At 36.4% G+C, this 72,089-nt stretch overlaps 2 protein-coding genes and 1 long non-coding RNA gene across 4 annotated transcripts; all 3 read left to right on the top strand.

The window, feature by feature from the left end:
• Positions 1 to 941: 941 nt before the first annotated feature.
• On the top strand, positions 942 to 13,667 carry kera (keratocan). Its single transcript, XM_088647171.1, has 3 exons — positions 942 to 1,449; positions 9,448 to 10,319; positions 12,135 to 13,667. The coding sequence occupies exons 1-3, from the start codon at positions 1,433 to 1,435 to the stop codon at positions 12,302 to 12,304; spliced, it is 1,059 nt and encodes a 352-aa protein (XP_088503297.1). The 5' UTR covers positions 942 to 1,432; the 3' UTR covers positions 12,305 to 13,667.
• Positions 13,668 to 20,794: 7,127 nt separating this feature from the next.
• epyc (epiphycan) lies at positions 20,795 to 44,940 on the top strand. Its single transcript, XM_088647172.1, has 7 exons — positions 20,795 to 20,970; positions 25,028 to 25,234; positions 38,207 to 38,357; positions 39,059 to 39,217; positions 40,992 to 41,194; positions 42,283 to 42,378; positions 44,161 to 44,940. The coding sequence occupies exons 2-7, from the start codon at positions 25,037 to 25,039 to the stop codon at positions 44,329 to 44,331; spliced, it is 978 nt and encodes a 325-aa protein (XP_088503298.1). The 5' UTR covers positions 20,795 to 20,970; positions 25,028 to 25,036; the 3' UTR covers positions 44,332 to 44,940.
• A 4,540-nt stretch (positions 44,941 to 49,480) lies between these two features.
• Positions 49,481 to 55,623, top strand: LOC148654632 (uncharacterized). Of its 2 annotated transcripts, none has more exons than XR_015941501.1 (3): positions 49,481 to 49,630; positions 50,749 to 52,629; positions 54,211 to 55,623. It is a non-coding gene; the product is annotated as an uncharacterized LOC148654632 (long non-coding RNA). The 2 variants fall into 2 exon arrangements; XR_015941500.1 differs by lacking the exons at positions 49,481 to 49,630; positions 54,211 to 55,623 and adding an exon at positions 49,637 to 50,515 and having other exon boundaries at positions 50,749 to 50,876; positions 51,185 to 51,400.
• Positions 55,624 to 72,089: the final 16,466 nt, after the last annotated feature.

Here is a 72,089-nt window from a genome sequence, read left to right on the forward strand (position 1 = left end):
ACACTGCAGCAGTAGCAGCAAATTGAGTAAAAGGACAAACACCTGGCACATAAAACTTGTGCTATAGTCAATGTCAATGCATGCATTACCAAAAATGGACAATGAAAATCTTTAATGGCTGGTACTGAGATTAAAAAACTTTTTGAATATAATAAAGGTGTTCTCTCTTTAGGTGTATTTGTGATCTATTAGACAATGTTGGGAAGTGATTAAAAAGACCACTAATGAAGTAATCAAATGAAGTAATGTTAAGATGATATAAAACTAAGATACTGTAGATCTCATTTAAGAGTACCATTAGCTGCTTTAGTTACCGTGTTATAAAAAGAAGAATGCCTTCTGGAATGATTTTAGACAAAATGAAGTAGATTTATATAAGCTTAACTTGAAATTAAGTTAAGATGGATTCAGTTTGGAAAACAAGATGCACTTCTTCACATAAAGAGATGGATGTCATCATCAGTCTGCCAAGCCATGTTTTTGCAGCTACAGGGTAATTCACCTGTACTGATGGCTGATTATCTATTCAAATCAATGCCCTGATTGCTTAATCACAGCTGTTATTGTGTGTGTGTATATATAAAACAGTGTTTTATGGTCAATCAAGTATACTTCACTTCCTTCTAAAATAACTTGCAGAAAAAACATTGCAACCATTTAGATTTTTCTACCTATGGTAATAAATATTTAATCAAGCATCCAGACAATCACTAGACTTTTCAATATGTTTTTATGAATTTCAAATATAAGCCATGTGTGTGTACAGATGTTGTCAGTTTTTCTATGATCCTTATTTAAGCTGCCTGTTGGATGAATATAAGCATGTACTGTAGCTGAATACAAAACAATATAAGGAGGACTTTCCATATTAAGAAACCACTCTACTTTTCCTTCATATCCTTTTACTAAGCCATTATCTCTCCCTTAGAAAACCTCTGCATTCTTTAGCCTAACCTGTCAGAGCATTTTTCTAATGTCTCTGGACAGATACTGACTGATAGATGTGCCCTACAGCAGCTGTTCTGTATTTCGAGTAAAGAGTGAAAAGCCGACTGGCGCTGAGGTATTGCGGTATTTGAAGATGCTTTGAGGGTTAAACAGTTTCTCGCCACCTGTGAATATATATTGGGGGCTGCATTTATACAGCCCAAGCATGCAGTCTTAAGTCAAAAAATCCATTGGCTAATAATCAGTGGTGAACATCAACTCAAGGAATTATATACCTAGCATAAGTCAATGTCAAAGGTATAACCTTAGGCAATAATGCTTACAACAATACCATTATAATAAGGTTGGCTACAAATGCATGGACACCACAGTGTGTGCTTAACGTTTGACGAGACACTGTCCTACTGAAGATCAGCACAACCAAAAAGAAGCCAGGATTTGCACCTCTTTGCATGTCTCATCAACCCAGGGAAGTCAAAGCTACATGTTTTGGAAAACCAGGTAATCTTTTTTTTTATGTGTACAGTATGTGTGTTCAAGACTGTGGAGGGGGGAGGGGAGTTATTCACCTGTGTTACATTATAAATGTCTACATGAGGATTGATTTGGGGCTTGATATCTTAAAAAAAAAAATATGTATCCTTTCAATTACATTTCAATGGTATCCATCTGTTTTGTGACCCTTAATTTCTTCACTCCAGAATAACAGTGAAAAATTGTAATGAATTTAATATGCTGTCTTGCCCATGAAAGATCTACTCTTATACTTTGGAGCTGGCTTTCTAAATAAGTCACCACTTTATTCACATGACAAGTTTCCCAATAAAGCATCTGTGCTCTCTACTATAACATAAACCAAATTATACTTAGATTCCCCCATCCCAATATTTGTTTTTTGTTTCTTTTTTATTTCTGTAAGTGCTTATAGGTTTTGGTTGTGCTGACTGAAAAAAACTATGTTGTGTAATACTGAATATTTCCAAAATATGTTAAATGCAGAACATTTTACAACAATGTGTTACAACATTTTTTGCACTGCATGACTTTTGTTCTTGCAGTCATCATTAAAATTGCACTAAAAGTTTATGAAAAAAAACTTGAATACCCCATATTTTTTTATTTATTTATTGAATTAAAGTCTGCCAAACAACTCAGGCCCTGCTGGAAATTCAGTGGTCTTTTCATTCAGTAAATAATCTGGCTCTCAACTAAACCATAAGATGAAACCTAACCCAAACCTTTTTTAAATGAAATATTTGCTATAATTAACATACTTGGCTTAATCGAGGCCATTTTCCACTAACCAATCTCCATATTTTTTACCATTTATATTCAGAAAAAAGACACACTGTAAGCCAACATTTGTTTTCAATAAAATGCTCCTTTTTTGAATAAATATATAATTCTTCATGTAGAAGAATAGCATTGTACCCTGTGATATCTAAAATCCTGCTGAATGTAGATAGAGTTTCTTTTTTTTTGCTCCTGCCATAACAACATGTATGACAGTGTTGAGATCTTATCTATACTAACAATTGTAAAGCTGTTAAGTAGTGAATGGCATTGAAGTGGTATTGGACATGGAGTAATATTATTCAGCCTTTTTTCACACCAGGATTTCAATATACAGTAATCATATTTTTAAACAAAGTACTAAAGTGAAATGTTACAGTGGAATGGACTGGAAAAGCCTTATTTGAGGAGGCTGAGAGGCAAAAATTCATGAACTATAAATTGCATTAACTTTGCCAGCCAAAATTCATTACGTTTTTGATGTTGAGTGGGAATTAAGCTCTAGGTGTTCCTGTTGAAAAATAGAATGACATCATTCTCAGAAACTAGTCCAAATTAGTTTTTCATTCATATATACAGTATATATAAAGAACATTTATGATTCACTTTTGATACAAAAGATGACTGAACTGGTGTGCTTAACTTGTGCTTAATGTATTCACACTGTTGATGTCAGTTGTTATTAGATTGGGTATATATAGTATATTGCTTATAAAATGGCAGGGTGGCACAGTGGTTAGCGTTGCTGGAGCTCTAGGTTCAATATCTAAGAACCTAAGAACCTAGGGTGGTATCTGTTTGGAGTTTGTATGTTCTCTCTATGTACACGTGGATTTCCTTGGGGTACTTTAGTTTGCTTCCACAGTCCCAAGAAATATTGGTACATTAATTGGTTTCTAGGAAAATTGGCGGTGCTGTGAGTGTGTGTTAGTGCTTGTCACTGCAATGGACTAGTGTCCTGTCTAGAGTGTGTCCTGGCTTGTGCTCAGTGATTGGCTTTTCTCCTCATTTAGCCCCTCTCTTTATGAGCTTTTAAAATGAAATGTATATAATAAATTGGCTTTGAAGAAAATAAAAAACTAGGCTTATAAGAATTGTCTGGAGGTGCTTGGTTAATAACTTCATTCTGTATGTTTATCCTCCATGTATCTAACTATATTTTCTGAGTTTGTCAGAATATTTTAACCCAATTTCTCTGACCCTGTAATAGGCTATGATGAAATATGGTGAAATGTGACTCTGATGTAGCTTGGTTTGAGGAAATTAATTGATCTTAATAGGTTCTTATGTGTAAAGAGAAGCACATTAAAACAAGGACTACAAAGGTATGTCTAGAACAAAACATTTTTGTTTACAATTTTCTTTTTTAATCTGGCTAAAGGTCAAACACATGCTTCTACTTTATTCCACCTTGACTTCAACACGTTAATAAATGCTAAAATCTACTGCAACAGGGCCATTCAAACCATAAACTATTTAAATAATACCGTAGGTAACTCTGTTAATATTATTTGTAGCATTTTGCATTTTGGTGTTTTATTTTATCCCCCCTTAAAATGCATTTAGATGTCACTAGATATTTAAATATATGAGATTGTATTGTATGTATGATATATTTAACACTATTTGCAATAAAATAAAGCAATAAAAAAGGTAAGCACCATGTAAGGCTATTGCATTCATATCTGCGCTTGTCTGCAGAATTATGGTTAATTATCTTCCCTTTCCTGGGGAAACCTAGAAACCTGCTGAGGTGGGTAGCTGCATCAGCATGCGTAGTCTGCAAAGGAACAAGTAATAGGTTTATTCCATGCTGAAAAGAGAAGAGAGAAAACACAACATTTTGGCTATGAAGCCTTCTTCAGGATTCCCCCCCCCAAAAAAAAAACATCTCTGTGCACATAGTGAAATTATACATTAAACAATCATTCTGCTTGCCTCTGCCACCAAGGTTTTTGGACATCCCAAAAACCCAAACCCCTATAAGTGAGACTGTTAGCCATTACCCTTTCGGAGAAACCTCAGATCCCCTAAAAGGATTTGTAACCAGATACCCTTTAACTGTTTCCCCTTAAAGACAAGCAGAAACTTTCCCTGTCTCTCTCCCTTAAACTTAACCAGAACCGGGAATAATTCAACCTTCAATTTTACTTACTTGGCTGATTCTGTTTGGCCAAAGATGCTAATCAAAATCTTTACATGCACCCCTGACACTCCTGGCAAATTTGATAATATTTTCTCTAAGTCTTGTTGGTTACTGACGAGGAACCTTCTATCCAACCTAGTGGTGACTAATACAGCTTCCACCCAAGAGGTACTATTCCTTTACCTTCAGCTAGGGGTAACTAACCTTTTCTCCTCCCCCTTGGTCTTCCCTGACTATAAAGGATACAACTTACTCCTAATGTCTCTCTCTGTGTAGTGTATAAACCATAAGTCATTGAACCTTTCATAATCAACTGATAGTTGTTAACCTTCTAAATGGGAGTACTAAATACAGACTGTTTTGTTTGGGCTCTCGATTCTTCCATGTGTTCTCTCCATGTACCTGTGTGATTTTTCTTTCTTTTTTTCTGTCTCTGTCTCAAACATATTTAAAGAGACTTCTAATTAACATCATCTGCAGCAAACATGTGCGAATGTGTGCACTTAATCCACATTCACACATTTGCCCCACTCTTTCGAATAACCTTGAACACAAGAAACTAATTGCTATATGATCCTACAAACACCTTTACCAATCACACTAAACTCACAACAATAGCTGCATCCTTACATCTATATAGTCAAAAGTGCAGAATCCAAATCAAGGGATGCTGTAAAAATTGTTCAATTCACTAATTAGAACTCATACCACGTTACATACCACGTTACAAAAAAGATATTGTTGTCTGGAATCAGTACAGAGGCATGTCCTACACTGACAGGCTGAAAGTATGGAACCTTTTAAGTCTTGAACAGAGAAGACTACAAGGGGACATGATGCAAGTTTTCAGAATCTTCCAGATTATCGACAAAGTCAATGGAGTGCACTTCTTCAGAATGAACAGTGAACCGTGACACAGGAGGATGTGGAAACTCATCTAAAACTCGGAAAAACAGGCACTTTTGTCACGAAGCGTTCTTTCAGGACCCTATGCAGACAACACAATCCGAGGGGGAGTGAAGAAAACATGGGGAAAAAGGCATGCAAGGGGCTGGAAGGAAAACAGGGGGCGTGTCCATGGTGCGCTGGTGTTTGGGGGAGGTGTGGCCGAGGCAAACAGTCCAAGGGAGTCCGAGTCAAATCCATGAGTGAAGCAAATGTCCAAGTTGGAGCAGGATCTGGCGGAGGTTCAGGAGAATAAAAAGAGGGTAACGGGACCAGACGCAATCTTGCGGGTAGGTGGGCTTCCGGGCGTCCATCTTCCAAAGCTGAGTCTAGATTGACGGGAACGTCTGGGTTATATTGCATGGGGGGGCAGGTGCGGGAGATGAGTATAAAACAAGGAAGGGCTGGAGCGTCCTTAAAAGAAGGGGTTTACGATCGTGACAACTTTTTTTACTGAAAGGGTTGTAATATGGAACAAGCTACCCAGTCATGTGGTTGAAGTCGATACACTGGCTTCCTTCAGGAAATGGCTGGATGACATACTTAGATCAGTAAAACATGATAGTGCTTTAGGCTTTACAAAAAAAAACAAAGTAAAGAAAGCATTCTTTCTGACTATAAACATTTAAATACAAGAAAGGACTGAAAAAGTCAAGCAGTCAAAAGATTTTTGTATTGTCTTAAACTTACATGTTATGTAATATGTATTTGTCTTTTTCACTACTATACCAAGTTAAATTGGCTAATTATCACAAATGTGCAATAAAACTGGGTTATCAAACATTAGCTTAAGAGTAAGCTCATTTCTCTGCCCCATGTCACAGTTGTGGTCACAGCCATTGGCCTGGATTCAGTTCAAACCTTGTTTGATCCATCATAGCTCACTCACAAAGCAGACACCTTCAGTGATGTTACCGTGCCAGTATCACATACAGTACACAATACATGCCGTGGTTCTCTTCTGCTATCCAATCACAGTGGTCCTCTTTGACAAATCAAATGTCACATATCTACTGTAGCTCGATAAGAGCATGTCTTTGCACAAAATGTGATAGACCTGAACACACACTCCTTCCAGATCCGTCCTCCAAATTTGGATCAAGCTCAAATTCTGAACCTCCCTTAGTCTCACAGTAACATTACCTATTTTTTATGATCTCAGAAGGTGATTTTTTAAAATAGTAGGTATTCTTTGTAATTATGAAATCAAAGAAAAGGACAGCAAATAATGTCATGTGGTTGAAGAGAACTGGAGAAATTTACAGTATATGTTCTTATAAAAGTGAATGGAATGCTAGGTTTATATTCATCTGGTTATTACTTTCCAAAAAGCGATAGCAATAGTTGTAGAAGTAATTTATTTAGTTTTGATATCACTGATATATAGCAAATAAATAGCATGTCACACGTTCTGAGTTTATTTTTATGTCACACAATGTACCATTAATCTTGTCTTTTACAGATCCTGTTTTCCAGTTAAAAACACTAAAACTCTGCTAAATACGAAGCAAAGCAAGCTGCTTCTTACTTATTAACACAAGCACTCTGTTACTATTTTCTCTCCCTCAAACAGGTCATGCTGATCACTGATCCTAGAGCCAGTATAACTTACATTTCAGTCCTGCAGTTTACCAACTGATATATACACGCCTCCCTTTAAATATGAAGATGATTTATTCCTCTAAACTTCATAATGTAAAATTTTGCATAAAGAAAATTAAATTTCTCAAAATTAATTTTACATTAACACTGCCAGCTTACTGTTTTGGTCTTGAGATACAATTGGACTAAGATTCAAAGTAATTTAGCACCAGGCTGTTAATTTCCATTGGTGGTCATGATTAATTGTTATTTCACAAATGATAATTTGTTAGCCATGAATGGTTTAAGTGGCATTTATATCACCATCTGTTATTTTAAAAAAGTATAAAATGTGGAAACGTACCTCAAATGTTTGATTAAAATTAGTAAAAAGTTAGATATATTTATTAATTTTTAATATTGATCTCCATTCACTTTGTAAATTACTTTAAAATACAATCAGTTTAATGTCTGGTTGCTAGCTTCATCTGGCAACTCTCTTTGAGATGTTATCAAAAACTATTCTTGTTTTGATCCAACACAGTGGCTCAGTGAGAAGCGTAGGGACGTGGAAAAGAAAGAAGAAAAAAGTGGTTTTGTGACAGAATAACTAAGATACATTTAATAAGCATTAAACTGAGTTATGTTAATCAATATCATCACAAAAACATGTAATAAAAACAATGTGAGAGCTTTCTTTTAATAAATCAGACTGTATTAGTGCCACAGTAACTGGACCACTGTCTCGATCATAAAGGGATACTGAAGCTTAGAGGGAATTTGCTGTGGGATTATACTGTAGCTCTCGTACTTGTAACAGAATTGACGAAGAGGATTTGTGATATCCACAAATTAAGTGATATCTAGCTGCCCCCGCAAGTATAAGGGAGAAATAGTTCAGTCTGCTGCCTGTTTCTTGAGCAGCTGAGGCATACAGAGAGATCATTTTAGGTAGGTTCAGTAAAAAAAAATTGAACTCATTTACATCATGAAAATCTATGCAATCCACAACCAATCTAAATAAGGCCACAATTTTTTTTAAGTCTTTTGAACCTAGATAGTATGCTTTTCTGTATTTCTACAGTATGTAATATGTTTGTTACTGTATATATTCCTTGCGACTATGACAAGGTGAACATCAAATTAAGTTCATATGTCTGTACATGCCATCTGTATACTCATAATTTGTACCTTTTGACACATGCAATAAACAGGGTAATGTAGGTGAGATGAGCAAGTCTCATGCTGTTATAGTATTCAACAACAGTTCTGTAAAGTATTGTGCCAAGATTGTGCCTGTCCACCAGCTGTACTACTTGTTTCTTTGATCTGCTCCTATATATGAAAAATCAAGAGCTCGGGAAAATTAAATCCAGATGTGTTTGGAAAGAAAAAATACAGAATCTAAACTAGCACCACATGACAAGTAAATGAACATCTAGAAGAACTGCTACAGAAAAATAATTCCTCAATTAATTGCTCTTCTTTCTTTCCTATTAGCAGCCTGCAACATGTAATTGTATACAGCATTACAGGCTGTTCTTTCTAGGGATAAGCAATGTCAAACATAAAACCTTAATCAAAGGAGACAGCATCCAAAATTTTACCAATCCAATAACATCTGCGCTTAGAAGCCGAACCAGTGGTGCAACATAGTTTTTAGTTAATTTGCAAAGTGTGTGCATACAGCAAAGATCAGAAAATTATAAAAGCTTTAATTTACATCAGACAAGTACTGTATCATTTCATCTTATAGACATAAATTGAAAAGTATTTTTCGTTTTAGAAAAATGGTTTACAATGGTTGTGCTGATGCAGAGATTTATAATAGTAGATTTGTTCAATGTCTATTTGAGGTCTGGTTGGTTATTGTGAGCAGGTTTTATGTGCATGACTGGTGCTTTTTACTAGGTAAAAACAGGTATTTGATGACATAGTCCAGGTTTCGAAAAGTTGCTGAATGTGCAGTATGTGCAGTAATTAATGCATTAACATTTGATATGCTACATCTGGCAGGAGTTATGCTAGATAATTCTGATTCTGTTTGTTGTGATGTGATGGTTCGTGCTGTTGAAAGACACAGTCCAGTGACATAATAACAATCCATATTCAGCTCAGTCACATACAGAGTTACCAAAAACGCACAATCCTAGCTCAGCTGGAGAAAATAGCACAGCACATGCATATTTTTTCTTTTTCTTGATAGGAAAACATAACTGGAAAAAAAATAATTCTTAATAAAAGTTACCTGTTCTTGTTGAATATATCCTCTTCCTCTCTGTGAGCTTTTCTTAATTTTTCAGATAAAGAAAAATGTAACAAAATAATTATTTAACAAAACAAAAAATAAACTGTCTCCAGGGAGTCTTAATCCCTATCTAGTGTGTTATTATATTTTAATAAATTACACAGTAATTGTGTTAATAAAAAGGCATGAATTTTGTGTGGTAGTAAAACCAGTATCTTATGAATATTGCCCTATATAATTGTCTTGAAGGATGATACATATATAATATTACATTTCTCTTTTGCAGGCTGAATACTAACATGAAGATGTTAATTGGGTTTACTGTTTTGCTACTTGCTAGCGCTGCCTGGTCTCAAGACATCCCTTATGCTGAATACCTAGAACAAATTCAGGCATGCCCAAAGGAATGCCGCTGCCTTCCAAGCTTTCCCAATGCTGTATATTGTGATAGCAAGGGGTTGAAGCAGATACCCACCATCCCCCCATACACCTGGTACTTGTACCTCCAGAACAACTTAATCGATGCAATTTCAGAAAAATCCTTCAAGAATGCAACACAACTCAGATGGGTGAACCTCAACAGAAACAAGATCACCAACAAGGGTATTGACAAGAATGTATTCAAGGCAATGACACAACTGCTGTACCTGTATATTGAAGACAATCTGCTAGATGAAGTGCCCTCTCCTCTTCCAACAAGCTTAGAACAGCTCCGTCTGTCAAGGAACAAGATCTCCAAGATCCCTGCTGGGGTCTTCAACAGTATGGAAAATCTTGCAATGCTGGACCTTCAAAACAACAAACTGGAGGATGCAGCCATCAAAGAAAATACCTTCAAAGGCTTGAAGAACCTTATTCAGATTAATCTATCCAAAAACAACCTGAAAATAATGCCTCCTGGCTTACCAGCAACCATCATGCAGTTGTTCCTAGACAGCAACTCCATTGACAAGATCCCTGACAACTATTTCAAAGAAACGCCCAAGGTCTCCTTTCTGAGGCTTAATTACAACAAGCTTGCCGATGGTGGCCTACCAAAGAATATTTTCAACATATCCACCATCCTAGATTTGCAGTTATCTCACAACCAGCTCAACCACGTGCCTCATTTTCACCCTAGCCTGGAGCACCTGCACCTTGACCACAATAAAATCACTAGTAAGTAAAAGCCCAGTTTTGTTTAGAATTTTTAGGATTTTATATTAACATGCTAAAACTGTCATGTATCTTTTTAAATAACTAGCTTTGTCTTGGAGAGCTGCATTATTTACTCATATTCATTTTCACTTAAGTAATTGAACGAATTGTAAGCTTACTTGGCTTTATTACTTAAAATAAATGTAATTATCAACCATTGAAACAAACCTATGAAACTCAGGACCATTGTTCACTGTTTTTTTATCACAATGACAGAAACTTTGAAATACAAAATATTCAATTGTGAAATGTTATGCCATTATAGCTTCCATTGATAACAAATTTGGGTATTTAAAAATGACTGTAACAGTATTGTAATTGAATACAATTGAATTATTTGAAGGCCATATATCCATGTATTCATTCCATGTAATAAATCTCATATCTTTTTGTATAAGAAAAAAGAACAGTTTGGAACCGAAGGAATTGATAAACAAAAAATAAGGTGTCAATAAATATCTCATTTATCCTAATTTAAGAGGTCTATAATAAGTAATTGAATACAATTTTTAAAAGTTACTACTAAGTACTTTATTTTATGATATTTTAGGTAAACAAAAGATCTTGGATCATCCTGTGATTTTTGATGACATAAATTAACTTCTATATAAATATTCTGTCTGCATACTGATAAACCACAGGAACAAAGCACCATTTTGCTGATTAATGAAAAATAAAAGGTTTGTATGAAGTGAACCCTAAATCATGATTCAATATGACCTTTAAGTACCTCTAGGCTAACTCAAAATTTCTGCACTGCTCTAACTGGTCCATCAATACGAAAGTGATAAAACATCAGAATTACATGACAGTCATGTTCCACTTAAAACATGGGTGTAAGACACATACATTCACTTTCAGACATTACTTGTCAGGATGCCAAGTCTCAGTGATTTTGAGAGAGAGCATACTCTAGTAATGCTGATGGAGGGTCTGATCTGGTATAGCCCCACGAGAGCACTGGCAGCTCCAAAGATAATCCCTGTCCAGGTCAATCAAGGATATGGACTCCACATCTGGAATGACATTAGGAAGGACCATCTAAAAAATCAATTCTGTACAGCTACAACAATGGCTGCAAATAGACAGGGTAGATTTCATAATGAGAAGACTATAATTAGAAGTTTCTCTCAATTCAGAATGCAATTTAAACATCCATACAATGGCAACATCCTAAACTCTGAACCAAACACAAGAATGCACATCACAAGTAATAGTGAAAAGCCATGGTAAAAGTTTACAACACATGAAATCATATTGCTGTATAGTTATCTTTGAGGTAATGCTATTCCTTCTTCCTTAAGGTCCCACTTTCAGGCCATAAAGGCCCATGGGGAGGGCCACCATTTTTCTCAACCATCTGACACTAGAGGTGGAAGTGATGTGGTCAGCATCATGCTCCAGCTGGCCAATTACTCCCAGAAGGATTAACCTCCAGTACTCATTTGGAAAGCAGGCTGAGTGGACCAGGGAACTGTTTTGGAACAAAATTAGCACATGCTACCTTGCTTGCCCCCCTACCTGGGATTGAACCCAGGACCTTCCAGTGAGGAGCTAGACACCCTTGCCATCTGAGCTAACATGGCTCCAATGCTCTTTCATCATACACTATATTCATTTGATGTCAATGCTACACTTCTAGTGTCTTAGTATACAGTGTAAGGGCAGGAAAAACAACAGACAAGAAGTCATCTACAGTAGCATACAGTACAGTGAAATCAGAAGAACTTTTGACAATGTTTGTGCTGTTGAGTAATCATACTTTTGTAAACACAGGAGTGAATGGAAGTGACATCTGCCCCATGCCTGTTGGAGCCACCGATGACTACTACGATGAAAAAACTCCACGCCTGCGCTACCTTCGCCTTGATGGCAATGAGATAAACCCCCCCATTCCGATGGACCTTATGATGTGCTTCAGACTTCTGAGGGCTGTTGTTATTTAAGTTGGGTATAGAGTTCAGTTTAATACATCCTTTCCTACGAAACAATTCACTATACTAACCATGAATAAGTCAGTGAAATAATCTGTAGATACAAAATGATGTCAGCAGTGTATTATGTAATTGCTTTCAGCAGATGAAACTAATTAAATATGATTTCAGGAAATAAAGATAAAAAGCCAAGCCAAAACAATAATGTTAACAAAGAATACAATTATTTGTTTTTTAAATATATTTTGTAAATATCAAATTTTGAAAATATTTTTCACACTTTCTGTACCATTCAGCCTATATACCTATGTACACAACTACATTAGTATTAAATAATGCACAATACCAACAGTAAAAATTGAACAAGCTCTGTATATTTGAACAGATTTGCTGTACTTTAAAAGCAGGTTTTGCGGGACTATAATATACAGTAACTGTTTTCTTGCTGTTGATTGTTTGATTCTACCAAGTGTAATAATATCATTCTATTTACCTGAACATCCATCATACAATGGAACAACAAAACAGGGAACTAAAATAAGAATTTTGTATAAACTGGGCTATAGCTAGACTTTAAAACAGAAAATGTTTTCATTTAATGTACCTATCTTTTGTCTTAGAACTTAGGAATAATGTATTCAACATGTATTATATAATACAGTATTCCATTCTATTTAGCCTCACACTTATTGAGTAAATCTTAACCCATCTCATTTGCCAGTCGGACTGAGACCTCCTCTTTTAGTGTTGTCACTTAGGTTCGATCTGATTCATCTGACAGTTGAACTTCGTTGTTCACCCTGTTCTCCAAATGACTTGGACTGGCCCATACTGAGTACAAAGAAAAATGCCAGTGTGAGCAGGTCTAAAAAAATGGCAATATGAAAAACAGAATAAACTTGTCATCGATTGCTGTCGTGTACAGTACTGTAGCTGTAGCATGTTTAAATGAAAAAAGCCAATGCTTAAATTTCTTCTTTTTGTATTTACCTTGTCAATAATGATTTGAATTTATAGTGCACATTGAAAGAGAATACAATAATAGTTAAAAATAGTACAATAACAACATTGTATTAAAATATTTTAAATTTAACTTAATACATAGTCTCTAAACAAAAAATTATTCTGTAACAAACATTGGTGATTCAGTATAGAGTTTTTTTTCACAGTGGCTTAGGCACATTACACTGCTTTAATTATACTACATACAACTATTTATTAAAACATTTACTGAAATTAATAAATGGTTGACAAAATGTTGTTATTTTGTTACCTTGAATATGTGTGTGTTCTAAGAGTGATACAAGGTTTGAGTCTTTCAGAGATATGATTATGTGATCTGTTCATTTTAATGTTAATAAACATTTATCAACAAGTCTGTCATTTTATTTTTGAAACATTTATGAAACAAAAAAGCTTACTCACTCATCACTGTGAGTTCTTTTGCACAATTTTTGATCCTGTTTAAATATATCAATATTTTAAGCCTTAACTGAACCAATAATATGAAACAGTTGACCTATTGAATCATTTTCATGGCTTAAATATGTTAGAGGTTTCAATGTAACAATTATATTTCCTAAGTAGTAGTCTCCAACTTTACCATTTATCCATTTTCAATAACTTCTGAGCTCAGGGTCAGGGGTAGGTGAAGCCTCAACTGTAACGGAGCAGTTCTTTCTGGACCCTATGCGGCTGTCACAATCTGGGGAAACTGAGGAAACACTGGGGAAAGAAATCATGCAGGAGATGGGAATGAGGGCAGGGGTGCATGTTCTTGGTGCGCTGGTGCATGGGGGAGGTGTGGCCAAGGCAAACGATCCAAAAATAATCCAGCAGGGAATCCAAAAAAATGCGCAAAGTCCATAGCCAGATGGTCCATCAGGAACAGACAGGTTAAAACCAGGAACTGGGTCGGAACTGGCAGGGGAAACAGGAACAGGAACAGAGACAGAGACTTAAAAACGTGACGGAGCCAGACGCATCAGGACCCGGGCTCGCATGATATGGGAATCAGATGCAGAGCCTGGAACTGAGTGTCTGGCTTTTAAGGGGGGCTGGAATGAGGCTGGAACAAGGGGCAGGTGCACAAAATTAGGTCCAAAGTGAAAAGAGCCAGAGCGCCCTTAAAGAGGAGGGACTGCAATCGTGACATCAACTGGCAGATAATGGGTGTGATGCACCCAGGACATAAAAGGTCTCAGTTCAAACAATGTTTCAATAAAATGAAAATAGAAAGAAAACCAACAGTCTATGATTCCAGAGTCTCAAGGTCCAGAATTGGGAACCTGTGGTTTATAAAAACCAGTAGTCACAGACCTTAATTATCACAAGTCCTGGAAGTACGTCTGAGGATTACTTTTATTTTATAATGCTAAAATTATTTGTATATGTGTGTCATTGAAATACTTAGAAATGTGTGTTTGTTAAAATGCTAAGAAAACTTGAAAATATGTATCCCAAATTCCAAAGACAGGAGTAATAATTCATAATGACATGCATCAGTGAGTTGATGTCATCTACAACTTTGATATTTCCTCCTGGTGTTGGAGGGCTCTTCTGGTTTTCATTCAACCCTTGGTGCATAGCAATGTAATTCAAATCAACTCTGCACTTTGATCTACATTAATTACGGTATATTAATTGGTTGAGGATTATAGGTTACCTATGGAACCCAGTGAACTGCAGCCCTCCAGGACAAGCTGTGAATATCTCACATACAGTATACTGTACAGTATATACTGAGTATACACTAATGTAGAATTTTATTTTTTTAACAATGAGGCAGAGAGTGGAGAGCATAAATACTGTATATTATAGAACCCAAACACCATGTACAGCTACACATAGACAAATTTATGTCAGTTTCCTTGATGGTTTTCATACACTTGTCTAACTTTTTCTTGTGACTATTACTATGACTAATAGGTTTAGATGTGACAAATTTGAGAATATGAATAGAATATGTGTATGTAGAAGTTTAAGGAGGTATATTTTGATGTAGCTGTTAAGTTTCACTTAGGGTACATGTTGTCTACTATCAGTGAAATTGTAGTGCCATGCTGAAAATCGTATACAGTTACGCAGTTTTCACATTGTATTGCTTTAAAGCTGACAGTGAGTGTCACTAAATAAGGATTATTATATGCTATTCCACACATTAAAAAACAGAAAAAATAAACAATATGAAATAAAATTGAAAAGTCCTGAATGCATACATTTTCAAATCCCCAGCTGTGGCAAACCTAAATTGATTTATCCCAACACGTCCATCAACTAGTCAACACCGTCCCTACTGTTAAGTATGGTGGTAGCAGCATTATGTTATGGTTCTGCTTCAGCAGAGACTGGGCATCTTGTTAAGACTGATTGGAACATACTGCACATGCAACAGAGTACTGGCAAATCTTAGAAGAAAACCTGCTTCAGACTTAAAACTGGGACAAAAAGTAATCTTTCAACAGGACAATGACTCAAAGCACAAGGCCACATCTGCAGTGCAGTAGAGAAAGAATAAGAACGTAAATGTCCTTGAGTGGCCCAATCAAAGTCCTTACTTGATTAGTATTGAGAATTTGTGGAAACACTTGAAAACTGATGTCTAGTTTGAGCGCTCAGTTTTTAATATAATATTAAGTTTAAAAAATGTGTATGCAACATTTTGTAATTTCACTAATTGGGACACTATATTAAGGGTCTGAAATAATTTGCAAGACACTGCATTTGTAAGTTCTTGTAATCTTCATACTTACAAGTGTTTGTACTTTCACTAAATTCCAGAAAAAAACACACCTATTAAGAGAGGCAAATTGAAAATGTAAAAAGCACTGAAACAATGGAGGATGTGGAAACAAACATGAAAATAAGACATAAGTAGTAGTATTGTTCAAGAAAATGTACCTTCTAATATTCCTGAGGACAAGGAGGCAGTGGCTCTTAGAATTGAACTCAAAAGCAAGCATGCAACAGCAGTCAGGAAAGGTTAAGACCTTGCTGTGAGGCAAGTATTTTCTGCTTTTCACCTGTTTTATGAATAAGTACACATTCACTTCACAAGCGGAAGATGATATGCACTTACTGATGGACTTCCCATAGTTTTTACAATTTCTATGAGCTTCTGTATATGCTCCAAAATTGTATTGGTGGAATTTATACGAAACCTTAAATTGACAAGTATCAGACAGTAAACATTCCCTCAAACAGAGAACCAAACTTCTGAGTTTTAACTATTGAATATCAGTGGAGAGTAACCAGCAAGTGGAGATGGTAGATCATAACCTAGATTCAAAACTTGAGTCACATCTGAAAAAAGCACACAATTTCAGTAAATTGAAACCAAAATTATTTCATTAAATTAATTAAATAACATAATAATCATGAAATACTGTAGCATAACTAACTTCAAGTTAAACATTATATCTGTACATGCATGCATAATCCCTAAATTCTCACTTTCTGCGTCGTAAGACTTGGCACCTGCGTACTGTACTTGCCAGCAATAAAGAATGCAGAGGCCTTTTCTTTAATTTAGTCTTCCTTAACACTTAATTGTGAAATATTACTGACATTGCATTTAAATTGCTTTTTAATATCTTGGTTTTTTAATTGAATTTTATTCAATTATTCCTTGTCACTTTAAAAGCAAATGTACAAGCAATAGTTAGAAGCACAGTGCCTAAAAAGGATCACCTTTCAGGGGTGTGTTATCTTTAAGGAGCAAGCAGTCACTATGAATTAAGGCAATTACTGAAGAGCATGGAAATTATGTAGGATTCACTGGTACATGCCTTCAGTGGTTTGTCAATTAATAAAAACGAGTGACGGTTTTAAATCTAGTCCTCACTAATTTTTCAATGTGTTCCACAGGATCCTACACACTTGGTTCTTGGTCAATTTATGTGGATTTTGGTTCAACAACCATGCAGATCACTACCACTCTGATTTTTTGCAGACCACAAAAACCATTGCTGCTCTGGTTGTCACACTCTACATCTGAATCTGGCTAATGTTTAGGTACTGATGCAATGGAAACTTCTTGAAGTAAACTGTGACAAAATTTGGGTTATGCTTAAACATAATCTTGAAAAAGTTGGTGAATTTAGTGCTGTTGAGTATCATGTTAAAATAAAACATCATAATAGTGAAACAATATAGTGACGGGGACACTATACTTTAAAACAGGTGCCGTCCTTCGGATGAGACTTAAAACCGAGGTCCTGACTCTCTGTGGTCATTAAAAATCCTGGCCAAATTTCCCATTGGCACTTACCAATCATGGCCTCCTAATAATCCCCCTCTATGAATTGGCTACATTACTCTGCTCTCCTCCTCACTGATAGCTGATGGCTGCCGTCGCATCATCCAAGTGGATGCTCCACATTGGTGGTGGTGGAGGGGAGTCCAGAAAAAGCGCTATATAAGTGTAAGCAATTATTATTATTATTATTATAAAACCTTTGAGATAATTTAAAAGCCTTGATGTTACTTGTAAAACTGTGTTATCATTTGAAGCATATGTATGTCAGGAATGTCAGAAGACTGTATTGTGTCCATGCACCTAATACTGAAATACTGACATATATTTTTATTTCATCGAGATAAGAATACTATAGTTCCTTATTTACAGGTGTATCTAGTAATATACTAAACAAACTAAAAACCTCTGCATCAATAAATGCTTTTAATCTATTAGTAGTGTAAGTTATTCTCTTTGTTGAATTGTGTCAATTGTGCTTTTCTTCTCTTTCCTTTAACTTGCATTATATTTATACATGACCTACAGTATTATGCAGTTCTTTGTTTTTTAAAGAAAAGTAAAAGTATTATTATTATTGTTATTGTTGTTATTATCATCATTATTAAATGACACCTATTTCTAAAACATTCAATTTATTCTGTATAAGACCATCATTCTTCTGCAAATTCTTAACATATTTAATGTAAGCCTGTTGAGTGCTTGTAGCCCTGTAATAATGCACTCTTGTAAAATATTATGTGAAATACGCAACATATAAAAGTGCTGTCAAAAAATATATATTTTGGATAGAAATTGGGAATATATACCATCTATACCAAGAACCTCACCTATCTTTCTCTTGTTTGACCTCATGTTCATGGGCTACAATTATACCTTAGGGCTTACCTCTACTTCTAGTGCATTCCTACTGTCAGTCTACATAAATCTCCAGGTTAGATAAATTGTGTTGTAGTCTCTGAAGCTCATTTTTTTGTAAATCTGATTTCTTGGTAGATCAGATCCTTATGCTGAGGTTTTCTGACCAACTGTGGAGACACAGATATAGTTGAAACCACAGCAATTGCCAAACATACTTTTGTAACACCGTCACTCAAGTGTGGAAAAACAAATTTGGTCAAAGGTTTAAATCTAAAACATCTTTAGGCATAATTCCTCAAAGACATGTAACTTGGAACAAGGATATTGTTTTGGTTTTTAAAATAATGAGGTATTCCAAAGGAATGGTCTTCATTCATAGATTCTAAGATTTAATGGCAATAAAAAGTCTCTTAATTGTAATATGTTTGAGTTATTGCAAGTAAAAAAAACTGGATTGATAATATGTCATGACGAGCAAAGAGCACTTAAAAACAAATGATTGTTAAATTACTTTTGTCATCATAAGGTTTTCAAAGAACATACAGGTATACTGATGGTGCATCTTGAGAACAACATACTGTAGTATGTGCTCAGAAAATCAGCTTTCCTGAAATCATTATACCATGAGAATTTTATTTCATATGGTGTCTGTTTTTTTTTTCAAGCAGATCTAAAAATAAAGTGAAACAAAACTACACAGCGGTATGGTTCCTGTGATCCCAAGGATGGGCAGCAACCTCTCTCCAGCCTGTCCCTGAAAAACAGTAAAGCAGAAAAAAACAAAATATTACAGGATTTGTCTCTATTCTTGGTTTATTAATAGAATAGAAGAAAATTATAAGTATATACAGTATAATAGTATGTTAGAATAGTAATATTTTTTAGTAGTAATAGCTTATTAAAATTTAGTTTTTGGGAAAAGTCATGTAGGTAGCAGTGTATATACAATATGTCATTATGGCTCTGAACTTGTGACTGATATGTTATAACTTCAAATGTACTGTAGCAGGGGAGGCTTCTGCTCTTACACCCAGAATGGTATACACTTAGAATGGTAAAATGATCTTCTGAACAAATTGGCATGCTGCAGGCTGTCAATGTAAATGAGAATTTGATATAACTGCCTTACCTGGTTAAATAAAGAGCTAATCACAGCTCCTTTGCCCTCCTGCCTTGATTCCACCCTGGGGATCCTTCTGTGTGGAGTTTGCAAGATCCCCTAGTAGCTGTGTTGGTTTTCTCTGGGTGCAGGGAGATATTCTGTCTAGGTTAACAAGTGCCTCAAAATTGTGTGTCCAGTGACAGACTGGTTTCCTGCCCAGGATGTATCCTGCCTAGCTTCCATTGTCTTCTGAGATAGGATCTAGCTCACTGTGATCCCGAAGTGTAATAATTGTAACTGAATTAATGGTGGCACGGTGGTTAGCATTGCTGATTAATTTACATTTAAATGGGAGTTGAGTAATTTACATTTGAGCTGGTTGTTTAATAATTCGAGCATAAAAACATGTTTAGTAGGGTTTACTCACTTGCATTATCCTCACAAAACATCTCCACATTCAATGAATTCAGTATCAGAACCAAAAGAAATTTCATAAAACTGTATGAAAAACTTAACACCACATTAAATAATAAATTAAAATGATAATCATACTATTATTACTATGACTACATTATATGACTATTTAAGTTAATAAAAGTAATATTTTTATTCTAAAAATAGCACGGTAGAAGTCTAAAAATGTGCTGTTATCAACTGAAGAGAACTAGAAGAATGAGACTGAAAGACGAATGTAATTTTAGCCTGATCTTAAAATCATTTTTTTAATAGTGTGAAGTCTTCACAATAATACTTGAATGTTGTAAATAGAAACAGCAGAAAACAGTTTGCCTTATGTTTGACGTTTCAGGGCAAAGTGCATTCTGACTTTTTGCCTCCTTTCTTTTTCACACAGTTTTACCCAGCAGGGGCATGAGAGAAAATTGTTATTGTTTATTTTGTTCTGTACCTCCATGGCGCTGACTGGAAAGGTGTATGAAATTGCCCCAGAAACGTGACTAAAGACACACAGTTAGCACATTAAAGCTGCACTTCCTCTTCTTTCCTATTTCAGGCAACACAGCATATACTGTATTATTGCAACTCTTGACCCATTGCTGGAAGAATGTTGACTGAATTTGAACACAGAGACTCCATTGTTTAGTTGGGCCCTGATGATTCTCAAATGTAAGCAAGACATGCACTTTTTAAACCAAGGTAAAATTCAGTCATTAAACCATATTTTGAAAAAGGAGCCCATTACAATAATGGTATTTTATCTGAGAACTGTTGGTCAGTATTGAGTTACAGCCAGTGCATATAAATAAGTTGCTTGCTGACCAAAAGCAACTGCTTTCCCCTCACTGTGTCAGTCCTTTCTTCCACACAGTAGGGCACATATCAGGACTAACTGTGATACCACCCTCCCACAGCCACTGAGACCCCTTGTAATTGGGCAGGTCTAGATACCCTGAGCTCCTCAATCTTACAACTCAAGACCATTTGAGAAGGTAGAAGGCAAAGGTAAGCTTTGAGGCTTTCTTGGTTTTATTTCTCAGGTTTAATCTGTGCATTCTGTTTTAAGCCTTAAAAAGACTTTGCTTGCCTATGCTCAACACCTACAGTACTCTAGCAATAATGACATTTGTCACATGGTCCGCCGTAACCAGGTTTTGGCATAGTTTTCTTAGAAACCAAACAGCCTTTTAGTATGGGGCTTAATTTTAGTGTTAAAGGTTTTAAATTCCCATGTGATAATTATGATATCTCCAAGACAACTGACATGAAGGGGGGGGGGGGGGGGGCTCAGAAATCATAAGTCTGATGTCAATTTTAATCATTTTGCTTTGTAAGATGTTAAGAAGTTGTTGTCAGGTAAGGAGAAGTTAAATTTAGACTTTAGAATTTTCTTAACATTTATTTACATATTGGATGTTATGTGTTTTTAATGTTTCTCAGTAGTAGGTATCAATCATGAATAATTACTATCACTTATGAAATTGTTAAAATATTTTAATGTTAAATTATTAATTGTATTATTCTTAACCTACAAAACTACATTTTGTTGTAATACAATAAGCATTAGTATAAGTCTTACTAATATTAGTAATGCAGTTTGTACATCTGAGCATACTAAAATGTAGTTAGAAGATACTGTATCATGAAGAGCATATATATACATATGAACAAGAATAATCTTAAGGAAAACTAATGATACAATGTTTAAAAGAAGGACTTCAAACATTATAAGACTAGAATGTTGAAGCTTCAGCCAGAGGAAACAGAAGGTCTGACTGCCTGCCATTCTTCCTAAGGTTTCTTCACACTTATAGTGTCAATAATACAAAGTTCAAATGATTTTCTCTCTTCCCGTCTTTAGTTATTATACTATAGAATAGAAAATGGAAACTAACACCGTACTGTCAACGCTGACAAAAGGTTTTGCTATAAGGGAAAATAATCAAGTCTTGCATACAGTATGTCAAAAACTATGGAAACTCTGAACTTTCCAAATAACTGTCAGAGAAACCCATACCGAATTTCAAAGCTAAAACAAGAATTGGCAGGTTTGTGTTTTCTGATCCCCGGGTGCTATACAAGAGCAATGTATTATTTCAGTAAATGAAGTGGTAATTTATCTTATTATTCAGCACTACGTATTTTAAAGGGTAATTATGCTGAACTGTACAGTTTTGGTCAAAGGTTTATATGTGAGGGAACCTGAATTCCTTCTTATCCTTCAATCTGTCAGTAGAAGTTAGACTTCCATCCTGTCCTGTAACCCCAGTGGAATTTCATAAGTGCATGCCTAGACCAGTTCTTATAAAAGCCTTCTTTCAGACCAGAGAATTTCAGTTTGCCTAGTTGCTGTCTCCTTAAATTACAGACGCTGTAGTTGTACTGCAGTGTCCAAAGTTTGCATGTTGGGTCTCCCTGTTAGCCTGCAGGCTCAGCTTTTTTTCTCCACAATCTTCCACAGCAAAATAAATAACATGAAATAAAGTTAAATTTTAAATGCTAGTGCTTTAAAATATAACTCACAAATTTAATTACTTAAATAATGACTAAGAGTAAAGAATTATTGTCTTTTCTTTGGGAAAAAGTGCTGAATATCACAAATATTCAAAAGAATCTAGTTACAAGTGCTACAGTATTTCACATTTATTAGTTTTTGTAGGTCTCTTAGCTTAATTTGTTGTAATGATACAGTACATCCAAAAGAATATTGTTTGGAATAATGAATGAAGTCCAGGAGATCATTCAGCATAGATAATTTTCAGCACCATAAAGAGATTAATTTATACTTACATATTGGTTGAATTTGGTAAATAAATGCAGAGACTCTTAGTGAAATTGACATAGATAGTACTTTTATATTGTTTCTGTTAATTGTTTAAAAAATAGTTATACAGTATAAAGGGTAGTGGCAAACCCTGACTAATACATCCTCTTCTACAATTTAAAAACAATTTACAGTAAGTTTAACTCTGCAATGGAGAGAAGATCAAGTAAAGACTTCCTGAAGTTAAAGGTCATGTCTGTGACTTGCTGATTGGGCTGGAAAAGGCATTGTATAGGCCAAAGACTAGAGCACAAGTGATTTTTCAGTAGTACAGTCTAGTTTATGAATATAAAGGGATAGTGATATTTAACTTTGGCATTATCATTGTCTAGAGAAGGAAATTACAGCACTAAATGTCAAAACCCTACAATTATTAGGAGTGAACCAGAAAGCACAGTGCAGGGGTGAAGCCGTGGGGGATGCAAGTGTGGTAGAAAAGATGCATGCAGAGTTTGCAGCCAGTGATCATTTATGCATAGGAGTGTGGAAGTGTGTAAAATTTGTTCTCGTGAACTTAAATAGCACCATTTTAATATTTTGGTCAAATTTGGTCAAATTCGTTCGTCTAAAGACAAAATATGCAATATTTCAGAGTAACACTGATGGAGAATGAAGTGAATGAGAAGCACATACAGTTTGTATGAAGCTGATGCAACAAAAGTCGAAACAGGTCAACAGCTGGTAGTATAGCCACAGAATCCTACCTCATTTGAGATTGGAGCTCTGTGGTAAGAAGCAGAAGACACTTTGGCAACCTAGAAGAATATCCTGAAGTGAGTAGACACGAATGAGTAGAGAGTTAGCACTTACTGAAATTTGCTCGAACCCCATATTGTGGATTAAGGCAGATTTCAATCAACCCCCAGAAGAATAGAAAATTCTTTAGGAGATGAAAGAGTTGAGTGCTGACACCGAACCAGCTGGACTATAACTGAGGGGTATGGGAATATTTGGGGGGGGGGACCATCATCACAGCAGCAGTAGGGAATGGGCACCAGGGCTATGAATGAAGATGCTCAGACCCAGTCCTAACTGAATCCATATGCTCCCACTGTCAGGGCAGAGTGAGCATCATTATGTCTTTACAGGAACAGCAAAAAAAAAGGAAAACGGTGAAGCAAAACAATGAATATAGGCTAGGGCCATAGATGAGGTGGTTTGGATGCCCAACCAGAAACAGAGAAAAAAATGGGGTAATGAGAGAGCAGAGTGATATTAGGAAAAGAGATATGGGGTAGGAAGGATAACAAAGTGGCTTCAGGTCATTGGAATACCATTGAGGATTAATAACATCAACTGTAAGAAAAGAGCAGGCAGCAAGCACAGCAGGAACAGAGCCTTATGTATTTGATGGAAAATTTGAAGTTTATGAGCTGCTTGCTCAAGAAAAGGCAAGAAAGAGACTCTGGTCCTGTTTTTTTAGGAGTTGAATTTGAGAAAGGTATCAATAATACATAGTGAGAGAGATGTGTGTTTCTGCTGAGGCTAAAACGCGGACTGCTATAGACGAGGTATACAAGGCACCCAATAAATATTTAGACATAAGAGAGTGGAAGTGCAAGATTAGGATTTGACCTCTTATCGAACTTCTGTTACATTACAGCATACTGTGTTTCACCAATGTTGTTGAATAGTTATGTACTTGCATATTTAACATTTCTTTAAAGTTTTAACATTAATTTAGTGTTTTGCAAATAATGTGAAATAATAAAGAGAAAACAGTGTACAAGTATCATTGTTTCAGCAAAATGGATCGGTGATACTGTATGACCCTGTACTGTAGTGAGGCCTGAGGTACATTCAAATACAGAGGAGGTGTATTTATGTCACCTAAAGGCACATACTGTATCTTATTGTGCCTTATTGTGATGAATTAAAGACTAATTGTAAAAAGAATTTAAAAAGATGTTTATTTTATTAAAATACATAGGGTAATATTCCACTCCCAAAGTATTTCTGTTAAGATATACTTAACAAGCCTATAATATATAATCTACCCAATCTGATATAATATCCAATGAATACTAAAATTTGTAAATGTACATTTTTAAACTTTTATTTTGTAATATTTACATTACAAATTCAATTAAAAGCTAAGCCTGGAATATGTGGGATCTGACCAAAATGCCAAAGAGTATATTTTATGCATTTGCACAAAAGCATTTAAAGATACCAGAACTATAGCCAACAGGCCAATATGCCTGATCTTTCTAACCAATAACTTGCTTTTTCCTGAAGGCTTGGATCATGAAGACCTTTGTGAATATAGTACTAGGACTTTTTGTTGTGAAAGCAGTTTTTGCTGTTCCATCAAGGCAAAGAAGACAGGCCTTTGACTTCAACACATATGATGCTGAGCACTATGATGTGGATTTGGAAAACCTCCACTTGGAAAATCAAGACACCTTCAACTATGACGATGAACTTACAATTGATGAACCACAGGTAAGGAACTTTCACACTTCTCTCAGGTGGAAAAAAAAGCTTGAACAGAAAATAGATACAGAATGAGTAAGGAAATGTTCCAAAGGACAGAAGGCAAAGATTGTATAGGATACTGCAGAGAAATTACCTTTTTCTACTAATAATGTTTATGTACTTTAATGGATTTTGCAACAATTTGAAAACTGAAGCTGTTAATGGATACCAGTACAGTATACCACTTCCTTCTTCAATAGGATGCACTAGGGTACTATATTCCAAATTTAGGGAACAGCATACTGTGCTTCACATACATGTATTTAGGACTCTAGTATTGTGTGTGAAGCATACTGTAACTATTCTTTTCTTATCTCCCTACAATACTGACATCAACCTTATTAAACAGAAGGGTCTTAACATTCACAAGGGTTTGTTGCAAATAGCCAAATTTGCATATAACCAAGTCAAACCCTTTACCATTGCATAATGAGCTACAGCTACATTATATACTGTAGTATGCATGATTAAATGACATAAGAAACCATCCCTTATGAGATAACTAAAATACAAACACATTTGCTAAGTCAACTACAACAACAGCAATCACATGAAAATGAAGAACATGAATCCCTCCCTCCTGGTTGGCATCATACCTGACCCCCATCCTTCAACTTGTGAGTTGTGAACCCACACAATGGCTCCATGAACCATTTAGAGTTACATGGTTGGCCCGGCAACCAGGCACTCACTGGTGAACACCAACCCTAGGTCTGACTTGAAGGGATATATACCAGTGTCCCTAATCCAGGCAGGGTTCTCTGAGTTTTTTAAAGGAACCATCATGGGAAATGATTATGGTTCTCTCCATGAGAAAGAAACAGCTAGTTCAAGTGGAGGAGTTAAAGTACCTTGGGGTTTTGTTCACAAGTGACAGCAGGGGAGATCTGCAGCTGTAGTAGTACAAACACGGTACCAAACTATAATGGTGAAGCGGGAGTTTTTGGACAAAGCTCTTGGTTTTCCAGTCAATCTACAGCCCTATGCTTACCTTTGGTCACAAGTTTTAGGTAGTAAGATTGTGTCTACAAGTGGTGGAAATGAGGTTTCTCCATAGAATTGTTGGGCTTACTCTCTCTCCATGACAGAGTGAGGAGCTCTGCAATCTGGTAGGACTTTGGAGGGGAATCATTACCCCTCCAGATCAAGATAAGCCAGTTGAGTGGCTCAAGGCATCTTCTAAAACCCAGAACACTGTGGACGGATTATATCATTCAGGTCACATGGAAAAGCCTAGTAGTCCATCAGGAGGAGTTGGAGCCTGTTGCTGGGGAAAGGGAAGTCTGGTCTGTTACCAATGTGAACCTCACCAGGAATAAGCACTTTCTCCTCTTTCTCTGTGATTATCATGTTTCCCCATAATGAAACAGGGAATAAAATAGTCAGTGAGCCTGTGACGTTGTCTTAAGCCTGCCATTCCCTATGCCATTGACACATACAGTAACCGGGAATGTTTGTTACAATATGAAAACAAGACCACTGGGTAATAGTTTATAACATCACTTTTTCTGCAAATTACATGTCTATACTGTTTCAAATTAATCAATATTCTGCATCTCAATTTCAACATATTATACGGTAGAATAAGCATAGTCAGTTCTCTATACAGATAAATCGTGGTAAATCGTATGGAGTTTTTAGCAACTAAATCTTCCCATGGTACAGTGAATCTTCACAATCTCATTACTTTGCACAGCTTTATTATACCTTCTCTTACAAAATAGTATAAAACAAATACAACTATTCATGGAACCAGGAAAGACATGAATGTTGTAGAGATCTTAGCTTGAGGTTTGCAGCCACGATAGATGAAGTTAGACAAGGACTTGACCTTGTCCCTGACCATGCTAATAGACTAAGAGTAACTAAATTGGATTGAACAAATCATTGGATTGAGTTCTGGATTTCCCATCCATGTAAATGTTACATGTGCGAACATTTATTACATGTTTGAATATACATGTTGTGTAGTAGTACCTTGTCTGTCTGGATGTTTCCTTGCCACTTGTATTTTACTTATACAGTATGAAGAAACATTGGATTCATCCACCATATATTATGTACTAGTAGCACTATTAAAAGGCAAAATAAGTAGATTAGTGAAAAATCAATTCACAAGCTAAATTTAGGAGGAATTTCATGGTACATCAGCGCATTAATAATTTAATAATTCCTTGCACTTTTATAGCGCTTTTCTTGACACTCCACTCAAAGTGCTTTACAGGTAATGGGAACTCCCATCCAGAACCACCAATGTGCAGCACAACCTGTATGATGCAACCGCAGCCATAGTGCGTCAGAACGCTCACCACATATCAGCTACTAACGGGGAGAACAGAGTGATGAACCCAGTTCATAGATTGGGATTGTTAGTAGGCCATGATTGGTAAAGGCCAGGTGGAAATGTGCTCACGTTACACCCCTACTCTTTTCAAGAAGCACCCTGGGATTTTGACCACAGAGAGACAAGACCTTGGTTTTACGTCTCACCTGAAAACCTTTGCCATTTTACAGTATAATGTCCCCATCACTATAATGGGGCATTAGGACTCACATAGACCACAGGATGAGCACCCCCTGCTGGCACCACTAACACCTCTTCCAGCAGCAACCTTAGTTTTTTCCCAGATCTCCCACCCAGCTACAGACCAGGCTCACACCTGCTTAGATTCAGTGGGTTACCAATTGTGAGTTGCAGCTCTTCTACAGACTGGCATGGAACCTTTAATGACTAAGCAGTCACAACCTTGATAGACATTTTATTAAAAAGATGGCATTGCAGACAACACTATGTCCCTGGTATATTCCAACCTATTGCACAAGGGGATGGTGTATTTATTTTTCCATTCTTCCTGGAAAAATTACTGCAATTCATCAGAGTGTAGTCCACTGGACACAGCTGATGGACTACCATTGTCAAGTCTCACCACAAATTTTCTATTTGATTCAAGTCAGTACTTTGACATGGCAGCTCAAAGACATTTACTCTTGCTAGACCACTTTTCTGTAGCTGTGGCCTTGTGGATCAGGTCATTGTTCTGCTGAACTATGAAGTTTTAAACTAGTTTTTGATTCTTGGGTGACTCAAACCCTCAAACAAATTTTAAGCTTTGACCATAGATAGTCATAATTATTAATTAAAACAATTAACAAATATAATACAATAACAAACAAGCATTTAGAGAATTAAAAATAACATTCAGGTCAAGAGGTAATAGACATTTACTGTATGGACAGAATCAGATCTCTGTGTAGAAAATGGCAGCATCAAATGCTTCAAAGAGTAGTCTTGTTTTAATATTTTTATTCATTATTTTTGGCTAATATTTTGGCAGCTGCTCAGATTGCGTGGCAATGTAGCTGGTGGGGAATAAACATGCGTAGTTGGCTTATTCTCATGCAACAAAATTTTCAGCAAATGCTTTCTTAAAGTAATGTGAGCAAAGCTAAGCATGAATTCTTCTGAGATATTTCGTTTTGTCAGCATTTCTTTAAATTTAGATTTAAATTTAGATACAACTAATAACATGGCCAACTCTTATCTCTGCAATGCCTTTGGATAAACCATGCATAAAATACTTTTCAGCATTAACAGACATGAAAAAACATTAAATCAGACATGACCAGTATGTCAACAAAATTAATTTGTCATGTAACTCCTTACCCTGAGGATCATGTCTTACAAAACAATGTAAACAGAATAAAAAGTAAAAGAAAACATTTTTTTCTTGCAGACAACATTATGGGTTCCATATTTTATTCTGTTACTGTATCTAGCACTGAATACAATCAAACAAAAAGACAGTGTTTTACACTGGGAAAGCAGATAATAGGCATAATCATTGCTTATTTTCTTTCCCAAACTTTAAGTACTCATGCAGACTGACTCCACAGATAGTTTAATAGTTCCTCCTGGCTCTAATTTTCCAATTTGCAAGAAATTACATCACAAAAATGCAGGTTATGTGAATTTGTATTCAAATAATTATTAAAATTAATAGATAAATTACATGGGCAAAGAAATAAGAGGACCCTGAGGCTCTCAAGGAAAAAAGTTACCCACCCCTGAAAAGCTCAAATAGAAACACAGATGATTGTTCCATTTTTTTTCACATTCTAACTCTATTCTAAAATCAGTCTATGAATTGGCTTCATTACTCTGCTCTCCTCCCCACTGATAGTGGATGTGTGGTGAGCGCACTATGGCTGCCGTCGCATCATCCAGGTGGATGCTCCACATTGGTGGTGGTGGAGGGGAGTCCCAATTACTTGTAAAGCGCTTTGAGTGGAGTGTCCAGAAAAGTGCTATATAAGTGTAAGCAATTATTATTAATTATTATTATTATTTGATCAGTGAAAAAATATGTAGGTATTCTTCCCGTGTTCTAGCTATATACAATACCTTAGAATCAATGGTCAGTATTGTTGTGCTCTCAGAAGATGTACATTTACACAGTGACGAAGCAGATTTGGTTTGCTACTTGCCATTAGTCAACTGTAATGTTCCAAGGGGGCAGACAGTTGGCTGAATAGTAAATCCAGGACATGGTTGTTTAGAGAGACACTCATGATTTCCTCAGTGAAAATCTCAAACAGCAGCTGTCCCTGTTGTTGACTGGGCATGTGCAAGCTCTCAGTGTCATCAGTGAGAGCTACACCAGACCCCCATCTGATAACTTATCTCTTCTGTTGACTCACAGAGCTAAAAGAATTAGTGTGACAGTGTCAGGCTTGGAGGATGCATCCCACCTGTGCAGGAGCAAGGGTGAACTTGGATCAACAAGTTCAATAGATGAACAAGGATCAAGTGGTGAACTGGGTTCAAATTTGGTGCACTTTAAAACACAACTAATCTAAACTGAAAATAAATATATTAAAAAAGGTTGATGAATTGTTTTCTAGTATGTCCAGACACTTTAAGTTTACACAGGAAAATGTATATTACTCAAAATTTCTCATACAGTACAGTATGTACATTTTACATTTACATTTTGTTTGGTAAAAGATAGGTAAATGTTTATACAGGTAATGTTTGTAGGTAAATGTTTATGAATGAGCACTTTCTATTCTGCCTTAAATTGGTTACAATAGTACTACATGTATATTGGAACAGATAGCAATTAATTCTGTTGCTATGACTGCTGTCCTGTGCCGTTTCTCAGCCCGCGATTGCCCTGGGAAGCCAGAGCATTCTCCTCTTCAAATATTCAACTAAATCACCTTTTTGTTAGCACATGAATTATTCTATTTCCCTTTTACTTTATACTGCTGAGAAACATGCAGTGCTCTGTCATTATTCTTCTCCTCTGGACTTCCTCCTGCAATGCTGCCTCTTCAGTCTTCAATTCTTCACTTCCTGGACCCTTCTCTGCTGCCCCCCTCTTTCCTGTCAATCCACACCTTCAATCTGGGGCACCATTCTTTGTCCAGGACTTTAGGCTCAATTCCTGCTCTCATCAACCCTCGACTAATGCAGCCCAAATCCTTTGCTTTCAATCTGCCCTGGAGACCGGTTCCTCTCTCCGACCACCTTCGTCCATGCTGACTTCGTGGCTTTCATTTGGGATGGCCTTTATTGTCCATCACAGCAGGGCTCTTCCTCGCTGTCCCCCCTGTCAGCACTCTTCTTTCTGGGTTGCCGTGGTCACCTAGTGTAACGGTTCCACCATCTCACCACCAAAGGATACCCCAACCTCTTGTGGCTACACCAGCTGTGCAGCATAGGTTCAGACCAAGCAGAACTCTTTAGCCAATCCACACTTTCCCTCCTCAGGCCATTTAAACCCTGCGCCTGACCATGCTGTGTTCATTATTGTTTACTTTACATTGAACTCTACTGTAGATCCTGTCTTTCTCCGGTTTTTCCTAGTTGTAGTATTTTCCCCCTTCCCCTTGATTCCTTCGCGTTACCCAATTTCTTGTTTTGTTCTTTGAAGTTGTTTCCTTTTTGCATCTTGTTTTTGTCCCTGTTTGCTGTTCTTAACGTTTTGTTTTCCTCCTTGGATTACTTACCTGGTTTTAGACTTTAGCCTTTTATTGTTGTCTTTCTGGATTGCCTGCCTGGCTCTGGACTTTTGCCTGTTTCAAAGCTCCGGGTGTGGATTGTGCTTTATTGTCCTCATTTGAATTTCTCTGACAGTTTAAACCCACATAGGGTCCATTTCTTGAATATCTGAGCTGTCAGACAGCCTTTACACCTGGTTCCTTTTTCCTTTCTTTTTCTTTCTTCTCCCAAGCCACCTTCCAGTAGAGCCCTTTCCTGTACTCCTGTGTTCTTGGGCTCTGGCTAGGAGCTCACCCTACAGCTGTGTTGCCCAGAGGCTCCAGAAGCCAAGAGAGGATCAGAAGACAGATATGAGCGTGACCTTCCTCAACAGATGTGTCCTCGGTTGGTCCAAAAGGTTAATGGGTTATCCGGAGCTGACTGCACCCTGGTGCTTTCGCTGGGGCAGTTGCTTCCAAAGATACTCAGTTGATAGCACATACCTGGCCTGATCTCAAGATGAGATTCCCCGTTAGGGTGCCCTGAATTGACCTGCTTCCAGGCCTCCCTGACTGGACTATCAAATTGGAATTCCTTGCCTGGTTATCACTAGGTTGGACCCCTCTGCTCAGTGTAGCCTAGCAGGTTTAACAAGGCTGTAGATCTTGGTGACTCGTTCCCTTTCAGCTCATTGGTCTGTCAGTCCTTTATCTTTCCAGTTGGACTGCTGACAGGACAGCCTGTCTGCACCCCAGACTCTACTGGAGACCAGCAGTAGGAATCAGCTAAAAACCTGAGAGAGTGACACCCCAAAAGCTAGGGCTTCTTGATTTCAGTCAGTGAATTTTGGTAGAAAGTTTCACTGAAGGTTGGCATTTCGCTAAGCCAGCCTTTCTCTTTCTATTTCCCCAGGGATACGAACAGCCAGATTCTCTGCAAAGTTCCTATTCATTCACCTTGTACTCATTCTTCTTTGTTTCTGACCACCCTGGACTTTCTAAGCCCCGCCAGACAGTAATCAACTATTGTATTTACACTCATTTGTCTTTTCACTTTTCCCCCATACCAGTGACCTGAATCTTCAATCAGTTGGGTCTCCTCAGACATTTACGTCTTACTCCGATTCTGTGCACTTGGGTTATTTCCAATTGCATCCATGGCTGTATTCAGCCACACTGTTTAGGAAACAAAGAAGAAAGCAGAAAAAATGTTTTTGCTGTATTCAGGTGTGAACAAAAACTAATGTTTTAGCTAATAAAGGGTACTCAACAGATTGCAGCACAACGTCAACATTACATACAGTAGCTATTGGACTATATATTTAGGACTTTGAGGTAATCTTGTTTTGTTGATGCTGAGAGCAGAGGAGTTAAAGGAAGAAATCCCAAACTCTCCAGAACTGATGTCAAGTTCCTCATACGTGTATATGTTAGACAATTATTCAGTAGAGGTCTTGAAAATACATTTTTCACAAGTGCAGGACTTAAATATAATGTTTCTTCAAGAAACATTTTATGTTTATTTGTAGTGTATAATTTGCATTCTATACCAACTGTTTTCTTTGTTTTCATAATAAGTTCCAGCACTGTACATCTGTTATTTTGTTAATGTTGTTGAATAAAGAAGATGAATGTGATCTATGCAAACATGAAGCAGAGCTTGATCTAAGTATAATACATATTTTCTTTTTTTAAACTTCACATTATCCAAAATATGTAATAGTGCACAAACAAGAGCTGCCCTGGAGAAAAGCTGCACTAAACAAGGAAAAAAGGAGCACTGACACTGCCTGAAGACTCCTGTTGGGCCGAAATTCACTGCCCGTTTTGTGATGTGCAATGTTTAGATTAACTCTTTAAATTCTTTGTGAATGTTGTGAATTGCACTTTGTTGTTTTATTCTGTTTCTTTTTTTAAGGGGGATTTGTACCTCACTTTCTGATCTAAGACATGTCTTTCTTATTGAATCTAAAAATTACCTGTAAAGGGACTTGGAACTGTGTGCAAAGAAAATGCATTTTGCACTTAATAATGAAAACGACTTCACATTATTCCTGTCATATATTTGAAAAGTTTACTTCATCCTATTCACTTTTCATTCTCAGAAATATTAAAATCAATAGATTACTACTACAATGATTAACGACTACTTGCACTGCCACTCCTACTACTAGTGATGCTGCAGCTATAATTGTTTACTACCTTTTCCACTCTTACTACTACCATGACTAACTACTAATAATAAATTTACTAAGTACTACTACTAAAAATAATAGTTACATCGCATCAGATTTTTCTGAAATTTGACCCATCAATGTTATAGCTAATATAATGTGGAAACAGGATGAACTCATTTGTTCAATGCTCTTGTTTCAAAGTGTTCAAAAAGACTGGGTTCAAAAGGCAATGTAAATGAAGCAAATCATTGAAGCAACATGTTACTGTAGATTCTCTCCAATGTTTTAGTCTGCCTCCAAAGTTTTTTTAATGCTTTCTGACTTACAAAACTGCTTCATTGGTAGATGTTTATACAGTAGATACTGTAAATACATCCTGAAAATTAAAACCTCTGTCTGAAAAGGTACTTCACAGGCAGACATAAAATTGGCTTCTTAAACTGATGAGCAGCCCACTAACAGAAAGAATAAAAAGATGGTATATCATTGTGTTTAGTTTACCTATGTCCTGTTGAATACAAAACACTTAGAAGAATGTGGAGTTATTCCAGGCTGTATAGTTTCTAGTTTCCTGGCAACAAATGCCTAACCAAGCCCTATCAAGCTTGCCCAAAGCTGTGTTTTAATTTAAGCTATTTTACAATGGGTAAAAACATGTAAACTATTGAACATGGGGAGCATCCTCTGTTTCCAAGAGTACCCTTCAGCACAGACCACATTTGAAATCATGTGAATTTTTTGCAATGAATGTTTGGAATTAGAAGACTAGTGTAATCTTTTTCAATTTGTTCCAGCTTTTATCAAATGCAAAATTATGTTGGAATGGTATCATAAGAAACAGCAGGACTGAATTTTCGAAAAACAAAATGGGCCAGGACCTTAACTTAATCCTGATGTACGTTCTTCGATGAGCAATTTGGAAACCCACAGTCATTTTTATTTTTTTCAAAATAAATAATATGATTTTAAGGTAAATAACTGAGGCTTACAGCACATAGTTCATTTATACTTTTAGAAATGAAGAAATGGCTAAAAGATTGTGATCTTTAATTACTGCATTTACTAACATTCTAATCTAATCTTGATTCCCAACCCTTTTCTTTCCTTTTTCTTTCCATGGGAAGATGAATTAAATGAGAATTGATTACGGTATTCATTGCATTGTTATAATTTCCTTCACTGTGATCTCTACAAGGTTAGGCCAAATTGCTCAGCTATATTAAATGATAGAGGTTTATGGAATCTAAATATGATGGGACCTTTTCAGTCTCCAGTTCTTCCTTGATCTTCCTCAGCACAGTAAAACCTTTTGAAAACACTTCTTTATTCCCCCAGAGAAAAAAAGTGAAAACTCCTTATCTTAGGTTTCAACAGAGGTATAATGTTCCTTACTTAATTGTCCTGGGGGAACATAATGAAAGGGGAAGAAGTTACCATGGGTAGTGTTTCTGCATTTAAGTGCTGTAAACGTTTGCCAGTTAAACCTTTTTAAATATAGATTGAACCATCTTCTTTGTCAACATTTTATTGATTTTTCTCTTCTGGCCCTGGACTCCTGAACGTTTTGCAATTAATTTTAAAACCTCATTGGCTAAGGACTTCAATAGTGATTATATAGATCAACTACATTAATGGTTAATTCATTTATGTTACTAGCAGCTCTGGGGGAATAGAAACCAGAATGCCCTGTGGCCCTCCAGGACCATGAGTGAATATCACAGCTTTGGATTCAAAGAGTTCATTGATCTTTTGTGTTGTAAAGATTGTAAATGAGTGAATATGGCCCAGAAAGCAAGAGAAATATAGTTTAAGTTGACTTATGATCTCAACTCTGATCTTTAGATGGAACACAGTTTAGTCAAAAATATAACATATTGTAAGAACAGTTTAATTTGACTGCACTGATTTGGTGCTTCATGTATTTGGAAACCTGTACAAAATCCTATGGTACCTTAAAAGAGAACAACCGAAATAATGACCTGTCTATTTCTATAGGAACAAGAAAGATTAACCACCAAATACAAACTGACTGCCACAGTGTCCATGTGTTGTTCTTGGCTCACTGTTGCGGAGTTCAATGGATTTCATGGATGTGTAAACTGCTGGATGTCCCTCATTTGGAAATGTTTTAAAACAGGGTCCCTGTCATTAAGTTGTGTATTCTCATATTCACAATACATATTCACTTTATTTTGTACTTTTCTGAAATATTTTGGGGAATTTTTAATTTAACAATTTAATAATCTTCCAAACAAGGCTTTCTGAAGCCAAATGTTTGACTATCCTCTCTATCTTGTAAATGCTTTCATAGCCTGCAGAAACATAAACTTATGAGCCCATATTATAATTATTTTTCCCTGTGGCTTTATTAAATTCTTGTTCCCAAGAGTATTTTGTAATGTAAAATATACTGTACTTTCTTTTTTGCTTTCCCAGTTGAGCAATACCATGGGCATTACACTTTAAACTACTTTAAAAACTTTAAAAGTTTTTTTATTTAGTGATACCTAAATAAGTTTTGTATTTTAATCAAAATAACATAGTGTATGTTTGTGTCTAAAGCAATTGAAAATGTTTATATATTAGTCATATAGTACATACAATTACAAATAAGATAATATGCACCTTTTTAATATATATTATGTTGCAAAGCCTGGGAAACACATCTATACTATGTTATCTAATGTTTTTTCATAGAGTGAATTACCATGTGCTGTTACCATGAGTGTCTTGGTTCCACAAGGACCACTTTTAACTTAAAGGACATGAATGCAGGAGAGAGAGTCTAAAAACCTCAGACAGAGGCTTGCAATATTGTTTAATGTTCAGTGTGGGTTTCCAGAGACCTCATGTGGACCAAGTTGAAATTGCAGAATTGAAATCGGAAAGCTGCTTCAAGTAAATGGAACTGTTTACCTTAAGACTTTTAAAACAGATGAGCATTTACAGTGAAATGATCCATTCAGACTATTTCTTACACATATGATGTCTGTGCTTAAAGTTTAAGTAAGGGTTTAAGAAACAGTTATTATTGCACACATCCATTATTTTCTTTCAATTTGTGTGAAAATATTTAGATATAAATACAATATATAAACAAAAATAAAGTTTAAATATATGTAAAAAAAACAATGAACAATATGCCTGATTTTTAAATTAGATTTTAAATTTATTATAATAGTACTAAAAATTATAATCTTATAGTGGTATCTCTTAAATGGAACTCACGATATTAAAATGAACTGAGACATAAATGCACCTAATATATGACTGCCAAAACAGATAAATAACAGTGGTTTCTGTCCTTTATTAATTACAGCAAAACTAAAAGGCATCTACAGTACCTTCCACAAGAAGGAAGAGGGAAATGAACAGTTTAATAAGGCTAATAAATCAGTTTAAGAAATATATCTCTAAAAAACAGATCAGCATCTTAGCGCAGTATTCAGCATTGCTCATTTGCAGTGCTGGGGTTTTAGGGTCAATTTTTGTCCTTAGCCAATGAGGTCCTCCAATTCTATCTGTGTGGAGTCTGTATGATCTCCTCTTGTTTGCATGGGTTTCCTCTGAGTGCTCTGGTTTTCTCAATGGTCCAAAGACCTACTGGCAGGTTAGTTGGCCTCTGGTAAAATTGGCCCTAAGTGTGAGTGTGTGCAGCTGTAGTGTGTTTGTGTCTGTGTGTGCCCTGTGATGGACTGGCATTGCACCCATTGCTTGCCAGGATCGGCTCCTCCTCTCCCTACCTTGTATTGCATGAAAATAAATAAATGGACGGATCTCAATAAAACATTTGAGTAATAAAATGCATTCTTTTACCAAAATTACATATTGAAATGTACTGAAATATTAAAAGCTATTCAACAAGCAACTATTTTACCTCTGTGAAGAATTTAGACACTTTTATTCAAACTGTCATGTTAAAATGGTACAATTCAAGGACTTTTTCCCAGCCAGGAAATAGCCCGTATTCTATGAACATCAAGTAAATTATTCTAGGAAGGGGCGAGACAAAAGCATGTAATCTAAAAATCAAAACTTTACATTTGTTTATACTGTAGGTGCTCAACATGTTTCAGTTGCTGCATCTTGTCTAATGAATAAACTGATCTACACATCCAATTTAAGATACAATATGTGCGACATCATGTGCTTAAGCATTTTAATTTGTTACACATTACCATACCAATGTGTAATGCATAAGAATCTATATGTAAAGACCTAAATGTTTTAAAACTAGAGGCACACACTTTTGTTCTCTATACTGTCTATACTCTGCCACAGGTCTGGATTAAACAAATTATCAAAACTCCTCTATACTTTGAAAGAGGAAGCCTTCCATAACAATTTCATGATTGCAGATTTTGCCGTTCTGGAATCAGCATTCTTCCCTTCCTCATCTTTCACTAGTGAATATGTGACATTTCCCTTTAAATATTTGATGACATTCAAACACATTTTTGTCATTTGTGAAGTTATTAATATTATTTAGAAAAAGTTCCCCTACTCTTTGTCTTTATATTCCTTTGATTTTATTTCTAGTTGAGAAAAGTACCTCTATGTATTAATTTGTCTATAATTTTCTTTCTTTAAACTGTAAAAAAAGCTTCCCATAAGGTTTGTGAACAGAAATATTTGTGTTACCTGAAACGGTCATTTGAGATTAGATGAAAAATAAAGCATTAACTACACTGCCCTCATGTGGGTATTTTGTGCAATGTCATGTTATGGACTTAAATGACCAAATGAAAAGATGACGGCCTTTGTCTGACTCTGGACACAGATTGAGATTGGCACCCTGCCACCCCTAGTGAACAGATATCAGCAACCCAGCACTTCTGTGGAAGAGGAGGAAGAGGAGCTTCCCCTCAAGCCCCTCACCCCTGCACAGAGCTCTGGGGGATCGGGACTGCTAGGACCTGACACACAGGCAGGTCAGTAAAACAGAGATCACAGTTACTACCTGCACAGCAGATTGCTTCAGGTTTTTTCTAAACCATGACAAGTAAAAATGAAGTAAAATTAGAATAGGAGCTGACTAGCTATAAATAAATTTCTCATGGAAAATTTGGATTTACAAGGGCAAATAACCTTCTGGCTGTGAAATACTGTATCTGAAGATTCTGTATTTTTGATGTTGAAACATTTTCGTTATAAAATTTTATTTAAGGCAGATTATGGCTGTATTTAACTGAACTGTACAGACATGAACTGAACTGTAGTTAACTGAATTGCTATAGGTTACCTAAAAGGGTTAGGAACACAACACTAATTAATTAAAACCCAATAACATTTAAGAACAATAAAGTCATAGCCCACCCTGTACTCACAGACAGTAGTGGACAGAGAACTGACATTTATTGGAAAACCAGTATCCATGTAAAGGACTCTTAATTCATGTCTATTATTATCTGTAACTATGGTAAGCCACATGATTTTTTTTTGTATTTACATGAATCAAGTAAGTTTTCCTTTATTACAAAACATTAAAAATCAATGACCATACCACACTTTTATGTGTTATTTAATTTAGCAAGGAAAAAAAAAACAATATAGTGGCATAAACTAGAACCAATTGTATTTGAAGATGTTGGTATAGTTTTCTCAAAGGTACCATCTGTTCTGTCCCTCTCAGGTTTGCCCACCTGCCTACTGTGCACCTGCCTGGGAGGGTCAGTTTACTGTGATGATGTGAAGCTAGAAACAGTTCCTCCTCTTCCAAAAGAAACAACTCACTTCTATGCTCGCTACAACAAGATTAAGAAGATCAACAAGTCTGATTTTGCAGAAATGAGTATGTATGATGGTTGCCTCACATTTTATATCCAGACTTTTTCATTTATTGGGAAATTGACCATTATTATTGCACACCTGATTTGTGATTTAGAATTTCTGGTTGTAATATTTGGCATCCCCTATGACGCTTAGAGCAGAATGCGACACATGTATAGTCTCTTTTGACATGCTCAACCACAGAGCTATTCATTGATTGTTACAAAGTGGCACAGTGACTAACCGGAGAGACAATCACAACTAGAGTAGTGAAACATTTCACACTGGTGTCACTGCAAGCATACAGACTCTCAACAAAGCTGCAGGAGCTGTTGTTTATTATAAGAACAAGAAAGCCTGGCCTACTTAATCAAAGCCATACTGTTGTAATGCAGAGTATCATTGTCACAGCTGGGTATCTTTCACATCTGTGTCTCCTTACCATATTGTACCAAACTTTTATTTCGTACTGATTGTTTTGAAAATGCATAGAATGGGCATCATCTTGTGCACCTCAGAGACTACTTAACAGGCTAGAAAGGTTATTCAAGCTTTAAGGTTTTTTTCTTTGTCCTTCACCAGGTGAATTCCCAATCTTAATTGGGGACAAAAAGTGAATGATTATCTAGTACTAGTGTGGCCTACAACATAGTAAAACTCGTCCTAGAACTCCTCAAAGCATCACAGACCCTTCAAGTGGTCCATATTCAGGACTGGACAAACAGCTTGTAGATGACGTTTAATATAGACAATAGCATGGTGCATGGAGGTCGAAAAAATAAACTAGAAATATAAAATGGGACACAAAGATATTGAAGAAACCTGAAGAGAATGACTCACGTGTTACCATATTCAACTTCTAGACATCCTGATGAAGTAATGATTAGGCAAATGGTATTTTAGGACATATATTCAGAAGTGTAAAAATCATATCAAGGGGATGTTACAATTGTATGACAGACTAGTTTCACCGTATTATGTGTACTTTTCAATACCAAGAAACAAAAAAATATATTTCTGCTCTACAACCAACTATGAGAGAAGACCATCAACAATTAAGATGTTTTAAACCCTAAAAGGACATTGACTAAGTTAACTCAGTGGACTTCAGAATAAACATTATTACACAAACCAGATATACAAGTGGAAACTATGTTCATAAGAACAGGACATATTTATTTATAAAAATGGATGTGGAAATGTGGAACAAGCTACTTAGCCATATTACTCATCCTGATGATCTGGCTTCTGTCAAGAAATGTCTGGATGAGATCATTGGATCAAATAGAAATGAAAAACTGAGTGAGCTAGATTTGTCAAATGGCTTTCTCTTGTTTGTAAACATTCTTATCTTACATTCCTACCTTGGTTAATGCCCACTGAAAATGTTTATGTTTTGTTTATTTGCATTGTTTAATATCAGTTGATTGTTTAAAAATACTTCTACTTTAGATCTAACTTCTGATGTTCTGTTACATTTTAGAGTTCATTCCATTTCCCACTTAAACATTACCCTAAGAAGTGCATTTACAATGTCAAAACTTGTACTCTCTACAGCACATAGTATAATAAGTAGGATACTTACAGTGTATATTCATTAAATTAATAACATTCTTAATAATTCATATAAAATGTCCACTTTCTAAGGAGAATTCAAAACATATTCTTTTTTAATTAGCTTACCAATCATATTTGTGTAAATTAAGAAATGTGACAATGGTTTAAACTTGTAAGTTGTGACTGTGTCACACTCGGAATGGGTGTGAATATTACTCAGAGCTGGTTGTTGTTTGTAGACAAGATGAAGAGGATTGACCTGACGAGCAATCAGATTTCTGAGATTGACGAGGATGCATTCAGGAGCCTGCCTCAGTTGGAGGAACTGGTGGTGAGGGAGAACAAGATCCGCCAGCTGCCTGAGCTGCCCAGTACCATGACCCTGATTGACGTCAGCCACAATAAGCTGGGGAGCAATGGAATCAAGAATGAGGCCTTCAAGGTGAGATATTACCCAAAACAAGGACAAAACCGGTGTTGGCAGGTATTTTATTCATGACTGCAATTTCCCTTTCAACTACTTGAAAAACACAATCTTGCGATTATGTCTCAATCTATTAAAATAACTTGAATTCAGTATGTTTTTTTGTTTTTTTCTCTTAGCAATCTCAGATAATCCCTTTTGCAACAGTTTTGAACGTGCAAGTGCTACTCAGTGAGGAAAGTCAAAGGAATAAACTCTATAAGATGTCTGCAGATAGAACATTCTGAGTTGTACTTTCTAGCTTCCTAGTTTACTGACTCTTCCTAAAAGAATCTAACATGTTAATTCAACAAGACAATCAAAAACATTTGCACATCTGAATGATTCTCAAGAATTCCTCATTTTTTATTATTGTAGCATTCATCGCTGAAAAAATGCTTTGTTGGGTTCTGTTTCAAATTTTAAAGGGTTTGAAGAGTGTTTGCCAAAGGTAGAGTATATGCATATTTGTCTACAGCATGTGGCCAAAACATTTCTCATGTTATCAGAGAGTTAAGTTAGAAATTATCTTTACAGACATAGAACAACACCTTATGGAAAATGTAGTCTTATCTTTGTTTACTACATTTTGATTACATTTTAGAGAATAGTAGCTCTTGGTAGCAATAAGCTAATAAAATATAAAGAAATGTAGTATGTTACAATATCTTTCCTTTATAGATTTCTACTGAACATGATATATTTAATAAAGTACTAAAAAATAACATGAGAAAATATGCCATTTCAACTTATATAACTATTCTTTGCACCATGGTTTAGTCAGAGAAGCAAGCACTTTTAATTATAGGGGGAAAATAATTATACTTTCTTTACATAACGTTGTGTTAATGTTAGTTCATCCAACATTCTCTGCACAATATGATGTCCTGCATTGCTTAGTGCTTGTTTACAATGTTTTAACTGCTGAAGGAGGTGAATAATTCTATTTGTTGTTTGAGTGTCTTAATATATTACTAAACAGCAGAATACTGTAGGTGTGTGTTTACAATAGCTATGGCAATATCTATGCAATTTCCTCCAGTAATAGACTTGATTTGTTTGTTTAGGATATGCATAATCTAATGTACCTGTACCTTACTGACAACAACCTGAACCACATTCCCCTTCCTCTGCCTGAACCTCTGCGGTCTCTTCACCTCCAGGTAGGTGTTTTCAGGTTTGCTCAAGTTATTCTTCACACCTCCTTGCTTACCTGTAACTTTTAACTAAAAGATTAATTATTTTTTAATAATGTATCACATTTGTACAGATTCCCTTAAAATATGAGTTGATTGGATTTAAAATGTTTGGCATTCCTTACTCAAAATCCTATGATGAGAAGAAGAGTGGTCACAGCTTTCACAAGACAGCACACTCCATCCCACCCAAGAATGCCAGAATTCAAATAGTCTGAGAATAGCATTGCCCAGCATTTACATTGTAGAACAGCGGCACATCAAACTTTAACTCAAAGCAATGGTAAATGCTTTTTATTTCACCAGTAATACACGCTTCACACACATACTGTATAACTACTGGAATCTTCAGACCCAGAAAGGCGTTCAAGTATTATATCCCATAGAGGCTGCAACATCAGAGTAACATGAGGGCTTTTCATGCTAATTGTAGAAAATCAAATGCAACTCAGAGCTACCAGTCTCTTTCTCAGAAAAATCCCTGTACACCAGCTTAGCTGCATTACAATGCATTACTGTCTAAAACAGTCCAGTCCCTAAGGTGTCACAGTGCCTCAGTAAAACTGCTAAACTGGAATCTCCAATATTTCCTACACACTGAAACACACTGAAGATATTACATAAAACAAGGATAAGTGACGATTTACATTACAGTTATGCAGAACCAAGGAATACAATAACTATTTACATACAGTCAAATGTTTCTGTCTGCCCCCAGAATCCTAACTCTTGAATACTATCCTAGCCACATCTACAGTGCTTTCACATACTGTAGCATGGACACATACTGGATGTAGTAGATTTCACTCCATGCTGGTATAAAACAACTGAACTATTATAATAGTTTATTAGTATTTTAAATGAGAACTGCAGTACCAATTTCTCAGACCAGTTATTGAATCTCAGTAACAAAATAAATTAATTTGCGGTATAACATTTTACAAATTTCAAATTAAGTGTAAAATCATTAACTTTGTGAAGTACTGTATGGCTATCAAGTTGTTGCTGGCAGATGCAAAATTGCTGTGTGTGTGTGTAAAGTGTGTACATTAAAACATGAAAGCAGACCTTTCTGCTCACTAGTCACTGTAAGCAAATGAAAATGTTGTTAATTATTATCTGTGTATTTTCGTGGGTTGGCAGGTTGCTCATTTTTTTACAATACTTAAAAGTAAGCTTCCTATTAATATAGTAGCAAAATTCACTTGATCTAAAGAATGTTTACAATGTAATAGGGCCACTTTTGCATCATTGGATGTTTTGCTACCTAGTTCTGAATCACAGACAATTATGGCAATATGACACTACGCGTACATTAAAACTTTGTCTCTGTTGTGATGTAAATTGGAGGTTGTACACATTACCATATACTTGAAAATTTCATTGTGGTTTGAAGTGCGCTCATCATTTATGACTCTTTATAACCCTGAAATAGCATTGCAATTCCCCTTTAATATGACAGTTAGGTTGGAAAGAGGATCTTAAGTACTTCATGATGAATCGATTTGATTAATCAATTGATTCGATTAATTGATTTGATGAAGTGTGCTTCTTATAGAATTAATTTTGCCAATATTGTTAGATTTAAAACCTGTTATAAAGACTTTGATGAGATACATGTCAAAAACACTGTAGTGCATATACAGTAGTTCAGACTTCCCACCAAAAAGTAGGGTGTTATAGAAAGGAATTTGAGATGAGTACTCCTTGTTAATCTTTTGCTTTATTATTTTAACTTATCCTTTTCAGAACAACAACATTCAAATGATGCACGAAGACACATTCTGCAATTTGAAAAATGTCAATTATATCCGCAAAGCCCTTGAGGATGTCAGACTGGATGGTAATCCCATTAACCTCAGCAGGACACCACAGGCTTACATTTGCTTGCCTCGTGTACCTACAGGACGACTCTATTAACTCTTTATCATTTTCTTTTTTTTAAATCAAAATAAATCATCTTGTCTGCACCATCTGAGAAAAGAGCAATTCTTTCTGTAAACTTTAAAGCCATTTATAATTTAACAACCTTGCACACATATCAGTATTTTTTTCACATAACAGCCTTTAGTGACCAATGTTAACAGTAAATAATGATAATGTTGTAAAAATGAAAACAACTGTACTTTATATGCAGAAGTTATGATCAATTATTTTAGAAATGATTAGTAATATTCGCTCTTTTTGAAAGGTAATATTGAATGTCTTTTGAAATAAAGAAAGCATTATGCAAAAAACTTTGTAAAGTCTGAAATATAAACACAATTCTCTTAAGTAATAATCAACTTTTTTTAATGTCAACTACAACACTGGTTATATACAGTGCAAAGACTATATATTTACTGTATAAGCACGCACAGCAGCTGATACACGTATTGGCTCTATAAAAGCTTTGTGTGACTGAAGGGGTCAGAGGTGGGGCATGGGGTTATTGGTAGTTATGGCCTATGTGTGTGCTCTGTAATTATTGCAAATATTATATTGATGTTATTTCATTGAATAAAATTGTTTGAAGGACCCCTCCACAAACAGGAGTGGCTAAACTCTTTTATTGTTAGCTAACTACAAGAATGCTCTGAAATAACAAAAAAACAGAATTTCTAAAAAAAATAAAAAACAGATTAATCCCCTGTTTCGTGACTCCTGTAAAGTCGTAATACCAATGATACTGCATATCGTTACCACTGATACCACCATGTTTTAAAACTATGTCTGAAAAGAAGGCTTATGTACTGAAAGTACAATCAAGAAACAACCTAAAAAAGTAGAAAAGTGGTGGGATTTCTGAGAACCCCAAAACATTTTTAAAAAGGCATTATCAATGTACAGCATTTATTTTCCCAAAGGATCCAAATGTGTTGTACATGTACAGAAGCAGGCAACCCACTTAATACACCACTTTGCCACTATAAGGCATCCATTACACACCAACCCCACTACACAGCAGGCTGTAAAATGAAACTGTTTCACCAGCTGCATGAAGGGGGAAAACTGGTTAAGCCAGATTGTTCAAACACAGAGTGGAACTAAACCAGGATACCTGAGTTAACATCCCGACTCTTTACAAAATGTTTCATGGGACCTTTAATAATCCAGCAGTCAAATACAAAGAAAAGATGCCAGCAAATCTTCCACCATGACTTACAGCAAAAAACTTGGCTTTCTTAAATGTCTCACAATCCTCTGATCCTGGAATACCCCTGTATCTTCCAGTTTTTGGTCCAAATAAGGTCCTGACTAATCAAGCTTACAGGTATAAGATCAATTTATTAGCCCTATACAATTTCTTGCATTAGGAATTTGTCTTTTCGCATACCCCAACCTGCTCTCCATAAGACACAGACACACAGACAGGGAGAGAGAAGCATGGGGTCAGAACACAGGGTCAGCCATTTTATATGGCACCCCTGGAGCAGTTGGGTTTAAGGGCCTTGCTCAGGGCTCCAACAGAGTAGGGTACCTCTGCCGGCTGTGGGATTGGAACCAGCAACCTTCCAGCCACAGGTGCAGATCCTTAGCCACAGAGTCACCGCTCCACCCCGTATGTGACCTTAAATGACCTAAAAAAGTAAAAGATTAGTGATTAGAATTAATCAGAATTGTGTCAGGGGCTGAGCTTTAGGCTTTGTGTTATTTACATTAAGTTCATTGTTTCCAACTAGAAATTAATGGCTCTGTAAATTAACTAAAAAAATCTAATGTGAGTGTTTGACACAGTGTCATTCCTGTCTGTTTAGAAAACATAAAAGAAACACATTTCACATTGTGGAGCCTTCTTCAGGTATGAGCTTACCTGAGCCCTCCTATCAGAAGAAAGCTCCAAAGCCAAAGCATTGTGTTTTTTTCTTCCTTTGCTATACAGTGTGGACCTCTGATTTTTACCTGGCATTTATGGTATTGTGGCAGGTTGTCCCACTCAACATATTGTAGTAACCATTGGACTACCAGTAGAGGCCACCGCAAGAGGTTTACAAAATAGTTTCAACTAGTGTGTAATGGACACTGACTGTATAACTGAAAATGGAATGTTTGGAATGTGCATTTTCATACAGGGTAAACAATTTGGTTCATTGTATAAGGGTGTGTCACTAGGGAGTAGTTTTCTGGAAATCTTTTTTACTTTATTGAAGCTTTTTGTGTGAAAATATCTTTAAAATAAAGCCAAAAACCTCCTGGACCTCAGTCACAGCTATCATCAGACTTTTGTGTGTGTAGGTCCCCTGAGCCACACTCCAAATGTATAGATCTTCCACAATATGCATTGCCTTCACTCAAAGACTCTAATCTCAACAGACTGAACACTGAGTAATCTGCTACTTATTGAATACATGTAATTGCCTCCTGTACTATGATTGATATGCAGCACACCGCCCACCATAATGGCAGGGGGCGGGCAAGGAGGTGTTACCAACCCAAAAGCAAGGGGGACACAGTCCAGGGAGAGGGCCGGGCGGATGGGTCTGCAGGAGGAGCTAGGCTGAGCAGGGCGCAGCTCTTAGGGGGATCCACTCCAGAGACCAGGATAAGCACAGTCTGTCAGGTTAGGTAGACTACAGAAGGCGCCCTGGACTGGGCCCAACAGTGCACCCACTGAAGACTGGAACCAGAGCCGAGTTCCTGAAGAAAAAGGAGAAGAAGGGGAGAACCACCAGGGTGTGGAGCCGTACTGTATTCCAGAGTGCAGAGTAGAGCTGAAGGGGCCGTTGGGGCAGAGAACCAAGAGTGCGCAAGGAACAGGCCAAAGCAGATTTATCGATGGTGCACCTGGACCAGGACCGGTAAGAGACCCTGGCCTTACCGCCACCACAATCAGCAAACCGGATCAGTTCTGGAAAACAAAGCCGCAGATGGGGATCCCAGCCTGAGTGTGTCAGGAAGCCCTGGCTTCCCAGCAGGGAAGGTCCAGGCAGACAGGGAAACAGGAAATGGCAAAAAGCAGGGAGGAAGACTCTGCTGGGAAACACCGGGTGGTGGTTTGGGAATGACGCAATGCCTGATTGGCGTGAAGAAGCTAAGTAGAGCTTAAATAACCCGGATGGTGTGTGACTTCTCACTGTAGCCCAGTGACCTGAATATCCTGTCTCCTCGGCAGTCAGTGCAGGGCAGGCAGGAGGGTGGAGGCTGAGCCTATGGCCACTACAGCTGCATATACCCCGCCACCTCACAGCAGGGCAGATGTAACAGTATCTGGTGGTACGCCAGTCCATCAGAGGAAAGGCACACTGTCACACCTAGAGCCATTGTAACATGACAGGTTGAATAATAGTGTCTGAATTCTTTGTAGAATTCTTGTGTGAATACCTTAATCAGTATAGTCTATTTCTATATGTATTTCTGTTAAAAGAATATATTTTATGACTCAATTGTTTATTATTTATTATTATTAATTATTAACTGCTTCATCAAATGAGGGTAAGGACTTCAGGCGCTGATGCTGGCAAGCAACGGGCGCAATGCGGGGTACACTGTGGATGGAACTCCAGTCCATCACAGGGCACACTCAGACACAAACACACTTCGGCTGCACACACTTACTCCTACAGTAGGACCAATTTTACCAGAAATTTTACCAGTCTGGAATTGAATCCACTGGAAGACAGCAACGCTAACCACTGCACAACCATGCCATTTGTTTTATAGTAATATAAATCTTCAATACAAATTGTGCCCAAAATTGTGTTGCTTCCTGCAGTTTTGCATACTAAAACATAAAACACAATAACCCAAAATAAACAAGTGGTCTGCATTACTGTTTATTAAAACATTTATACAAAATTAATACCTTTAGTAGAATATGTGAGTAGCAGATAAAACCTCTGGTATCTACAATGTTTACTAACATTCTAGGGGTGTGGGAGGTTAACCTTGCTTTCAGGAGATATATTTCTTTTCATACACTTAAGTGACCATGAATGCAGTAAAAGCTAGGGTGACATGTAGAATCAGAAATGCAAAGTGAAAGATTCAGATTTAAAACTCGAACAACTGTTGCGGGAAAGTATGTGGTTTATCTTCTAGATTAAAACAATGCACTATTGTCCTTTTTTATAGCCAGATGCCAGAAACTAACAGTGACCCTGGTCAGTACTGGGATCGGAGACCTTTGAGGGAAACTACAGTAGGTCGATGTTGTGACACTCGTCCCTAGATCGTAATGGCCACAATGTCTCCTTGTGTTGCAGAGGTTTTGCTGTCAGTAATAAGTCGTTTCAATGGGACGTTAAAACCAGTCAGGTCCTGTATACATTAAAAAGTAAACATTTAATGACACTGGTATGTGAACAGTAGCCTTCTCTTTAATTTAACTGCGGGAACAATTACTTATTCACTTGATCTTCTACTGGTGTATACAAGCCATGTCACCGGATCTGTGCTGCACTAGTGATTCATAAAGTAATGGGGCTATTTTTTTATTTTATAAAACATTCAGGAATTTCAGGCTGAAAAATAAGAAACAAATGCAGTTAATTACATGTAAATAAGTAAAATCATAACCATTATGACAAAATGGTATATTTAAATGCTTTTTAAAATAAATGAATTTAAGTACGTAATGGTAAATAATCTACTGTGAAAATATTGTGTTAAAATAACGCAACTTAGGGTTGGTTTACCAGAAGTAGAAGAAAACAGTGCAAGACGAAAACTTTTTAACGTGTGTTCCTTTGCATATATATTACAGCAGCTTATCTACGGGTACGACAACAAAACGTTTCCCAAAGTTTCGTTTACGTCTCAGATGTCCTCTAAACTTCCTCCAAAATGGCGGCCGTAGCGTCATAAACGTTCATATCACGTTCACTCAGAGACCGTTTGTCATTTTCTTCTAATAGATGGTATTTAAAAAATAGATTTATTTTTCTAGATGTTATTAGAAAACAATATATCTATTGAATTTACTCTTTCTATCTAACAATGATTAATTATTTTAAAATTCCAGCTTCCTGACCTCTTATAGCATCACAGACTCTCCACTAAAACTGTATCTTTTCTTTTTACCAAGATTTACGGTAACATGTGTTAATGACTCTCATTACATCCGGATTCTGGAGGACCGGAAAGCGTCACAAAGACTTACAAGTCGGTGTCTGATTGGCTGTTGCCTTGGAAATAGTCACGTTTTGAGATTCGGGGATTCTCATTCTGGTTGCGGCGGTTCTGTGAGTCTGTCACAACTTGAGCGCTTTCTTGGGAGGTGTCGCGCTTTTTGCGATTGCAGGTACTGTTTCTTCTGTTAATATTCCTTAAGGATTCAATTTGTACTTGTACGAATCTGCTCACAACGTAAGCTGTATTGGCGATTCTGTTTGAGTAACGTTGTGTGACTGGTGCAGCTGTTTCGGTTTTAACGGAGGACGCCTTCCGTTATCGATATTTGACGATTTGAAAAGAGGCTAAAAGTCTTTTATGAACAGTCTGTTTCGTAATATAATGTGCATCGACATCATGGAGACACAAAGGGAGATCGAAAGTGTCACTTGTCGGAGAAAGAGGCTTCTAAGATGGAAGCAGGGGAGCTGTTTCCGTGATGATGGCGAGAAACGTTTGAAGAAGTGGACGAGTGACTTGGCGAAGCTTGCTGCCAGGAAGTACCGAAGGCGAGGCCGGTGTGGACGGGGCTGTAGAAGTCACAGGTGTCAGAATCGTGTTATACTAAACCCCTGCGAAATCGCCTATAGGCCAAGGCCTGCTCTTGGCAATGGCGACGTTCTTGCCAGAATGGGCGCCCCCGAAAATACTACACAGTATTTAATGCACATTGAGTATGAGGATCTGGTGAGCGACACAATGTCAGACTCGAAAAGCGATACTAAAAGAAACCTGGATGACGCAATTGATGTTTCTAGCCACAGGCAACCAGAGCTGCTGTACAGTGAGACGACACCACAAATCGTTTATTCTTCCCTGGACTATGAATTTGAAGATTCCTTTGAATTTCAACAGAGAGACTTTGAGAACATGTTTATGTCCTGCCAGGAATCGGTTTGACTGTGTGGGGGGAGGGAAAGCTGCAATTGAAAAAAGCCAAAGAGGGCTTTAGATGCCTGTTGAAAAGCTTACAGAAACGACCTTTTTGCCGTGTATAGTAAGGAGAATGTACGGAGTAAGTTTTGTTGTAATTTAAATTTGTGAGAAGGATTATGTATGTTGTGTTTAATCTATGTTCTGAAATGTAAATAAGGGGTGTCTTGGGAGTCGGTGTGCCACAAAATGACACAAATGGAAACTGTTCTGTAAATTTGAAATTTGTTTCTCTTTCACAGATTTGATCGTTTTGTGCTGACTGGTTCCGCTTTAAAAAAAAGTCATTATTAATGGAATTTCCTTGTCTCGCAGCAATGCATCTGCGGTCTGTCGTCAGAGGGCGCACTTTCCCGAGTCTTGCATCCTGCAGACCTTAAAATCCTCAACTCACGGGAGTGTGCGAATTCAGATCTGCCTTTGGCATCTGGTGTGGTCTCCAGGTAAATGTGTCAGCTGATGGTACAGGTACACTGGCATGTTTGCAGAAGCAGTTGTATTATCTGCATCTAGTGATTAATGCTGAAAACTAGTACTGTGTATCTGATGTTTAAATTGCTTTAGGCACTGTGTAGGTGTACAAAGTGTCTTTGGTATTTAAATATTTGTTAACGGGACACTTTTTTTTCTTTAGGATAAGTGCCTTCAGACTGCATGGAGAATGTATTGTGCAAAGTGAAAACTATTACTGGGGGATATTTATGGCGCGCGTCTGTACCTTAACTTGTACGTTTTTTTATTCTGAAACTAGGTCGCAATCCTATGGATCTTCAATGCGTGCAGTTGGGTACTTGATGCCCTCCCAGTGCACCTCCAAGCCACCCGTGTTTCTTGGGTTAAGGGAGTAGCGACATTTGTTAAGTCATTGTTAATCAGTTTTTAAATTTTGCTGACGGGTATGCCTTATTGGATGTAATACCTTGTCTGGTTTCATTTGACAAACCTAAATAAAACAGTCTACAAAGTACCACTCGTCTGAGAAGAATTCATTGTGAAACCTTAAGATATTCACTACGTTAATTGTGCTCAATGAAGTATTGACATATCTGTAGCCTGCATTTGTTTAATGTAAAAATCTAAGAGTGCAACCTAAGGATTTGTAATTGTGCATAATGATTTTAGAAGCAGAAATTCACATTGGTTTCTGTACACATTGTGTAAACCTGCTGTGATACAAGTATTATTAGAATAAATCTGAACATATGCAAATATTTAGAGATTATACTAGCAGTTAATATAGTAGAGTTAGCAGGTCATTTTTTCTTGTGTCTGAATGTTCTTACAATCCTTTCCTTCTGTGCACATTATTATACTGGCACAATGGAGTACCGTTTTGTGACAAACTACAACTAGGTGGACCCTATAACAGGTAATGGGATACTTTGGATTAGTTCAAGTTATTACTAAAATAAAATGCTGCCTTTAAAAATATATAAGACTGAATTTTGTGTATTTAATATGTGCATTCCTGATATAAACAATCGACAAACTTATCAGAAAATGTCACGGGTAAATTCTACATGGGTGCAGAGAGACCTGGTGGTGAATTGAAATGAAAAACGAACCAAAATGAAAATGTTTTGGAGTTTTTTTTCTATTGAAGTAAGCTTTCCATTGACATGATATACAAATACTTCATACTTTTACACATTAATTCTAAGTTTCATAGTTTGAAAATATTAAAAGGTAGATGCTGTGTCTGTAACTTTGTACTGACCTTAACATTTAAGAGGAAGACAGAGGAACAGCTGTTACAGTCCCATCATTGACAGAAATATCCCTCTATCTTTGTTGGTCAGCAATTTGGATGTCAATTTGATGCTTTTCACAATTTTTCAGATCATGTAAAAACATCTGTAAGTCATCATATGTCCATTTGAAAAATGTCTTGATTGTTTATCAATTTTGAAAATGCTGACAAGGTAGTAGTTAATCTTGCCTTGACTGCTGTAATGCTCTCCTTTGTGCTCTGCCCTCAAGCTTGTTAATCAAATTACAACTTTTCCAGAACAGCGCTGCCAGGGTACTCACGGTAGCAAGGAAGTTAGACCACATCACTACTATTAAGCAAAGCTCCATTGACTCCCTATTTACCAGAGAGTGGATTTTTGTTTCTGTTTTTAAGGTTTTAAAAGAAAACAATCCCATCTCCCTGACAACTTTTTTTCCAAACTTCATCCCAGTCTTCAAGATCAGGTAATCTGCTGCAGGGCCCTAGAACAAAGCTACGTACTATGGGCGGTGGTGCCTTCTCTGCCTGTGCGTCTTGCTTGTGAAATAACCTCCGTGATCATTTCAGACCAGCAGTTTCAACTGGGATCTGTAAAAGATCTTAATTTCCTTCTTTGCCAGCAACCCTATCTACATCCAGTATTATAAATTGTTGGTTACCAGTTTTTTTCCTTCATAGAAGTTTACAGTTTACATTGAAGCATATTGAGATCAACTGTAATTAAATTTGCTATATAAATGTATTTTTTAATTCAAATCATAAATTAAGATAGGATCACTTGACTAATTCCTTTGTTCTGCAGTTTCTGTTTACAGATTATGAATTTATTGTAGTATAAAAGTGCCATCTGAATTTATCGAGTCATTAAAAAGTAGCAGTTGGTGAGTTTGTATTAAAATATTGTAAAATTATAGTAGTACTCTACTATAAGGGTTTCACAGTTTTTGTGTAAACTGCACTGTCCAAAACATGTTCGTTGGGTGATCCAGGTTTGGTTTTTGTTACATCCAGACATTTTCAACAGTAGTGTTAAGAGATTTGTAATGCATGCAGGATTTCATCATCCAGGACTGAAGTTTGGGTATGACTGTTGTGTGAAAAATTTACATTTGTACGAAGGTCTTGCATAAACTACTAAAGAGCCAAAAAATCTCTATTTATAACTAGATTTTTTATTCTAATAATATGCATTGAAGTTACATGAATGTGTAGTATTTTACTAAGAACTTTGATTTCATTCTAATACTAACCTCTAAATTATGGAGGGGAAATCCCACTATGACAGGTATAAAGACATGATTTAACTTGCCTGGGACTGTTCTAAAAGTGTAAAGTAAAAAAGTACTGAACATCTAGTTGACCAGCAATTAGAGATCAGCCTGACCTGTAAGTTATTTGATGGGTAAAGCAAAGAGTGCCCATTTCATATAAAGAGGGATTTCCAAATTAAGATTCTTGACTAATTTAGGGCAAAATAATGGTACATTGACAGGCTAGTTTGATGTATAGTAGTCATAGTCAGTATAGTCCAAACTAAATGGGTACAGAAATGGTAATTGTCCCCTACCATTTTTGAAGGTTTCCGAGCTATTTCCCACTGGACTTGAATTTAATGTAAACTGTCAAATGTTCTTTTTTTGAATACTAACTTTGACATTTTAATGGGTTACTTTTGAAAATTTCCCATCTAATAAAAGACACTTTGATATACTTGCCAAGAAGAAGGTAATGCGAGCTGTGAATATAGTCAGCTTTCTATCGCAATCTTGACTTGTGCTTGAATCAAAATTAGTTACATTTCTCTAGTAACTGCAAGTGTCTTACTTTTTTTTTTCCTGTTTAAATGTCCGCTTGCATTTTGGTGCTAGGTTAAATTACAATCACCTTCATAGGTAATGAGTTGTGCTGTAATTCTTCAACACGATATACAATTTACTTTATGAAAGCTTTGCTGGAATCGGCCAAACTTCACATTTCTCAAACTACCAGGGTCATTAGCACCATGCAAGGAAAATAGCACTGAGCCTTCTTCTATAATGTTTTAGATTGGAGATCGCATTGGGAGGGATGATATACCATTCCCCGTGAAAGAGGTTTTCTAAATCCTTGATATCCTTGGGTCTGCGCTTACGGACAGCCGTCTTTAATTCAGACTGCAAGTCTTCAGTAGGGTTCATGTCTGGAGACTGAGTGGCCATTGCAAAATGTGTATTTGTGGTCAGTTACCCATTTCTTTGTGGCTTGTAATTATGTTTTGGGTCGTTATCATGCTGGAATTTTCACTTGAGCCCAAATTTAAACTTCCTGGTAGAGGAAGCAAGGTATTTGACTAAAATATCTTGGGATTTGGTAGTGTTCATGATGCTGATGACCTTAACAAGGGCCCCAGAACCTGTAGAAGCAAAATAGTCACATGATATCGGTGACTTACCACCATATTTTACATTAGGTGTTTTCATTTCTGCATGTGCATCCTTCGCTGCTGTGTGGCCAAAGAGCTCTATTTTCATCTCGCCTGACCAGAACACCCAGTACCATTCCAGGTGCCAATGCTGTTTACCAAACTCCCAAGTGCTTACATTTGTTGGTTGTCCTCAGAAACGATTTATTGGTCTGGCAGCATTTCCAAATCAAATGTTGGCATTGAGGAGGTGTCTAATTGTAGATTTGGAGACTTGGTGACTCCAAGATGTGACCAATTTCTGTAATTCTCCACCTTACCTCCCAAACCATCTTCACTGTGCGCAATGACAAAATACACTTGTCCTTTACCAGGCAAATGTTTTACCCATTGCCTGATTTATGAAGGAAACAACAATTTATCTTTTCATTTGTGAGTTCTTTGCCTTTCCACCATGTATGGTGGATTACAAAGCAATTTTATAATAGAATGGTAATGCAAATTTAAATTTATTTTATATTCTTTAAAACAATCTTTAAGGGATGCCAGTGATTTCAACACCAATCTTTTCGAGAAATAAAACCATTGTAAACAAAACTTTTCCTATGGGTTATTGCATCAGAATACAATAATATAGACTCAGTACCATATTACCCTATTAGTGGGAGTGTTGCCACAGGTGATGAGGTGATTTAAGATGCTGAATGTCAAGCTTACTGAAAATCAACCAGTTTCAAATTCTTCCTGAAGTGCACAGCACATTGAATAGAACATGCATTCTGTATGTTCTTGCAAATCCTCATGATCTTCCAGTTGTTTTTTGATTGACATAAATGTTACCCCTTGAATGCATATTTATATTATTTATTTTTCATTTTATACATTGTCTATTTTGTAAACAATTGTATTCTTGTTTGTGATAAATTAACTTGTAGTTAATTTACCCATGTCTCTGGTGCATCTGGTGTTCTTTTATAAAGTTTTTGTTTTGCCCATGACTCCATTATCCATTTCTATAAAACGTGAAAATAAAAATAAAAATGATGAACTAAAACCCATATACTGTTACCAGTGTTTTTTGGAAAAATGCGGTTATACACTTCTTTACCAGAAGAGGGTGCTTAAAGCACATCACTAGATCTTTCAGTTTTGTTGTCATATAACAATAAAAAATAACTTTCTCTTGACACCTTCTTTTCTACATACGTTTTTTTAATATTACATAACTTAGTTAATTTTTCTAAAATGGTAATCGAAAATGATTTTTTAGTGTCTAACATCGACAATGGGGAATTGCTTAAAATCATGTGTAGTACTGCTTGTCAATGGGATTCCACAGAACACAAAAATGAATTTGACCATGCTATCAGCATCTTAATATGATGAAGTCCATGGTGTCGATTTGTATTTGTTGTATTTCCTGGTTATATTTACATCTTTCAGACTCAACCAATAATTTGTTACTACTCACAGCTTTATATTTGTGATAACGAGTTAAAGTTGTATCAGGCTGCAGAGTTGTTCTGTTCACTTACCACAGCAGTAGATAATTTCTTATTCAGGTCTGCAGCTGGGGCATGATCTTACCCTATGGCTTCCAAGACACCAGTTAGACTAAATATTTTGGAAATGTGTTGCCTTTACAGCTTGTTATTCTGAGACACCATAAAATAAATTGGAATAAATGCACATCTTTTTGTAATTTACTGTTGTAAGATGCTGGTCTTGGAAAATAGTACCAGTTTCTGAGGTATAGGTATTAAACTGAATGGAACACCTAAATGCATAATGGTATTTTATGACATGAGCAGCACAGTGACGGTAGTAAGCGTTGATGCCTTGGAGTGCTGTGGGCCTGGGTTCAATTCCAGACTCGGGTTGCTATCTGTGTGGAGTTTGTATGTTCTCGCAGTGTTCTTGTAGGTTTCCTCTGGGTGATCCAGTTTCGTCCCACATACCACAAACATACTGGTACTGTAGGTTAATTGTCTTCTGGGAAAATTGTCTCTAGGTGTGAGTGTGTGCATGTATGTATTTGTGTCTGTCTGCCCTGTGATGGACTAGCATGCTGTCTAGGACGTACTCTGCTTTCAACCTGTTCCTTGCTGAGATAGGCCCCCTGATTCCAACCTAACCCTCTATTGGAAGAAGCGACTTGAAAATGGATGGTATATAACATCTTTCCAATACATGGATTCTGATGCTTAGAGTGAGGCAATTAATGAAAAAATGAATTGCGGTGTCACATCAGCAACTGACTTGCTTTAAGTGAGTGGTTTTCAAACTACAACAGTTACGCTTCTAACTTTAAATGCAATGCATTGGAAGTCAGCATTAATGTCACAGTAGGTAAAAGTGGTTCTTTTTTGGAATTAATGTAATACTTTTATAAACACCTACAGACAGTACAGACCTTTGCTAACAATTCTCGTAAAATTATTTTTCAAAGGTATGACCTATTTGTGATGTCATAGAAACGTGCTGAAAGCATGGTAATTTATAGACGTCATGTCTCGCATGTGTCTGTGAAATGCATAAAGCTTTAAAGTCTATAAAAATTGTAGATGAACAGGGACTGCTGGTCCAACTGTGAGTCACGTTATAATGACAGAAGGCAGACGTGGCCAAATGAGCCTGTTGTACGTGATTCCTTCTCAGTGTTCCTATAATCAGTAGTAGGGAATTTGCGTTTCTCAGAAGTATTTGTTGGCACAATGACAAAATTGTTGAACTCTGTTCATTGTTGCTGTCTGTTATGCCACTGAGGATTCCCTGCTCCATCGACAAATGACACGGGTATTTTAAAGCTTGAATTAATTTAACCTTGCCCAGGGAATGGTGCCCATACTTTTTCCTGGTCTATGAGGGCCCATGCGCCTGCACATTTTATCTGTCTTTTTAAAGCAACAGTAACTGAAGAAAGAGATGGAAAAATCTTTCCAATGTTTCCAGTTAAACTAGAAACTAGCTGATTGAACTTGGTAAAAGCTGAGTTCGATGTGAACCTGTAGGGATGCTTGTTAATGACAGGATTGGACAGGACTTCACAGAAACAAGGATTTTCCAACCTTGGAAAATTTCTAAAGATACAGAACAGTTTAATCATTTCTTAAACAGGTAATTTGTTAAATTAAGTGATTAAGACCCAAAGGTCCCTTAACTGAACAAACACTTGTTAAGTTACCAAATAACTTGCGTTTATAAACTTTACAAAAGTACAGTGGCTCTGCGGCTAAGGATCCGCGTCTGTGGCTGGAAGGTTGCCGGTTCGTATCCCGTGGCTGGCAGAAGAATCCTACTTAGTTGGGCCTCTGAACAAGGCCCTTAACCCCAACTGCTCCAGGGGTGCTGTATAAATGGCTGACCCCAAGCTTCTCTCCATGTCTGTGTCTCATGGAGAGCAAGTTGGGGTATGCGACAAAAGACAAATTCTTAATGCAAGAAATTATATATGGCCAATAAAGTGATCATCTTCTTCTAAAAGGTTAACTGTACAATTAGTAGATTACAGACCCTTAATCTAAAACATACAAAGGCACATCCACACTTGCAAAAAACATCTGTTGCTGAACGTGTGCAAAATATTGAACATTCCAATCATGAAATAATGCACAGAATTTAAAAAGGACAGAAACCATAGTGTACTAAAATGGCAACATTACTGTTAAAATTTTCTTTTAACTGTACCTGAAAATACTTAGTCATAATAGTTTATTTGATATATTTTATTATTTAGTGTTCCTCTGTTTTTTAATGCCTATTTTGTAATTCTGAATTGTATGTTTAGATGATGTCATTGGTTTTCCAAGTAAATTGACTTAAAGAGGTACAGTATATGCTGTTATTGATGCTCACACCTTTATTAATGTGCTGTAAAGGCACTCGGAAATAAAACCACCATAAAACAGCAAATAAAATAATAATAGAATAAAATCTTCAGTACAGAGATCTGTGTTTTATAAAGCATATATTGAGCAACCAAGAACTATCTTTTCCTACCTTTTAAAACTCCCTCAATAGCTTCATGTAACACAAACTGTATTATAATATATTCAAAGCAGCAACAAAGTGATTTCCCAGCAAAAGGAAGCTGCAACGTTTTGTTTTTGCTGTAGTCAGCTCTCTTTTGGAAACCCTAGCATTATTGTGTACTGCTTACTGACAGATTTAGTGCAGATAGCCAGGCTGCCACTGAACAGCCATGTATGTGCATGGAGTAGAGACAAAAGGTGACCTTCAACTTTGCTAGCAGTGTTTGTCGCATTGATTCATTTGGCAGAGAAAGCAGCCGGGAAAAGGGCTAAATAATTCCTCACTCCCCCTTTCCCCACTAACTCCTAACAGTAAACATCCTGTTCTTTCTTGGTAGCTTGGTGACACTGATGAACAGGTGGTCTCTCACTCGCCTAATACCTTTTCGTTTTTTATTGTATTTTTTCTGCTAAGTTTTATTTCCACTGGTTCCACTTGATGGCACTGTTGTTCAACAGTATTCATAGTTTATCACAAAAAGTATATACTGTAGCTTCAGCTTTATCAAAAGAGTTGTATATTCCAGTGTAACAGATCATTTATCATAATTCTACTTTTTGAAAAAGTATTACTGTTCACTACATTGAATTTACAAAAAATATGCATTGTATGTCATAGCTCTTACATTTTGAATATATAAGCATTTTTCTCCATTAAATTAAATTTTCAAATTATATCATTCCAAGAAATATGTAAGGAATGTTGAACACCCAAGTAGTATTTGGAATATTCATTGTTTTCTCAGATATGACCTAAATTCTGTGCAAACCACTGCCAGCTTTGAATTTTTAGATGACTTTGTGAAATTATGCACATTTGAGGCAGAAATTTAGAAGGGAATTTTCATGTAGATTTATAAATGTGTGGTTATAGAAATGTGTTCCACTTTTGGAAGTGCAGGTCAGAATATGATGTCCCTTAAATCCTAACAGTCTTGGATAAAATCATAAAGCAAATTTATTTAGGATCAGATTGCAATAAAGTGGCACAGTGGTATAGAGTTTAGCATTGTTGACGTGCAGTGCTAGGGTCCTGGGTTCAATTCCTGGGCTATCTGTGTGGAGTTTGTATGTTCCCCCCATGCCCGCTTGGAGTGCCATGCCAGCACATTGGTTAGCATTGCTGCTTCAAAGTGCTAGTGTCATGGGTTTAAATCTGGACCAGGGGTGCTGTGTGGAATTTGCATATTCTTCCTATGCTTGTGTGGGTTTCCTCTGGGTCCTCTGGTTTCCTTCCACAGTCCAAAGACATATAGGTAGGTTAAGTGGAAGCTGGGAAAATTGGCCCAGGAGCTCTGGATCCTCCCAAACCCTCTCTTGGATAAAGTGGTTAGAAAGTGGATGGATAGATAGTGATATGTAATATAAATTACAATAACTTACTAATATTGAACCTTTAAAGAAACATTACATTTTTTAGAAGAATAAATTATAGATATTTTGGATATTGATAAAAAGTTTTGATGTCTTTTTGATTAATTGATCAGTCACGACTGTGATACACTCTCACGTCATGCATGCTGGTTTTCAGAAGAATAAAGTATAGGGATTTTGGCTATTGATTAAATGTTTTTGGTGTCATTTTGATTTATTGATCATTCATGACTGAATGTTTTACACTTGAGAGACTTTGTTGCATAAGCACTAAATGACCTCACTAGTGAAAATGCCAGTTGGTCACAAATGATGAGGTGAATTGGACTGTTGAATGTCAAGCATGGTGAAAATCAAGAATGAAAAGCACAAACATGGAACCAATAAGAAAATGTATTCATATCATCAGTGTTTTGGAAACTGGACTGTCACCTCAAGTAGATTCACCAATAGTAGAGACAACTCCTGTAGCGAAGAACCAAACTATTGTCCAGACAACCCTGATGATTGTCAGCAAGTATGGCGTATGTGTGGCCACAGACCAGGTGGCAGGGAGCTTCAAATGCAGTGGGCTGGACACAAGTCACCATAGAACTCAGAATGCCTGTTGATGGCAACCTTCTGTTGTGTTTCGCCAATATTGCCCTAGGACCTTCCTTGTTTTTCACTCTTGTAACAAAATTATAGCTAAGCTTCATTATTTTGTGTTGTCAAGTATGTTCATTGAGAGCCCTGATAACAAAAGCAGTTTAAAGTTCTTAAAACAATTAGTATGCTGTGGACATTCCTTATAAATACAATATAGCCAGAAAACACGAAAGGCTTAAGAGTATACTGTACAACTAAACAGGGAGATAAATGTAGTTTTCAATATCATTGCATGGAGAATTATTTAAAACACACATTTTACTATAGTAAACTGTAAACCTAACTGAGCAGGGGGTAGGACCTTAAATTTTCAAATGTAATATAATTGCTATTGGTCCAGATAGATATGAATGAGTTGAAATATTTCTGTTCATTCTCCTTCTCAGGTGAAGTGAATGGAGTACCAATAAAATTTGTTGATTGAGTATTGTAGAAACATGTGGTAGCTTTTTGTTTTTTTTTATAAGGGAATGACAGAGCCAATCTGAGTAAACAACACAAGCTTTGGTTTCCTTCATTGTCTCCAGATTCAGTAAGAGACACCATTAATGCAGCTTCGCATACCAGTTTGTCTATCACGTACAGAACCAAAGGCTCTACAATAAAAATTAAATCATTCTGAAAAAGCATGTGACAGCCAAACATAAACTGCTATGCAAATTGAAGACTGACTTAAATATAAGTTAATGGACTGCTGAAGTTGGCATTGATGTTGCTGATGCTTTTTCATACAACTTAGTTTTTATTATTTTTATCTTTTCAATATTTTTGTCATTTCTATTTTTTAAGTAGATTTGTAGTTTTTTTAATTGTTTTTTTTTTCGTTGTACTTTTTGCCTCTTAAATTTGATGAGCACAAAGTGTGAAATTTGTCTTATCTAAACAGTAGTGTGGCTGCATGGGCTTTTGCCATCTTGTGATGCAGACTTTCCTTTTAGCTTTCTGCCATTGGACAGCTTCTTCAGATGTCTGTTGTGGTTACTGCCGCAGTCTGCCTGCTTGGATGCCACTGAAGGTTTATTCCCTGCTGTGTTGCAGGCTAGTTGTGCCTCTTTTAATTTGGAAGTCTTGATTCTGCACTGGGTGCCTGCAGCCAGCCTAATTATTCAACTGTTTTTGCAGTCTATATATTGAAGACATGATGTGCTGCTTCAAATCCCAGTTTCTGCTTTTGGATGTACCTTTTCCTTACCTAACCTGTATTCCTTTCCAGAATATGTTTCCATCTGTTGCTGTGCGTTGCTGCTTGCTCACCTGCTTGCTTCCTGTTTGAGTATGGATCCATCATATTCTCTGTTCTCTCTATCCATCCATTTTCTAACTGGTTCACCCAATACAAGGTCGTGGAGGTGCCCTGATAGGATGCCAGTCCGTATCGGGAAACCCACTCAAAACACACAGCAAGATCATACAGATTCCACACAGATAGCACTCCATCTCCAGAATTGAACCCATGACCCTAGTGCTGTGAGGCAGCAATGCTAACCATTTTCCTACCATACTACCCCTCTTTGTTCATAAACAGGGGAAATTATATTACTGTTAATAGTTAGTTTTTTTTTTTCAGAATCAGCACACAATCTCTCTTGGCAGAGTGATGTTTAAATAACCGTAACAGCAACATTAGTGCTATCGGTCATGCCAATGTCACTGTTCACCCCTGTGCTGTGGTGTTGATGATGTGATATCTTCATAACCTTTCAACATGTACTGACAAGACTCCTTCCAGATTTGCTCTTTAATAATCAGTATATAACAAGGCTCTTATTCTGTAGAACTGTATATTCCCGATCAGAAAATTGTTCTATTGTAACTGTAACTTAGCACCCCCTGGATAGTTATACTGTATGATGAAAATATCTCAACTGACATAGATGGTTTCATAGCAATTCATGAAGTACAGTAGATGTTGATCTGTATATTTCCTGTGCAACACTTGAACATATGAAAACTATATTTAACAGTGCTGCTTGGAGTCCAACACTTTGAGACTCAGAGTTGACGGAATGAGTTAGCAAAGCGTGAAGGAGATCTCACCATGATCAGATTATGCAGTTCAAGACCAGATATTTCCCAAGAAAGCACCTCCTCAACCTCAGTGTGTGCTGATCCCTAACACAGTAGGTTTTGACAATAACATCCTATTTTTTGGAAGTCTGTTATTGACCTGATAGGTAATGACTACATGGTAAGCTATTTAAAGTGTTCTGTCCAAACACTGTCCAAGTGTCTCAATACCTCAGTGACATCTGTATAAATGTGACTTCCCCTGACTGCTTGGTTACTGCAGATTTCTTGTCTATCTTGTATCGTTTTGATTTTATTCCAGCATTTTAACTGGCATTTCTCTATGTATGGCTGTCTTGTTTGACTTCAATGCCCTCTCATATCTTACATAGAGTAATTGTAACTACTGTAAGAGGGCAGTTCTAGCAAAAGGGAAAATGAGCTGCTCTTTGTGGTCACCTGGTAAAAATCAGGAGACAGAAATTTCCAACTGTGGAACTGCTACCTGGGGATATACAATACTGTAGGGTATATCCACTGATTGCATATTATCAGAAAAAGAAGAAAGTGTCTGACTGAGCAACTGTGGAACTAAGTTCTGAGAAGTACTTTGGGAAGAGTTTTTGTAATGTGACTCGGAGACAGACTTACTGTACTGTAAGATGTGAAGCTGGTAAGCAGCTTTGCTATCCAGCAGGAGTGTTACAAAGAGACTGAAAACGTTGGTCAGGAGCTCAGCAGAGAGTTTAGGATTTTGTTGTGCAGTATTTTTATTTCATTTTTCCTGCACAGTAAATAAAGAAGCAATGGTTTTACACCTAATGACTGTGTTTGTGTTTCTGTTTTCCCAGGCCTGCCTATTTTAAAGTTATAGCACCCCAGCCCCTAGTGTGTCAGGCTATCTATAACCTGAGTTTGGTGATCCCAACTAGCATGGTGGTGAAAAACCCCAAAACTCCACTTATTTTGACTCAGTTTTGTTTACAGGTTCTGTTGCTTTTCTTAATGAGATGCCGATACAAACAGCAATAGTCCAACTATACTGTATCTAGTTTCTTTTGCTTGTTCTTCCCTTGAAACAGAAACAAACTGCATTCCATGAAGGTACAGTAGCTAAAGAACTCCTTGAGTGTTTGTGGAGTAAGATGGAGCTGATGGTTCACAGGCGTATTGAAAAAGATTTTAAAAAGTAAAATCTTGAAATCTTGAAAGTAAAATCTTGAAAAAATTGAAAAAGTAGGGATTCTTTTAAGGCTGCCTTTTCCTCCTTCTGTTTCTAGTCTTACTGAGAGGATCCCACTGTCCTAGTTTGTACAATTAATAAAATACTTCAATCAGTTAGCTTTGCTTTTCTCCCCTCTACTGAACTGTATAACAACATGTATTAGCAAAATGGTGATAATCAACAAGTGGTCTTGCCTTATGGCAACTGCACCAACTCCTGCTCTCAGAAGTTTGGGGTTTTTTTTAATAATTTTACCGCTGTACCAATGTTTGGATGTTACTCATGTGACTGAGTTAGCAGCAAAAATAAAATTACCACATCTCCTTTGAGCCCTCTTCTGCAGCCTACTTAAATCTAGGTTCTATCCTCAGTCCATTTATTATTATTCTCATTAATGAGGTCATTAATGAATCCCTAAAATATTTTGGAGCTTACATGTTTAAATTGTGTGGCTTTTACACCTGTGTAGAGAAAACCTGATCGGGACATTGAAGTGCTGTTCTATTTCTATTTTTTATTCACAAAACCTTTGCAAGTGACAGGTTACAGCTCAATTGCAGTTTTATCTTTTATCTTTTATCTAATATGCACTTTAAGCCTTTGAACCTTTCTAGTCTTGGTTTAAAGAAAGATACACTACCTAAGCCCTTCTTAATGATTTTCTATTGTATTCTTACTTTGGGTCACTTATTCTCTTTTTAGACTTAGACTTTAAATTTGTAGACATCCTTGTTCCTCAGATAGTTCCACAGGGTATATTTTTAATGTATAATATGTAATTGTACTCTTGCTTTTATTAGGTTAGTTTTCTGTGTATTCATTTTTATGGTTCTGTTATGTGTTAAGTGTATATAATATTGTACACGTCTTTTTCTTTTGAAAATGTTTTATCAGTAAAACATTTGAGGTAAAACAAGGCTAACAAAATTTATAGAAGACTTTGTTTGTTATGTCCTTTCTTTGCTATATTTAGGTTACTGCTTTTGGTTAAGAAGAGCAGGAAACACAATACATCAAGATAGCTAGAGTCTGAAATTAATAGTTTTAAAATGACAGTTAAAAATGTAGAGACCATAACTGGTCCCCTAAAGTGCTGAAAAGGCTTTTTTCGGTTTGTTTACGTATGTTAATAAAAAACTCCAAGGAATTTTTGTATTACATGTATTTTGCAAATACAGTATATGGAAATTTTAGTATCTTAAAAACTTTCATTTAATAGTGGTTTTTGTATTTAAATGCCACTGAAAAATAAAGTGTCACTGAAACTCATCATACTTTAATCTGATGTGAGGTTTAATGTTAATAAGCCCCAGGAATAATTCATACACTGTTTGCAACACCTTTCAGTCTGCTCTGATGATTTGAAGTCACTGTGAATGCTAAGTCAACAATAGTTTGCGTGCAGAGGTGGTTAAACCAGCGAGCATCTTGTCACTACAGGTGCAGCAAGATGTAACAATGGCCATTTCTACAAATAAACACCCAGCATGCTTCACGTTTTTCCATTATACACCCTTTTCATAATAGGAGGATGCATCGTTTGATAATCTGTACAACCCTACTTAATTGGGGTCATTCACTTTTTCGTAATACAACTGAACCACATAGCGTGAGAACTACTTTAGTATTTTCTAGACATTCAAGAGAAACCATATAATCTATTTTAATGAGCACTTACATTTCCTGTATTTGAATAACCATCTTGCACACATCAAGTGAATACTCTTTTTCCATATTAAAAGTAAATCTTTTAAAAGATTTATTCTTGCTATAATTATGTTGCTTTGGTGTGCTGTTAAGAGAGACTGATGTCAATTTTGACTAAGCAATGTTGTTCATCATTTTTGGCATTGGAAGAATGTAAAGTGTTAGTTTGGGTGTTTTATCACTGTTGTATTGATTTAAACTTTTTTAGCACAGTGGTGATAAATGTGAGGGAGGCTACATCCATTTGTTCCTTTTTAACTGAAGTCTTTTTATATTAGTGAAATGTTTTTTGTATAAGTATAGCATTCTGCTTAATTTCTGGATAAACTCCAACAAGGTTATTTCTGGATTGATTAACTTAAAAGGGTGTCTTAATTTGTTTTTCAGTCCTCTGTAGAGAGGACAAGAAAGATTCTCTCTTGTCTCTGGAAAGTACAAAAGTACAGTAGTAAGTGATAATTCGACTCACATTTTACATGGTACTTTGCATTGCATTGCACATCTTCTTTTATGCATAGTATAGTATTAGAATTTTCTCTTGATTTTACTTCTGAGTAATAAAATGTTTACTGTACGTCTCATCAAAATATTCTTAGGAAATGGTATTTCAAAGCTGGTGGAAAGATAAAATGATTGACAGCATCACTGTTTCACAGAATATGTATTTTATGAAGAAGCATACTGTAGGTAAATTAATTAATCTGAATTTTGGAAATTGGCATCCTGAAGTTCTGAAAAGCTGTGTTTTGTGCTAAGACAGCTAACACAGAAATAGAAACCATAGTACCGATTGATTCCTGTTGTGTTCATTAGGGCAAAGCATTTTGCTCTGTTATAGTGTTTACATTTTTGGTGAGTAACCGACTGTTTTTTTTAAATCTTGGTTTCTTTTAATCACCCTAATTTTGGAATCTTGGCTTTTCACAACAGGTCTGATACTTGCACAGTAGAAATAAAGATTATACCACATCCTCTGAAACAGATTTTCAAGCCACCTGTTTCCTATTCGCAATGGAGGCCAGAGAACCAATGAAAGAGTGCCTGAATATTCAAGGGAGAGCGCATGAAGTTCTCCTTGGTGATTTCAGAATCACATGGTGAGGTGCAGATGTACCTGTAGGTGTGTGGCAACCTGAAGATTCCGACTCAAGTCTTACTGCATTTTAGGGAATTCCAGTCACAGGTGGCTAAGTATGTAGTTTCAACGAATATTTTGTTAGTTAAGAAATAATGTTTGGAATGTAAGGCTTAATCTGTGCTCTCAGTAGACATCTTTACTGGTGGGTCATGCGTGACTTTATTACTTAATGCAAAAAAGATACAAGTTTGCATTTTATGTTAATATGTTAATGTTTTTAATATATTGTTGAACATTATAAATAAAAAGTTATGTTGTCCTTAAAGAAGAATAATGACATACTGTACAGCTAGTTTTATAGTCCATAAATAATTTGAATGTGAAACTTTTTTTTTTTCAGTCAGAATTAAAGGCTGTTTCAGATGAAGGGAAATCTGTAAACAAATTATTTTGTCTGTGAGCTTTCTTTTTGCTTGTTTCCACAACGAAATGTTAAGCCATGTCTCATGTGGCAGCAGATCAAAGTGAACAAATTCTTTAAAAGGAGGACTTTCTCCTCACTTAAAATATAAGTACTTACATGGTATAAGAAAATTCACAAACAAGCTGTCATTTCTGTAAATGAAAGAGATGGAAACAATTCCCTATTTTAGTCAAAAACACAGTGAGCTTGAGTGAAGGTTTGTGGGATAGCTCTGTAGCTGCCTTTAGCAGATGTCATGACAGTGCTTGGAAGCAGATAATATCGGCAACAATATGCAGAGCACTGTGAACAATGCTGTTTGAACCCACAAATGAAAGATGACTGAGAAAGCATTTGACATTTATTTACATACCAAGTAACACCAGTATTTTTTTCATGACAGGTCTTGGCAGCAAAATGCAAAATGCTGCCCAGACTTTACTTAATAGAGTGTACAATTTAATACCCTGCTTAATAGCTTTTAGAAGTTTTTTTTTTTGCTTGATATTTCCTTATAAGAAGCTTTGTGTAAATATGAGACAAGGCCCAGACCATAACTCAACAAGAAAATATAACTTCAGCTGCTATAATCTTGAAAATGTCTTGCCATAGCAACATGTTTCCTGAGATGAAAAACATAATTTAGTCTAGAATAATTAAATTAGTGCTCTGTTGAGTCTGGGTTTTTGTATATTTCGTATCATAGTCTCTAATACTAATATTGTTGTGCAGCAGATAAACAATCATTCTTTTAAAACTTCCACCCTAACAATGCATACAGCAGATTTGGCTGTGTCTAAATTCACATAAAAACACCATTTGCCAGTGTGAACATTATTTAATGCTTCAGCAATCTCACCCCAGTGGCTACCTGTAGAGTCAGTGGATATTTTATACTATATATGAAATTAATCCATTTGTCATTACAGTTACAGGTTGCATACAGATTATTTTATTTTAGTATCACATATAGACTATAACATTAAAAGTATATGGATAAAGTAGTCTGTTCTGCATGTGTGTGGCTAGTAGTTGTACTGTAGCTCTCACAATGCAATAATTCTGAAAGAAATCTCAATGTTACCAATTTATTTTGCCACACCACAAAATTGCACTTTTTAAATTTAAAGATAAAGAATATGCCATATGTTCAGAAGAAAACCAATTGATTAGAATTTATTAGTTTCTTGATACATTTGTCACACCTCTGTAACTTGCTGGTTACTGAATTTTTGTTTTAAGAAGCTCTGCAATGGTATTCAAGGACAAGTATAATTACACAGCTTTACAAAGAACTTAATGTTCATGAATTTATTAGTTGATAATGATAATGTGATTCAGTGGGAGAAGCTGGAGCTTGTAGAGTATAGGAAGGGGCTCCTGGACTGTGCTGGGAACCTGAGTGTAAATAATGCGATCATGGTTCTTACCCTGCTGGGCCCAAAAGCATCAACAACCCAAAAGCGCTGGCAGTCTCTTCAGGAAGCGCTCCCTCAAGACAAACCCACAGAGTTAGAGAAGGAAGAGGAGACCAGTTCAGAGGGTAACAGAAGAAGTCTCCAGACTTGGAGTGTGCTGGTTCACCTCCGGAGACTTGGAGGTGCTGCCATTCAGGGAACCGAGAGAGCAGGAAAGCATTTTCATGAGTGTGTGCAGTCTAGAAATGTAAGCCTTGAACTTAAATGGTATTTAGAAACTGTAGTTTATGAACTGTTTACAACAGTTTGTCATACATTTAAATAACATCTTAGCCATACAATTAGTGTTTTAATGATATCTAGTAGTTGTGGGTGTAGTAGCAGTTCCAGTTAAATATTTTGGGATCGTGCAATACCATGCAATGAATTAATGATTTATCTTGGTGCACTTTCAGATAGCTTTTCAGAAATTGCATTTACTGATACAGCATATTGATCAGATGTGTCTGTTATAGAGCAACAAAGAAGGATTAAATCCAGATGTGCATTTTTACTATCTCATTTGGCAAACACATTTATACAAAGCAACTTATTTGCATTGTTTTATACAACTGGGTATTTTTGGGTGAGGCACCTTGCTCACCCACAAATGGGATTTAAATCTATAGAAAATTATAGGTCATCCACCCTGAATTATGTCGGTCTGGTACTATGTGTGTCTATCTTGTTCAAGGTTCAGCACACCAAAAGGTGAGGTGTACATTCACAAGGCCATGACCATATAAAAATGAGTACGCAGTTAACTCCTTTTCAGTTCAGCATGACAGGCCAGTCATGTTTAGCAATTATTTCAGTCAGAGGGAACATATTCCATTTAACAAAGCATTACTGGAGGTGAACATCTCAATAATTAAATTACAAGGAAAATGCAGAGGGGTTACTCCTTACAGTAATGCCTTTTACATAGGATTATAAATTGTAGATCTGTGAAAAATGAGATTCAGTCATGCTGATTACAACTGGGTGATCTGAAGTTTTATGTCCATAAATGGAAGCTGATGCTGTGAATGTTTAATGCTATCCTCCCTGGAAGTAGGACATAAGCTGCTGAATGCAGTGATGTTTGCTGTGATACCATAGGGACCAACTCTATGTAACCTCTCCTCATTACTCATGAAAGAAAGTGGCAGGCCAGTGTGTGCTATTTTTGGCACTTTGTAGGAGAGATGTTAATGGGGTACAAGGCCACATAGGGGGAGTTATCAGGAGACTTGAAGGTAAATGATGCCGCAGGAAGAGATATTTGTAATCTGACCCAGTAGTGGCATTTTATCTAAATGTGTCAAGGACACTTGAGCTTTGCTTGGCAATGCCACCTGCAGAAGTTTTGTAGGAGACTTGAAATCTAATGACAGATTCTTGACCCACATAGCACTTCGGCGAAGTCTGAAGAGCTCTTTGCAAAAGTTTTGTATTCAGAAAGTCATACACTGGTGAACCGGGTTGAAAAGTGGGTGGATTACACGGTGACAGTTCTTGTACCTGTGGTAAAATAAAATAAAGGGAAATAAAAATGCAAGTCTAAGCAAAATACAGTTGGATAATGAGTTGACAGATAATTGCTAGAAACTGCAGTAGATTGAATCAGGCTTGACCTAGAGAAATAGAGAAAGTGAGAAGCTGAAAAGATTGCAATATGACTGATTTCTCTTAGGGCACATTTTTTTTTACATTCCAATAAAATGTCTTGTACTTTATAGAAGTTACTATGGCTGTAGCAAATGTTCATTTAAGTATACTGAATGCATATACTGTAGTATACTTTATGTCACTGGCAATTAAACTTCTAAGACATATTTGTGAACGCTTCTGTTATACATACTATCGTGTATTTTTTAAAAATGAGTATAATATATTCTCATATGTATTCTTAACATTGATGGCACAATAGCTCAGTAGTTAGCATTGCTGCTTCACTGAGGTGGAGCCATGGATTCAGTTCCCGATGAGCTATCGCATGTAGTCTGTATGTTCTCTCTATGTTTGCATCAATTTCCTCTCACAGTCCAAAGACATACTGGTTGGGTAATTGGCTTCTATAAAATTGGCTCTGGTGTGATTGTGTGTTTCTGTCTGCATGTTCCCTGCAGAGGAATGACGTGCCATCCAGTGTATATACCACTTTGTTCCCGTTGCTTGCTGTGATAGGCACTGGGTTCCTCTGTGACCCTGTGCTTGATAAAGCAGTTTACAAAATTGTTGAATAGCTATACTTAACACTATTTTCATTATTGTCATGAATTAGTGAACTTTGAACAGAGCAAAGTACTGTTCATAACAGAACTGTACTGTTCACTAAAATGGAAATTCATAACACAGAAAGAAAATGACCCAAAACACAAAGTCAAAGCTACGCTGGAGTGGCATAACAAGAAGAAATTGAATACCCATGAGTGCCCCTGTTAAAGTCCTGACTTGCCAGAAAATCCATGGACTTTAAAATTGCTGTCGATAAGTCAATAAGAAGAATGGCAAACATTGCACCACCAGAGTATGCAAGGTTGGTAGAGAGAAAAAAAAATACTGTTTAATTACTGTTGTAACAAACAAAAGCATTCTGGACCCGAGATGAAGCTGAACATGTGAGTTTTATTGCATGCAATGAACACCTCAATAGCACAGGTGTTCAGAGAAAACATCGCAAGCAGTTACCTTGCATCATGATTTCCATTGGTACAAGGAATTTATCAGGATGTATGGTTTAAATCATGTTCAGAATAATTAGCTATTAAGAGAAGTTGTGGTTATCTGTGTGCCTAGAATTCCAGAGGTCAAGGCGTCTTCTCTCCCTTACAGCCTTGGGGTAAGCTAAAGTTTCAAAGATAAACAAACTTCCACAGGATTAACAACATTACTGTCAAAGGTGCATCTACCAAAATAATGAGTTAAGAGGCTCAACACTTTTACAGCCAACATAATATACTGTTGGTATATTGATTCTCTGGTTTAGTTCTGATAATTGTACCCATAACCTTACACATAATGTAAGACTTTAGACTTTTAAGATTTAAGACTTCTTAGTGTATAATTACTTTGTTTGGTTTTGTTGTCTTTTATATGGATGGACAATACATTAGCAGTTTTGCAGTCAGAAGGGTATAACCCCTATCTTGAGTGACTGTTGGAAGAGTTTAAGAATGGATAACATATTTTGCTTCCTTATGTGCAATTCATAGAATACCATCAAACTTTGTAAATGTAAGTACTTCCAATACTTGTAATACTGCTGTCTCTTGTATACAATTAGATCTTACATGAAACAGTTTTTTCTTTGCTCAGCTTAGTTCACATTGTCAATTTAATATATTAGCTATTTCCCTTTTATCCTGCATGGTTCCCATTATCTCTGAGACACTTCCTTTACTGTCTTTGCTTTTATAAGACATACAAATACATTTTATTCAAGTCTACATTGCATTTATTTTCAGACTATTTACATATTGGCTTTATATCTAAATGTGCACATGCAATGTATTGCACTGTATTTAATATATTACATTTTCTGCGAGTTA

Source organism: Lepisosteus platostomus, chromosome 9 (genome assembly GCF_059453375.1).
Source record: "Lepisosteus platostomus isolate fLepPlt1 chromosome 9, fLepPlt1.hap1, whole genome shotgun sequence".
Lineage (NCBI taxonomy): Eukaryota > Metazoa > Chordata > Actinopteri > Semionotiformes > Lepisosteidae > Lepisosteus > Lepisosteus platostomus.

What these genes read in the sequence shown, in the direction of transcription:
- kera (XM_088647171.1), top strand. An exon ending in TGACCACAATAAAATCACTA is followed by an intron (nt 10,320 to 12,134) that starts GTAAGTAAAAGC and finishes TTGTAAACACAG; the next exon opens with GAGTGAATGGAAGTGACATC.
- epyc (XM_088647172.1), top strand. Translation starts at nt 25,037, where the DNA reads ATGAAGACCTTTGTGAATATAGTACTAGGACTTTTTGTTGTGAAAGCA. An exon ending in AGGACCTGACACACAGGCAG is followed by an intron (nt 38,358 to 39,058) that starts GTCAGTAAAACA and finishes TGTCCCTCTCAG; the next exon opens with GTTTGCCCACCTGCCTACTG. An exon ending in TCAAGAATGAGGCCTTCAAG is followed by an intron (nt 41,195 to 42,282) that starts GTGAGATATTAC and finishes TTGTTTGTTTAG; the next exon opens with GATATGCATAATCTAATGTA.